Source organism: Pan paniscus, chromosome 20, assembly GCF_029289425.2.
Source record: "Pan paniscus chromosome 20, NHGRI_mPanPan1-v2.0_pri, whole genome shotgun sequence".
NCBI lineage: Eukaryota > Metazoa > Chordata > Mammalia > Primates > Hominidae > Pan > Pan paniscus.
Window position 1 is genome coordinate 49,120,420 of NC_073269.2, and position 72,089 is coordinate 49,192,508.

General features: G+C 42.5%; 1 protein-coding gene across 2 annotated transcripts; it reads right to left on the reverse strand.

Annotated features, from left to right (window-relative positions):
* Positions 1-28,343: 28,343 nt before the first annotated feature.
* PSG11 (pregnancy specific beta-1-glycoprotein 11) lies at positions 28,344-47,627 on the reverse strand. Of its 2 annotated transcripts, none has more exons than XM_024926425.5 (6): positions 47,007-47,627; positions 45,382-45,747; positions 39,459-39,737; positions 35,805-36,059; positions 30,647-30,730; positions 28,344-28,731 (listed from the first exon to the last, which is right to left on the reverse strand). In XM_024926425.5, the coding sequence occupies exons 1-5, from the start codon at positions 47,134-47,136 to the stop codon at positions 30,687-30,689; spliced, it is 1,074 nt and encodes a 357-aa protein (XP_024782193.1). In that variant the 5' UTR covers positions 47,137-47,627; the 3' UTR covers positions 28,344-28,731; positions 30,647-30,686. The 2 variants fall into 2 exon arrangements, with proteins under 2 accessions (XP_024782193.1, XP_024782192.1); XM_024926424.5 differs by having other exon boundaries at positions 28,344-28,799.
* Positions 47,628-72,089: the final 24,462 nt, after the last annotated feature.

Here is a 72,089-nt window from a genome sequence, read left to right on the forward strand (position 1 = left end):
CTCTTCCCTGCTTCCCTCTTCAAAGCACTTCTCAGCTACAAATGAGAAGGAAGCCATCTGATTAAACAGGCTATGAGCAGAGTCACGTTCTGAGGAGATTTGCATTTGTAAGAGGAGATTAATGACCACATCTGACAATGTGACCCTGGAATCTTATACAGAGTGACAGGGGAGTGGGGATGAGCTCCGTTCAGGGCAGGAAGCGAGAGTTTGGATCTGAAATACTTTTCAGATGCTGAAGTCATAGGAGCTTGCAGTTGCTTCCTGGGCAGAGCCATAAACAAACATCTCTTCTGCAGAGTGGGGGCTGAGAAGATGGAACAGTGACCCAGGAGCTATGGAATTATCTGGCCATATTACACTTGCAGGACTACACACATTTAAGTGAAAAAAACATGCTTTTCGTCCGCCTGGCTGACCTCTAAGTCTGCTCTCCTCTTATTGTTCCCTCGAAGGCATCATTTTTTGAAAGAGAAATTTAAACCCTGTCCATCTCGTCTTCTTTGGAAGAAAGTTAAGATTCCTTTCTGAGGTCTTTCATCATCTGGAGTTTAAAAGCTTCCTCTCCTCTATCAACTCTCTTTGAATCCCTCATGTCACACCAAACTTCAAAAGAGACAAATACTTTTGCATGACTCCCTGTAGGCTCCGTTTTGCCCTGTAGTGACAGCCCCATGTCTTGGCTTTCCTGATTGGAAAAACTTCTCAAGCTTTCTACATTCATGATCTCCACTTCTTCAGTGCTACCTTCTCCAGTTTGTCTCTGATCTCCAATGGTCCCTGCATTAATCCTGTCCAAGCCACAGGTGACCCTCATATCATCTCAGCTTCTACTTTCCAGTCTCTCTCTGTTTTTTTTTTTTTTTTTTTTTTTGAGACAGGGGTCTCACTCTGTTGCCTAGGTTTGTCTCAAACTGTTGGGCTCAGAAGATCCTCTGGCATCATCTTCCTGAGTAGCTGGTAGGGGTGTGAGCCCTTCTGCTTGGTCTCCAGTCTTTGCTTTTCTTTTTTGACCTATACAACATTTGGTGGTTGATGTCCATGTTCATATAATTGTCTTCTCTGGCTTCTTGGGGCCACCATGCTTTCCCTTCTCCCTCTTTTCATTTATTATCTTTTCATCTAGTAAGACCCATCTTCCCCTAAAGATGTATATTTTCCTCAAAGCAAGGATTGGCTTACCTTCACAAACTGAGTCTCCAATGACAACACAAACTGAAATGCAATATAAATCATGGACAGATGTGAGCTCCTCTTCTACTTCCTGTGTCCTCTGCTGGTTCTTCTCACCAACATCACGTATTGCTAAGTAAGCCAGTGATGTCAAGTTAGAAAATGGACTGAGTCCATTAATTCATTTGGCATGCTCCAAAGTCCTCACCTGAGATCTATCTACTCTCCAAATAGTTACACTTCATAGAAATACAGGAAGATCCTTTTCACATGAGCTAATTAGGGTGAATACATGTAAGTGTTGGTAAGAAGTACTAGAAACACTGGAATTTGTGAGATTTCATTGAAGAACCAACTTCCATCCAGCCCTTCACATTGTTTTCTTTCGGTAGTTTCTTGTCATTTCCTCCTTTTACTATCAATAGGGCTGCTGTGAACATGCATGTACAAGTTTCTGGGTGGACATATGTTTTCATTTTTTGGGGGGGAGTAGATATCAAAGAGTAGAATTGCTGGGTTGTATGATGAATCTTTGTTCTAACTTTTCAGAAACTGGACTTCTACTGCTTCCTAATTTCACCTTCCACGCCATTTCTGTAGTGAGGCCCACTCCTTGGCCTTACAAGACCTGAATTAAGTTAGGTGCCAGAGTCGTTGTGTCATTGACTCTGTTCTTTCCCTTGCTAGCCTGTGTAATAATTGGCAATCAGACCTGTACATGAGCAATGGTTTCATATGTCTCCCCAACTATATTACAAGTTCCACGGGGGCAGGGCTATGTCTATCTCCTTGACCTCTGTATCTGCGATGCCTGGCAGAGGGCTGTGGACACCGGTCACCCTCCATAAACACTGGGAGACAAACAAGGGAGTCAGTAGAATTAGTTTTTTGCTTTTCTACCCCCAGAACTGTTAGAATATGATTTGAGCTATTCCTTCAAGGAAGTCCTGGGGCAGGTGATCATTCATAGATGACGTGAGGGAGTGCACAGCACATGAGTTTGCAGGAAAATGCAAACCCCATGTTGAAATTTGATCCCCAATGTTGGAGATGGGGATTTACAAGGGGGTTTTTGGGTCATGGGGGCGGCTCCCTCATGAATGGCTTGGTGCTGCCCTCATGGTAATGAGTGGGTTCTCTATTCAATCCTGCAAGAGCTGATTGTTAGAAAGAGCCTGGCACCTTCCTCTCCTCTTTCTCTTTCTCCTGCTTCTTCTCTCACCATGTCATCTGTGCACACAACAGCTCCCCTTCCCATTCCACCATGAGTGCAAGCTCCCTGAGGCCTCACCAGAAGTGGATGCTGGTGCAATTCTTCTTGTACAGCCTGCAGAACTGTGAGCCAAATAAACCTCTTTTCTTTATAAATCATCCAGCCTCACTCAGGTATTCCTTTATAGCAATGCAAAACTGACTAAGACAGGGTATCAGGAGGCCTAGATTTGCCTGCATCTGAGAACATCATCAGGACTCTTGGAACAATTTAGCCCACAGGTCCAAGGCTGATTTTTGTCACAGTGAAGTTCAGGTAGTAAGAATTCTCACTGGTGGCTGTTGATGGTGGTGGTGGTGGGGATGGGTCATATGGAGAATTAGCAGTGGGAGACTAGAAATTAAAGTGGAGAAAGGGAAGAATTAAAAGTCAAAAACAGTGTGAGGGAGGAAAGTAATGGATATAACACCTCAGATCTTTATCCTTGAGAGGCCTTAAAAAACTACTTAATAATCAGATGCTATTCTATAAGAACTTTGAGACTAGACATGTGATGACTTTTAGGAACCTGCACTGTGGCTGAAAATGCATGCAAATCTGGCTGACTCAGCTCCAGTCTTAACTGACTCATAACTTGCTTCATAAACATGACTGTATGTTAGCAAGGAAATGAGAATAACAGCACATCACATAGGCATGAAAAGCATTTGCAAAGCAGAAGTTCTCAAAAATGACATTTTGCAGTGTTTTCCAGAAGCAGATTCAGAAAACTGAAGACCAAATTAATGAGGGAGCCATCTCATTCCTAGATGAGCAGAAGCATACCAAAGGCTTAGTATTTCCCCAAGTAGTAGGCACCTCAAACTTATTTAAGGAAAATACTCTTCTTGATGAAACAGATACTGCAGTTGAAGCAGGAATGTGTTTGGTGTGCTGCCTTAAATAGCATGGGTAGATGTTCAAACATGTTAGGACTCACTGGCCCTAGGAAAGACCCGCAAGTATCTGGTCTACAACAGGAAAGTGACAATGAAACACCAAACACATTTTCTCCTCTAATTACCAAGAAAAGTATTTCTTTCCCAATGGTGGAAGACAATTATGTTGGGAATGATGAAGTTTTCTGGAGTGTGAAGTGGATATGTCTTATAAGTTTAATCCACAGCTTCACCACTTCATAAGTGGATAATTGAATTGTGCCTCAGTTTCCTCAGACTTGGGGATATTAAGAGTACCCTCAGTCACCACAAGGTGGGTACCAACATAAGAAAAGAGTGTAGCAAAAGCCCAGGGGTGCATGTTCTTAAAGTGCCTAGTGTGGGATTAGAATGACAAGTGGTAGATGACTTCCTTGTGCAGAAATTTAGAGTTATTTTGTGATTTTCAAATGATCATGGGTGCTTTCCATATGGTGTCCAGACTGGGGGTGCTGCAGCTAGAAAGGGAAGAAGGTTTCCATATTTCCTGAGATTGGAGTCACATCCTCTCACCAATGCACTCACCTGCTGACTAACCAGTGTACTTCTGGGAATTGCAAATGCATGAAATGGCACCCATTCTAGACTAGTCACGGCAGTGTTGGCGATGGCCACAGACTGGGAACGACCCTGATGTTTATCTGTAGGGAACTGGGTCATGAACCATGATCCACATCATGGATACTGTGCAGCTGTGGCAAAGAATGAGGTATCCTTCTGTCTGTGCACTTGGAAAGGTTTCCAAGATACACTGCACAGTGAGAAAAACAAGAAGCAGAACAATGCACGGTGTACTTGCTCTTACATTACAAAGGAGGAAATGTAAAATTAATTTACAAATGGCCAATAAGCACATGAAAAGATGCTCAACATCACTAATCATTGGGAAAATAAAAATCACAACTACAGTGAGATACCACCTTACATCCATTATGATGGTTGTTCTCAAAAAAAAAAAAAAAAAGAAAAACAGAAAAGAAAAGTGTTAACAAGGAGGAATTGGAACGCTTGTGTAGTGTTTGTGGGTATGTAATATGGCAAAACCACTGTCGTCATTTCTCAAAAAATTAATCATAGACTTACCACAAGATGCAGCAATTCAGCTTTTGGTGTATTCCAAAAAGAATGGAAAGCAGGGGCCCCAGCAGATATTTGCCTGTGTTTGTTCATAGCAGCATTATTTACAATAGCTAAAAGTTGGAAACAAGCCCAGTGTCCATCCATCCATGAATGAATAAACAAAATGTGGTCTATACGTGCAAATGAATGGGATTCAGCTGTAACAAGAAGGGTGGTTCTGATGGTGCTTCAACATGATCAAGCCTTGAGTTCTTTCTGCTAAGTGAAATAATCAGACTCAGAAAGACAAATATTACATGATTCCAGTTAACAGAGGTGCCTAACGTCATGAAATGCATACACAGAAAATGAACAGGTGGTTGTCAGCGGCTGGAGGGAGGGGGAAAGAGGAGTTGGCGTTTAATGGGTACAGAATTCCAGTTTGGGAATATGAAAAAGTTCTGGGTGGGGATGGACAGTGGTGGTGGTTGAACAACAACCTAAATGTACTTCCTGCCACTGGATGTACACTTAAAAGTGGTTAAAATGGGCCAGTGAGTTGGCTTACATCTAATCCCAGCACTTTGGGAGGTTGAGGTGGGCAGAGCACAAGGTCAGGAGATCGAGACCATCCTGGATAACACAATGAAATCCACTCTCTACTAAAAATACAAAAAATTAGCTGGATGTGGTTGCATGCACCTGTAGTCCCAGCTACTCAGGAGGCTGAAGCAAGAGAAGCGGTTGAACCCGGGAGGTGAAGGTTGCAGTGAGCTGAGATCACGGCATTGCATTCCAGCCTGGGTGACAGAATGAGACCCCTTCTCAAAAAAAATAATAATAAAAAAAAGAAAAAAAGAAAAGAAAAATTGGTTAAAATGGTGAATTCTGTGTTATATATATTTTATCAGAATTTACAATAATTCCTATTGTTTTGCATAAAACAGCTGTAGAAAGCTTTGCAGGTCATGAACAGCACAGCTGGCCACTGGGGCTGGTGTGGGGCTAGGACCTGGGTGCATAGGGAACAGGGATGAGACACAGGCTCTTCATGCCTGCACATATATACGGATACACACAGATGCAAATTTCTAAGCCATCTAAATACAACACCTATTCAAAAAATCAAACAGAAAAAGGAAATGTTATGGAGGTGAAGGATGAGGGTAGGTGGGGTGGCTGCTCAGGACAGTGGAGGCCACATCACGCAACCTTCGAGGCCTCTCTTAGCAGCTGGAGCACATCCCAGGGACTTGGGAGCTCTGGAAAGAGGAGCAGGAGAGGGCCATGGATGGAGGAGGCCTGAAAAAGATCATCTCTGCCACAGAGAAGAAGCTGGCTCAGATGCTTGTGGCCACTGTGGAGACAGGGAGACCCAGGGAGACAACAGTGTTCACTCAAGGAGGAATGGGTGGTGATGCAAACTTGGGTGGAGGCCACAGGGTGCAGAAGACAGGACACAGCAGAGAGAGATGTAGGACATGGAAGGGACAGAAAGGAGTGACCACCGGACATAAAGAGGCAAGGAAAGTGGAAGCATGAGAACATCTGCTGGGCATCTGGTGGAGGGGTCAGGTTCCCAGGGTGCCCTTCCCTAAGGGAGAACCCAGGATAGGAGCAGATTCAGAGAAAACCACCCAGCTCACTCCAGCAAGAAGCAGAAAAGGGACTGGTTAAAGGACAGGGTAGGAAGGTCACCAAGCTCCAAGGGCCCTCATGAATCCGGCTTGTAGGCCACAGGGCCCAGGGCAAGGACCAAACCACAGGCACAGGACAGCTCCGGCCAAGATCTTCTGGCTACTGCAGGAGGCAGAAACCACACCCTGCACCCTGCACTGCTGAGGCTAGCCCTGGAGTCCAGAAGCTTCTGCACCAGAACCTTTGGTCTCCCATCCCCCTCAAAAAATTAAAAACAAAAAGCAAATCGGTGCCATGCACCCTCTGTTTTCTGGTGCTGTTCAGGATCCTGTGTCTTTCACGGGAGCACCTGATGGGGAAAGCCTGTACCTGTGTTGGTGTCCCTCCTGCAAGGAGTGCTGGGACAATGAAATTTCTGGCTTCCTCCTTGGGAAGGCAGAACATTCCCCATGTGTACTGGTGGCATTTAAAAACTGCAGGGCAGCCAGAGAACATGCACCATGTTCCACCAGGAGAGTTTCTGGCGGGTTGTCCCGGTGCAGGCACCCGTCCCAAGGTGGGTATTTGAGCTGAGGAACTGAGAAGCCGGTTTCTGCCTAGAGTTAGAAATCCGAAAGGCATCACCACATGGAAGGGAGGGAAGCTACGATGCCTCCAGGGTGGGAGATCAGATGAACCAGGAGAGGCAGGACCCGGGAGGAACCCCGGGGAGCAGCCGCCTTTTTTTTTTTTTTTTTTTTTAATTATACTTTAAGTTTTAGGGTACATGTGCACATTGTGCAGGTTAGTTACATATGTATACATGTGCCATGCTGGTGCGCTGCACCCACTAACTCGTCATCTAGCATTAGGTATATCTCCCAATGCTATCCCTCACCCCTCCCCCCTCCCCACCACAGTCCCCAGAGTATGATATTCCCCTTCCTGTGTCCATGTGATCTCATTGTTCAATTCCCACCTATGAGTGAGAATATGCAGTGTTTGGTTTTTTGTTCTTGCGATAGTTTACTGAGAATGATGGTTTCCAATTTCATCCATGTCCCTACAAAGGATATGAACTCATCATTTTTTATGGCTGCATAGTATTCCATGGTGTATATGTGCCACATTTTCTTAATCCAGTCTATCATTGTTGGACATTTGGGTTGGTTCCAAGTCTTTGCTATTGTGAATAATGCCGCAATAAACATACGTGTGCATGTGTCTTTATAGCAGCATGATTTATAGTCATTTGGGTATATACCCAGTAATGGGATGGCTGGGTCAAATGGTATTTCTAGTTCTAGATCCCTGAGGAATCGCCACACTGACTTCCACAATGGTTGAACTAGTTTACAGCCCCACCAACAGTGTAAAAGTGTTCCTATTTCTCCACATCCTCTCCAGCACCTGTTGTTTCCTGACTTTTGAATGATTGCCATTCTAACTGGTGTGAGATGATATCTCATAGTGGTTTTGATTTGCATTTCTCTGATGGCCAGTGATGATGAGCATTTTTTTATGTGTTTTTTGGCTGCATAAATGTCTTCTTTTGAGAAGTGCCTGTTCATGTCCTTCGCCCACTTTTTGATGGGGTTGTTTGTTTTTTTCTTGTAAATTTGTTTGAGTTCACTGTAGATTCTGGATATTAGCCCTTTGTCAGATGAGTAGGTTGCGAAAATTTTCTCCCATGTTGTAGGTTGCCTATTCACTCTGATGGTAGTTTCTTTTGCTGTGCAGAAGCTCTTTAGTTTAATTAGATCCCATTTGTCAATTTTGGCTTTTGTTGCCATTGCTTTTGGTGTTTTGGACATGAAGTCCTTGCCCACGCCTATGTCCTGAATGGTAATGCCTATGTTTTCTTCTAGGGTTTTTATGGTTTTAGGTCTAACGTTTAAATCTTTAATCCATCTTGAATTGATTTTTGTATAAGGTGTAAGGAAGGGATCCAGTTTCAGCTTTCTACATATGGCTAGCCAGTTTTCCCAGCACCATTTATTAAATAGGGAATCCTTTCCCCATTGCTTGTTTTTCTCAGGTTTGTCAAAGATCAGATAGTTGTAGGTAAGCGGCGTTATTTCTGAGGGCTCTGTTCTGTTCCATTGATCTATATTTCTGTTTTGGTACCAGTACCATGCTGTTTTAGTTACTGTAGCCTTGTAGTATAGTTTGAAGTCAGGTAGTGTGATGCCTCCAGCTTTGTTCTTTTGGCTTAGGATTGACTTGGCGATGTGGGCTCTCTTTTGGTTCCATATGAACTTTAAAGTAGTTTTTTCCAATTCTGTGAAGAAAGTCATTGGTAGCTTGATGGGGATGGCATTGAATCTGTAAATTACCTTGGGCAGTATGGCCATTTTCACGATATTGATTCTTCCTACCCATGAGCAAGGAATGTTCTTCCATTTGTTTGTATCCTCTTTTATTTCCTTGAGCAGTGGTTTGTAGTTCTCCTTGAAGAGGTGCTTCACATCCCTTGTAAGTTGGATTCCTAGGTATTTTATTCCCTTTGAAGCAATTGTGAATGGGAGTTCACTCATGATTTGGCTCTCTGTTTGTCTGTTGTTGGTGTATAAGAATGCTTGTGATTTTTGTACATTGATTTTGTATCCTGAGACTTTGCCGAAGTTGCTTATCAGCTTAAGGAGATTTTGGGCTGAGACGATGGGGTTTTCTAGATAAACAATCATGTCGTCTGCAAACAGGGACAATTTGACTTCCTCTTTTCCTAATTGAATACCCTTTATTTCCTTCTCCTGCCTGATTGCCCTGGCCAGAACTTCCAACACTATGTTGAATAGGAGCGGTGAGAGAGGGCATCCCTCTCTTGTGCCAGTTTTCAAAGGGAATGCTTCCAGTTTTTGCCCATTCAGTATGATATTGGCTGTGGGTTTGTCATAGATAGCTCTTATTATTTTGAAATATGTCCCATCAATACCTAATTTATTGAGAGTTTTTAGCATGAAGGGTTGTTGAATTTTGTCAAAGGCTTTTTCTGCATCTATTGAGATAATCATGTGGTTTTTGTCTTTGGCTCTGTTTATATGCTGGATTACGTTTATTGATTTGCGTATGTTGAACCAGCCTTGCATCCCAGGGATGAAGCCCACTTGATCATGGTGGATAAGCTTTTTGATGTGCTGCTGGATTCAGTTTGCCAGTATTTTATTGAGGATTTTTGCATCAATGTTCATCAAGGATATTGGTCTAAAATTCTCTTTTTTGGTTGTGTCTCTGCCAGGCTTTGGTATCAGAATGATGCTGGCCTCATAAAATGAGTTAGGGAGGATTCCCTCTTTTTCTATTGATTGGAATAGTTTCAGAAGGAATGGTACCAGTTCCTCCTTGTACCTCTGGTAGAATTCGGCTGTGAATCCATCTGGTCCTGGACTCTTTTTGGTTGGTAAACTATTGATTATTGCCACAATTTCAGCTCCTGTTATTGGTCTATTCAGAGATTCAACTTCTTCCTTGTTTAGTCTTGGGAGAGTGTATGTGTCGAGGAATGTATCCATTTCTTCTAGATTTTCTAGTTTATTTGCGTAGAGGTGTTTGTAGTATTCTCTGATGGTAGTTTGTATTTCTGTGGGATCGGTGGTGATATCCCCTTTATCATTTTTTATTGTGTCTATTTGATTCTTCTCTCTTTTTTTCTTTATTAGTCTTGCTAGCGGTCTATCAATTTTGTTGATCCTTTCAAAAAACCAGCTCCTGGATTCATTAATTTTTTGAAGGGTTTTTTGTGTCTCTATTTCCTTCAGTTCTGCTCTGATTTTAGTTATTTCTTGCCTTCTGCTAGCTTTTGAATGTGTTTGCTCTTGCTTTTCTAGTTCTTTTAATTGTGATGTTAGGGTGTAAATTTTGGATCTTTCCTGCTTTCTCTTGTGGGCATTTAGTGCTATAAATTTCCCTCTGCACACTGCTTTGAATGCGTCCCAGAGATTCTGGTATGTTGTGTCTTTGTTCTCGTTGGTTTCAAAGAACATCTTTATTTCTGCCTTCATTTCGTTATGTACCCAGTAGTCATTCAGGAGCAGGTTGTTCAGTTTCCATGTAGTTGAGCGGCTTTGAGTGAGATTCTTAATCCTGAGTTCTAGTTTGATTGCACTGTGGTCTGAGAGATAGTTTGTTATAATTTCTGTTCTTTTACATTTGCTGAGGAGAGCTTTACTTCCAACTATGTGGTCAATTTTGGAATAGGTGTGGTGTGGTGCTGAAAAAAATGTATATTCTGTTGATTTGGGGTGGAGAGTTCTGTAGATGTCTATTAGGTCCGCTTGGTGCAGAGCTGAGTTAAATTCCTGGGTATCCTTGTTGACTTTCTGTCTCGTTGATCTGTCTAATGTTGATAGTGGGGTGTTAAAGTCTCCCATTATTAATGTGTGGGAGTCTAAGTCTCTTTGTAGGTCACTCAGGACTTGCTTTATGAATCTGGGTGCTCCTGTATTGGGTGCATAAATATTTAGGATAGTTAGCTCCTCTTGTTGAATTGATCCCTTTACCATTATGTAATGGCCTTCTTTGTCTCTTTTGATCTTTGTTGGTTTAAAGTCTGTTTTATCAGAGACTAGGATTGCAACCCCTGCCTTTTTTTGTTTTCCATTTGCTTGGTAGATCTTCCTCCATCCTTTTATTTTGAGCCTATGTGTGTCTCTGCATGTGAGATGGGTTTCCTGAATACAGCACACTGATGGGTCTTGACTCTTTATCCAACTTGCCAGTCTGTGTCTTTTAATTGGAGAATTTAGTCCATTTACATTTAAAGTTAGTATTGTTATGTGTGAATTTGATCCTGTCACTATGATGTTAGCTGGTGATTTTGCTCGTTAGTTGATGCAGTTTCTTCCTAGTCTCGATGGTCTTTACATTTTGGCATGATTTTGCAGTGGCTGGTACCGGTTGTTCCTTTCCATGTTTAGCGCTTCCTTCAGGAGCTCTTTTAGGGCAGGCCTGGTGGTGACAAAATCGGTCAGCATTTGCTTGTCTGTAAAGTATTTTATTTCTCCTTCACTTATGAAGCTTAGTTTGGCTGGATATGAAATTCTGGGTTGAAAATTCTTTTCTTTAAGAATGTTGAATATTGGCCCCCACTCTCTTCTGGCTTGTAGGGTTTCTGCTGAGAGATCCGCTGTTAGTCTGATGGGCTTCCCTTTGAGGGTAACCCGACCTTTCTGTCTAGCTGCCCTTAACATTTTTTCCTTCATTTCAACTTTGGTGAATCTGACAATTATGTGTCTTGGAGTTGCTCTTCTCGAGGAGTATCTTTGTGGCGTTCTCTGTATTTCCTGAATCTGAACGTTGGCCTGCCTTGCTAGATTGGGGAAGTTCTCCTGGATAATATCCTGCAGAGTGCTTTCCAACTTGGTTTCATTCTCCGCATCACTTTCAGGTACACCAATCAGACGTAGATTTGGTCTTTTCACATAGTCCCATATTTCTTGGAGGCTTTGCTCATTTCTTTTTATTCTTTTTTCTCTAGACTTCCCTTCTCGCTTCGTTTCATTCATTTCATCTTCCATTGCTGATACCCTTTCTTCCAGTTGATTGCATCGGATCCTGAGGCTTCTGCATTCTTCACGTAGTTCTCAAGCCTTGGTTTTCAGCTCCATCAGCTCCTTTAAGCACTTCTCTGTATTGGTTATTCTAGTTATACATTCTTCTAAATTTTTTTCAAAGTTTTCAACTTCTTTGCCTTTGGTTTGAATGTCCTCCCGTAGCTCAGAGTAATTTGATCGTCTGAAGCCTTCTTCTCTCAGCTCGTCAAAATCATTCTCCATCCAGCTTTGTTCCGTTGCTGGTGAGGAACTGCGTTCCTTTGGAGGAGGAGAGGCGCTCTGCATTTTAGAGTTTCCTGTTTTTCTGTTCTGTTTTTTCCCCATCTTTGTGGTTTTATCTACTTTTGGTCTTTGATGATGGTGGTGTACAGATGGGTTTTCGGTGTGGATGTCCTTTCTGTTTGTTAGTTTTCCTTCTAACAGACAGGACCCTCAGCTGCATGTCTGTTGGAATACCCTGCCGTGTGAGGTGTCAGTGTGCCCCTGCTGGGGGGTGCCTCCCAGTTAGGCTGCTCGGGGTTCAGGGGTCAGGGACCCACTTGAGGAGGCAGTCTGCCCGTTCTCAGATCTCCAGCTGCGTGCTGGGAGAACCACTGCTCTCTTCAAAGCTGTCAGCCAGGGACATTTAAGTCTGCAGAGGTTACTGCTGTCTTTTTGTTTGTCTGTGCCCTGCCCCCAGAGGTGGAGCCTACAGAGGCAGGCAGGCCTCCTTGAGCTGTGGTGGGCTCCACCCAGTTCGAGCTTCCCGGCTGCTTTGTTTACCTAAGCAAGCCTGGGCAATGGCGGGCGCCCCTCCCCCAGCCTGGCTGCCGCCTTGCAGTTTGATCTCAGACTGCTGTGCTAGCAATCAGCGAGATTCCGAGGGCGTAGGACCCTCAGAGCCAGGTGTGGGATATAGTCTCGTGGTGCGCCGTTTTTTAAGCCGGTCTGAAAAGCGCAATATTCGGGTGGGAGTGACCCGAGTTTTCCAGGTGCGTCCGTCACCCCTTTCTTTGACTTGGAAAGGGAACTCCCTGACCCCTTGCGCTTCCCAGGTGAGGCAATGCCTCGCCCTGCTTCGGCTCGCGCACAGTGCGCGCACCCACTGGCCTGCGCCCACTGTCTGGCACTCCCTAGTGAGATGAACCCGGTACCTCAGATGGAAATGCAGAAATCACCGTCTTCTGCGTCGCTGACGCTGGGAGCTGTAGACCGGAGCTGTTCCTATTCCGCAGCCGCCTTTAAAGCCTGGGGGAAGTAGCTTCAGAGAAGGTGGGGTAGGTTTGTGTGGGGGGTGCTGGAAAAATATAATTAAGAAACAAATTTCTGCTCAGCCCAGAAACCCCTGTCACATCCGTAGAAGTAAAAGAAACCTGTGTTATGATTGAGTAAGCATTAAGCCAAAATGTGATGCAATCTGCTAAGAGATGACAAAGACAGAAAGAAATCCCACCTTTGTATCCAGCCAAGCAGGTGCAACCCGTTACACATATGGTCTCCAGATAGACGGTGACTAGTTTCCAGTTGAGAGGACTCAACAGCCCCATTTGTCACACATAGTTCATCCTAAATTCACCCAGTAACTGTGTTTGTTCTCTGTGAGGTTAATTGGCTTTATCCACAGGAAAAACAAGCCTCTCTTATCTATGACAGGAGGTAGTTTTGCAACTGGGAGTGAGATGCCCCCAGAAATGAGGTTCCTTCCTTCTCACAGAAACAGGGAGACAGGGGCGCTTTCTGCCCGGATGCCTGCCTTTCAAAGAGAGGGCTCCTATGGCCTTGAGGACGATAGTTCTGGGTTGTGAGGCAGGCAAGATGCTTACGTATGTTTAGAAAGCTTTACATACATCTTCAAGGGACAGAGAAAGAATTTTCAATTACACCTCTTCTAAAAAATAAATGCTCTCAAAGTCCAGCCTAGGCAACATAGCAAGATCCAATCTCCACACACACAATAATAATAATAAATTTGCTGGGCATAGTGGGGTGTGCGTGTAGTCCCAGCTACTCAGGAGGCTAAGGAGGGAGGATCACCTGAGCCCAGGAAGTTAAGGCTGCAGTAAGCTTGGATGGCACCACTGCACTCCAGCCTGGGTGACAGAGGGATCGCACCACTGCCCTCCAGCCTGGGTGACAGAGGGAGGCTCTGTCAATAAATGAATGAATGAATAAATGAATGAATAGAAAATGCTCTGAGTGAAAAGAGGAGGGTCTCTTTATCTTTTTGCAACAGGCTAAACAAAAATTTTAAGAATGTATATTTGCCTCACAGAGATTATTCCAGGAAAAGAAGTGGCCCTCAGTGTCAAAGGATGCAAAACTAACCTGTGAGTTCCTGGCAGGTTTAGCAATAAAGGAGGATGTTTCTGATCTCAGTACAAGCAATGTTAGAGAAAGGGGAAGATGGAAGTGGACGTGGACCAGTGAGTGGAAGGTGACAAATGGAAGCAAAGAAACGTATCCAGACCATTGAAGATGCTTGACTGAGAGGAAAGGGGCGGTGGAGGGAATGGAAGCCCGAGGAAGTCATTTGTTGCAATAAGAGGCCTCAGAGCACGTGTAGGGTGCGGCAGAGAGCCCATGCAGAGGGGCTGTGGAAGGCTGGCAGGGTGCAGGTGGCCCCACTCTCTGGCACCCTGAGGAGTATGTGGTCAGAGTTAAAGCTCAGTCTGTTTCTGGGATCAGGTAAGAGGTCAGCGTCCGGAGAAGAGAGGCGGATCTTCAGATCCTGCAGACCTCCACCGTGCCCTCTGTCCCTCTCGACTGCTTTTTCTCCATCTCTATTGTCTGGCTCACATTTGTGTCACGTTTTCATTTCTCCCTACCCCTCTTTTCTCTTTTCTCCTCTCTTTTTCTTAACCCTTGTACCTTTGGAAGTCCCACTAATAGAATTTAAACAGCTTTTCCAGTTCGTTTTTTGTTCCCAGAAATTGACATTAGACTCTCCATGAATAATGCAGAAATCAAAAGAGTATAAGCTGGTTCATGTCTCTGCAAATAAACAAATAAAATCTACATTCCAATGCTTTCTTCTTCCAGAGTAGCCCACATTTGATATTTGTTTTTAATTACTGTCACTTGCAATAGATTTTTAAATCTTGTAACCTGGTTACGCAAATACCATGGGGCAAAAGCCTTACTTCCTGTAAGAGGAAACCAGGCTTGACTAGCCTCATGCTGGCTTTGATAAAGTAAAATCAGGGGTTGATAAATTTGCATAGGGTAAATATCAGAGGTCAAAAGTAAACAATAGGTGGTAGAGGGAATACCCCAAATTATAAAAGAACAAACTGTTTAAGCCACAACAGAATTATCATAGAAATAAACCACGGTCCTTCCTGCTAAAATATTCCACTTAGAATTGTAAAATATTCTTCTCAATAACTCCTGGAAGAGCCTAATAAGAAATTAGTGAGGCTGGGTGCGGTGGCTCACACCTCTAATTCCAGCACTTTGGGAGGCCTAGATGGGTAGATCACCTGAGGTTAGGAGTTTCAGACCAGCCTGGCCAATATGGTGAAACACTGTCTCTACTAAAAATACAAAAATTACCCAGGCATGGTGGCAGGCGCCTGTAATCCCAGCTATTCAGTAGGCTGAGGGAGGAGAATCGCTTGAACCCAGGAGGTGGAGATTGCAGTGAGCCAAGATGGCACCACTGCACTCCATTCTGGACGACAGAGTGAAACTCCATCTCAACCAAAAAAAAAAAAAAAAAAAAAAAAAAAAAAAGAAATCAACGAATGTAAGAGCATCTATGTTCCAAATGCAGTGTATTATTTTATTCAGGCTTTCACAAGCTCCAAAAGATTCACCGTGCAGAACTGGAGGTTCTAGAGAAAGACCATGCCTCCTCCTGCAGGTAACTCTTCATTCAGGAAGCAGCTCTTGTCTTATCCCTGGGCTTAGTGGAATTCGAATACCTGACCATAGGACACCAAGGGCTTTGGGACCTGAGTGGCACATCATGTCCTGGTGACATCTGAGTTACCTGGGGCGTGCACAGCAGCCTCCAGCATCCCACGGAGAGCTGTGTATGGGGTCAGGCTCAAGCGGGTCCCAAGGCACCAGCGACCCAATGGGTGACTCAGACTCCCATGGCACCTGCTCCTTCTGTTTCTCCCTCCGCTGTATATATGAGCTCATGGGAAATGCTGTGAACTCTTACAGAGGAGGAAAGTGCATGGACTTCCAGCTTCTAGAACTGGGATACAATAAACTCCTCCTGCTTGTCTACTCCTCTGCAGTATTTTGTCATGGCAGCCCTAGCAAACTACTACAGGGACTGTGGGGATTAGGATGACACCAAGCATCAAATGCCACTCCCTGTTCCAACACTGAGACCATTCCACAGCCCCTGAATGACAAGACAGGCCTTCAAACTCAAGACTACCTGGCTAGGTAAGTACTTTAGTCACACCACTTCTGAAGTTTCTTGCTTACCTGCAGGGCAGGAATTTTTACCATTTTCAAATGAGGACACTGAAGCCCAGAGAAGTGATGCTATTTCCTGATGGATAAGAGGTGATATATTTCAGTCCTCAGACCAACTCTGAAGTAGCAAGCTTCTAGTCTTAAGAGTAAAACTTGGCTGGGCATGGTGGCTGAAGCCCGTAATCCCAGCACTTTGGGAGGCCAAGGTGGGTGGATCACCTGAGGTCAGGAGTTAGAGACCAGCCTGGCCAACATAGTGAAACCCCGTCTCTACTAAAAATACAAAAATTAGCCAGGCGTGGTGGCGTGTGCCTGTAATCCCAGCTATTCAGGAGGCTGAGGCAGGAGAATCACTTGAACCCGGGAGGTAGAAGTTGCAGTGAGCCAAGATTGTGCCATTTCACTCCAGCCTGGGGAACAAGAGTGAGACATCATCTCAAAAACAAAACAAAACAAAAAAGAGTCAACCTCGAGCCAGGCACGGTGGCTCATGCCTGTAATCTCAGCACTTTGGGAAGCCGATGAAGTCAGGAGTTCGAGACCAGCCTGGGCAACATGCAAATACCCTGTCTCTACCAAAAATTTAAAAATTAGCTGGGTATAGTGGCTCATGCCTGTAATCCCAGCTATTTGGGAGGCTGAGGCACAAGGATGGTGTGAACTCAAGAGGTGGAGCTTGCAGTTAGCCAAGATTGCACCATTGCACTCCAGTCTGGAGTGCCAAAAAAAAAAAAATCCATCTCAAAAAAAAAAACCACAAAAAGAATAAATATGGGGCCTCATGACTGTATATTACTGGGCTTCTGACCTAGACTGAAAGACCAGGGAAGACTTTCCTGAAGAGAAAGTGAGCTATGATGGGCCCACTGTACTCCAGCCTGGGCAACGTAATGAGGCTCTGTCTCAAGAAAAACATGCAGAATAAAACCACAAAAAGATACCACTACAGAACTATTAGAATGGCTAAGATTAAAAAGAATGACCACACCAAGTTTTGGCAAGGATGTGGAGGCACTGGAATGCTCACGCTGCTGGTGGGAATGTAAGATGGTACAACCACTATGGAAAACAGTCTGGCAGCTTCTAAAAATTTCAGCATACACCCACCATGCCACTTGGCAATTCCATTCCATTCCCACATTATTTTTATTGAAAGGAAAATCAAGTGGAATGATCTTTAAAGCATTTTTGCCTGACAAATACATGAAATGTGGGTAGCAGCCCAACACTCGCTGGTCAGTCTTCACAGGGCATTTGTGGCCTCGTGGCCCCCAGGAAATATGTCTCTTTCCACAAGTGCTAAGTCCAGTCTCTCCATCAATTCTAAGATGTTAGTTCCACAGCACTGCCAGCGTTGGACTTTGTCTATTTCTTTCTTTCTTTGTCTTTTTTGAGAGGGGGTCTTGCTCTGTCATCCAGGCTGAAGTGCAGTGATGCAGTGTTCGTTGTAATAGCTCCCATTTCATTTCTAATTGATCTTATTTGGCTCTTCTTTCTTCTTTTCTTGGTTAATCTTGCCAATAGTTTATCAAATTTATTTATTATTCCCAAAAATCAGCTTTACATTTTATTTATATTTTGTATCATTTTGTTTCAATTTCATTTAGTTCTACTCTGGTCTTGGTTATTTTCTTTCTTCTGCTGGGTTTGGGTTTGGTGCATTCTTGTTTCTTGAGTTTCTAGAAATGTAACCTTAGATTGTCTATTTGTGCTCTTTCAGTCTTTTTGATGTAGGCATTTAATGCTATAAACTTTTAGCACGCTCTTTGCTGTATTCCAGATGTTTTGATAGGGTGCGTCACTATTGTTCAGTTCAAAGGGTTTTTAAACTTCCATCTTGATTTCATATTTGACCCAATGATCATTCAGGAGCAAGTTATTTAATTTCCATGTGTTTGCATGGTTTCGAAGGTTCCTTTTGGAGTTGATTTCCAGTTTTATTCTACCGTTGTCTGAGAGAGTACTTCATATAATTTCAATTTTCTTAAATTTATTGAGTCTTGTTTCGTGGCCTATCATATGGCCTATCTTGAAGAAATTTCCATGTGCTGATGAATAGAATGTATATTTTGTGGTTGTTGGGTAGAATAGTCTGTAAATATCTCAAGTCTATTTTCTCTAGGGCATAGTTTAAACCCATTGTTTCTTCCTTGCCTTTCTGTCTTGATGACCAGTCTAGTGCTGTCAGTGGAGTACTGAAGTCCCTCACAATTATTGTGTTACTGTCTATCTCATTTCTTAGGTCTAGTAGTAATAGCTATATAAATTTGGGAGCTCCAGTGTTAGGTGCATATATATTTAGGATTGTGATATTTTCCTGTTGGATAAATCCTTTTATTATAATATTTTATTATTATATAATGTCCCTCTTTGTCTTTTTTAAGTGCTGTTGCTTTAAAGTTAGTTTTTTTGATATAAGAATAGTTACTCCTGCTCACTTTTGTGGCCATTTGCATGGGGTGTCTTTTTCTTACCCTTTTACCCTTTAAAGTGTTTATGTGACACTTTAGGGTTAGGGGAGTCTCTTGAGGGCAGCAGATACTTCCTTGGTGAATTATTATCAATTCTGCAATTCTATATCTTTTAAGTGGAGCATTTAGACCACTTACATTCAATGTTAGTATTGAGATGTGAGGTACTGTTCCATTCATCCTGCTATTTGTTGCCTGAATACCTTGGTTTTATATATTTATTTATTGTATTTTTGTTTTATAGGTCCTGTGAGATTCATGCGCAAAGAGGTTCTGTTTTGATGTGTTTCCAGATTTGTTTCAAGATTTGGGTTACTTTTAGCAGTTATTGTAGTGCTGGGTTGGTAGTGGCAAATTCTCTCAGCATTTGTTTGTCTGAAAAAAACTGTTATCTTTCCTTTATTTATGAACTTTAGTTTTGCTGGATAGAAAATTCTTGGCTGATAATTTTTTTTTTTTTTCTGAGATGGAGTCTTGCTTTGTCACCCAGGCTGGAGTGCAGTGGTGTGATCTCGGCTCACTGCAACCTCCACCTCCTGGATTCACGCCATTCTCCTACCTCAGCCTCCCGAGTAGCTGGGACTACATGCGCCTGCTACCAGGCCCGGCTAATTTTTTTTGTATTTTTAGTAGAGACGGGGTTTCACCTTGTTAGCCAGGATGGTCTCGATCTCCTGACCTTGTGATCCACCCGCCTTGGCCTCCTAAAGTGCTGGGACTACAGGCGTGAGCCACTGCACCTGGCCTGATAATTTTTTTTTAAGGAGGCTGCAGATGGGTATGCATGCTCATTGGAGGTGTTCTTCCCTTATTGAAGATTACTAAAATCACATGTGTTGAAAAGCATTTGGGATTATTTACTTAATTGATGAGTACTCATTTATTTTTACATTTATTTGATACCACGTATAAACAATATATAAACATAGGTATGGACATATACATATGTGATATGCAATACACCATAGAACATATACATGTGCACATAAAGATAGAAGGAGACAGAAATACTTCAGATTTTTTCTTTTAAAACTTTTTGCATGAACCCATAAAACTCACTGTTAAAAAAAACAGCTGGATTTAAATTGTGCTTTTGCAAAAAGCAAAAGTTAACATTTATTTGAGGAAGCCCTTGGTGAGTTTTAGAGAAAATAGGTAGTAAATTTACATCTCAAAGCACACACACACACACACACACACAGAGAGAGAGAGAGAGAGAAGGAATTTGGGTGTGTTCAAGGAAGATTAAAAGTAGTTGCCAAGGTAACACAAAAATGATAGAAATTTATAACAGGATTTTATAAGGAGACCAATTTTATTTACATATATAGCTTTTATTTTGGTCTCTGTCTTCCAACTGTACTCCAGGAAACACACTACACAGGCTCCCTTCTTAAGTGCTGGTGGGCCACTGCACATGCAGACTGCCCACTTTAAGGGAAGAATCAGGGGAGAAGAGATGCAGACCCCAGAATTATGCCAACATACAAAAGCCTAAGTCAAAGGTCAAACCACACACTTGAAATCTCATCGCCTGTTTGGCCCTGTTTTAAGTGTACTTTACTTTCTTTAATTTCTGCTCTAAAGCTTTTAAATAAACTTTCACTCTTGCTCTAAAATTTGCCTGTCTCTTCTTCTGCCTTATGACACTTAGTTGAATTCTTTCTTCTGAAGAAGCAAGAATTGAGGCTGCAGCAGACTTGTACAGATTGGCTGCCATTAATATACTTTAGTGCCATTCTACATGATAGAATATATATATATTCTTATATTTATACATATATATAAAATATATGTATTCATAGAGGCCTTGAATCTACATTCTTGCTGCACTTCATGTAAACAATCCAGGTATAAGACTAAAAGTTATTTTGGAAATACATTGGTCCCATGTGATTTCTATTTCATAAAAATGGGAGACGGGAGGGGGAAAATTATTTTTCAGAAGAAAACAACAGAACAACGGTTATTAAATTTTAGATCTGTTCATTTTTTTTTTTGAGTTTTGTTATTTACCTACAATTTGGACTGAATCCTAAATTTTTTCCTGGCTCAAATTTCAAAACTAATGGTTTCAGAATTTTCTTCCATTTTTCTTCCATTTTGGTATATTATAAATTAAAACTGTGCTTTTTAAATTTTTATCTTTTTTATTACAATTTTAAGTTCTGGGATACATGTGCAGAATGTGCAGGTTTGTTACATAGGTGTACATGTGCCATGGTGTTTTGCTGCACCCATTAACCCATCATCTACCTTAGGTATTTCTCCTAATGCTATCCCTCCCCTAGTCCCCCACCCCTCAACAGGCCCCAGTGTGTGATGTTCCCCTCCCTGTGTCCATGTGTTCTCATTGTTCAGCTCCCACTTATGAGTGAGAACATGCAGTGTTTGGTTTTCTGTTCCTGTGTTAGTTCGCTGAGAATGGTGTTTCCAGCTTCATCCATGTCCCTACAAAGGATATGAACTCATCCTTTTTTATGCCTGCATTGAATTCCATGGTGTATATGTACCACATTTTCTTTATCCAGTCTATCATTAATAGGCATTTGTGTTGGTTCCAAGTCTTTGCTATTGTGAATAGTGCTGCAATAAACATATGTGTGCATGTGTCTTTATGGTAGAATGTTCTATAATCCTTTGGGTATATACCCAGTAATGGGATTACTGGGTCAAATGATATTTCTTGTTCTGGATCCTTGAGGAATCGCCACACTGTCTTTCACAATGGTTAAACTAATTTACATTCCCACCAACAGTGTAAAAGCGTTCCTATTTCTCCACATCCTCTCTAGCATCTGTTGTTTCCTGATCTTTTACTGATCACCATTCTAACTGGCATGAGTTGATATCTCATTGTGGTTTTGATTTGCATTTCTCTAATGACCAGTGATGATGAGCTTTTTTTCGTATGTTTGTTGGTCACATGAATGTCTTATTTTGAGAAGTGTCTGTTCATGTGCTTTGCCCACTTTTTGATGGGCTTGTTTGTTTTTTTTTCTTGTAAATTTGTTTAAGTTTCTTGTAGATTCTGGATGTTAATCTTTTGTCAGATGGATAGATTAAACCTTGCAAGCTGAAACTCAATGACTTATGTAAACTTCTGGAGAAATCATAGCAACTTATATATAAACAACCTTTGTGCCTGCTGATGTGTGGACTACACAAAAGATACACATGAACCCTGGATTCAGACTGCAATTCAAAAAAATGTGTCAGATTGCCATTGCAATTGGAAGACACTTCAGAAACTCTAGAAAACCTAGTCTATACGGTTAGAGCGATGTTTGCCAAACGAATTGCTCTAATTGAAGCAGCAGTTGTGTGACTTTAATAAGGTTCCAGGATTATACTGTCCCTTTTTTGCTGTGACCTCCCTTTGCCCTTTTCTGAATTGTCTTCATCCCCTTTTCCATGGGGCATGACTTCTTAAGAATGAGCCTTCCTATTGATGTAGGATCAGATGGAACATACGGTCACAAAGTCATGTCTTCTACAAAGCTTTCTCTGAAAGCTTTTGAGGAATTGAGGGGCCAGGTGTGCTGGCAGAGGCCTGTAATCCCAGAACTTTGAGAGTCCAAGGCAGGAGGATCACTTGAAACCAGGAGTTTAAGACCAGCCTGAGCAACAAATGGAGACCATGTCTGTACAAAACATAAAATAAATCAAATTAGCCAGGTGCAGCGGTGCCTGCCTCTAGTCTCAGATACTTGGGAGGCTAAGGCGGGAGGACCGCTTCAGCCCAGGAGTTCAAGGCTGTAGTGAGTACACTCCAGTCTGGGTGACAGAGCAAGGTTGTGTCTCTAAAAGAAAAAAAAAAGGAAAGGAAAAGAACGGGGTAAACAGGAAAGCCAAAGATCTCGGGCATCTCCAGATGATTGCCTGAACAAATTGTTTTTTCTTGGCTTCAAAACCTTTCAAGATGCATATTTCTTTGTAAAAGAAGGACATACCAATTGTAACTTTAAGTGAGCAATCAAAATCTAGCTCCTAAAACTGAAGTATTTTAACTCTCATTCTGATAATATTTATTTTCTGAGGCAAAGAAGAAAGACAAGATTAGATCAATTGTTTCTCTGCCCACTCCATCTCTTCCAACTTGCCTTCTCCCCTTTAATCAAATGTATAAATACTAAGCCTCCTGAAACGTTTTCAGAGAAAACACAAGCCACAGAGGTTTTTTGCAACTCATGTATTCCCAGGGTGCACTGTCAAGCTCTGGCTCAATAAGACTCAATTGGTCAAGACCCTTGCCTCACTCAGTCATTCTGGATAACCACCATGAGTCCTGCAAAGCCCTTCAGTAATCTATTGCCTGCCTAGGTGATGTGTACCTAGGTGAGTCAGATCTTCATAAGTCAAACACTTGTCTTCCTTTTCTGTCTTTCCCAACCCTACCACTCAGTGCTGTGTGCTCTGATCTGACCCCAGCTCCCAGGTTGTTTGTATTGGTCTAAGAAAGCAAGATCAGGAGGGGCAGGTTGAGAAGGAAGTAAGAGGCCAACAGCCATGGAAAGTGGCAGGTGGGGCTGTCATTGCTCAAAGCCACACACTCTGGGTGCATTTTATGAATTTTTCTGGATTCATAATCTTTTCCCTCTGTGTCTATCTAGAAACTCACCCTCCTCCTACTTTCTTCTCATTACTCTTTCTGTTTCTAGTGCAATCATTTATGGCCAGAGAATGGCCATGCAAATAGTTGACAATAGAATAAAAAATGACATTTTGTGAGACTTGGAAGCTGGCCTTTCTTTTTTCCAAAAGAGATTGAGGTTTCTAAAAGCTAGCTTTTATGGAGGGCTGTGCAGTTGTGATTGTAGTTTTAGGGAACAGGTGCATAAGTGAAGGGTGAGACAGAAAACAAAATGCTGGCTGTTTGTCAAATCCTGAAAGTGAATGGGACAAAAATCATGTTTGAAGGAGGATGTCATTCAGGAGACCTTGTAAATCTTAGAGTGTCCTCTTACCAGATCAAGTGGAGGATGAGGTTGAATTATGGGGTTAGGTGACAGTGGGTACATACTTCTCTGCCTCAGTTTTTGTTTTTTTTTAATCTGTAAAAATGGGGATTGTAGCACTTGGGATCTTTTGGTGAGGAGTGTAGTTACCTGGAAAGCTCTTAGGATAGTGCCTGGTACATAGTGATTCCTGCATCAGTGTGAGCTATTATAATTATGGGAATAGACAAAGTTGCCACCCTGGACATCCAGAGTGGGGAGATGTTTTCCAGTCAGGGTCCAGGCAGGCCAGCTGGAGACGAAGCTGATTAGTGGGGAAGCTTAACTTCCAGGAGTGGAAGAATTTAGGAGGAGTAAACAGAATGCACAACATATTATAAACATTCCTTTACCCAACAGTAGGAATACTCAGAGTGGGTGTGGCTTCTGTGGCAATCATTATCTCTTGGGAATCTAAGAATGTGTCCTAGAGTCAAATGGCTTTGATGTAAGCCAAACCCAGAAATGGGCTTCAGGGCTGCCTTGCACATAGCATTCATTCATCTTGAAAAAGGAAAGCATTCATCTTGCTAAAGGAATCCCCTCTTCTGGCCCAGACCATTATTTTTGTTTTTTTACTATCCAAATTTTAAGGTGTAAGGAGAAAGACTGAAGAATAAAATAATGAAGTACATGAATGAAATAACAGGGTAGAATTGAGACTGGTATGTGTAAGTTAAGAGAAACTGTGTATAAATTTTGTGTGAACAGAAAATTGATTTCTTGTTGCAAACAGACCTCTCTATATAAATAATACCTCCTGCCTTGAGTGGATAGCAGACCGCATCACAAGAACATTCCAGCAGAGTCATGAGAGAATGGGTAGTGTGGCTTCTTTAATTGGCAGGTTAGACTGAGTAAGTTACTGAAGAGAAAGGAGTTGAAGGAGAAGATGGGTGAGGGCAAGAAAAATGGGAAGGTGAAAGGAAAGGACTGAAAGGAATGTTTACCAAGGGCTCATCAGGTACCAGGCCCTGTGACTAATGTCTTACACATGTTAATTTACTCTTCCACTGTCATTTTCTGATGCAGTAAGAGTCAGCCTTACACTGCAGATGAGGAAAGAGGCTGAGGGAGGTCAAATGAGTGGCCCAGGGTCATCCAGCCACTTCATAGCAGAGCTAGTGTGTTTCACTGTGGTTTGTGCAGACAGAAAAGTGAGACATGGAAGGAAGGTAAAACATTTTTGTTGTGGGTAATGTTTATGAAAGTGACCCATATGAGGCAGAATAATGGCCTCTTAAAAATGTCCACATCCGGGCCAGGTGCAGGGGCTCTCACCTGTAATCCCAGCACTTTGGAAGGCTGATACAGGTGGATCATGAATTCAGGAGTTCGAGACCAGCCTGGCCAACATGGTGAAACCCCATTTCTACTAAAAATGCAAAAATTAGCTGGGCATGGTGGCACATGCCTCTAATGCCAGCTACTTGGGAGGCTGAGGCAGGAGAATCATTTGAACCTGGGAGGTGGAGATTGCAGTGAGCTGAGATTGTCCCACTGCACTCCAGCTGGGGCAACATGAGGGAAACTCTGTCTCAAAAAAAAAAAAAAATCCACATTCTAATTCTTGGAACACATGCATTTACTTTTCTTGGCAAAAACACTGTTCAAAGGTGATGACGTTGAGTATCTTGAGATGGAAAGCTTATTCTGGCTTAACTGTATGGCTCCCAGTGTCATCATAAGGGTCCTTGTAAGTGAAAGGGAAAGGCAGGAGGGTCCGGGTGAGAATGATGCAGCCTGAGAGACTCCACTGGCCATTGCTTCCTGTGAACATGTGTGATAAGACAAAATTACAACTAATTTAGTTATAGAAGTAATTGGCTTTTATTTGTGATTTATGATTTGGGGCAGCTCTCCCTCTACAGATGCCTCAGCATCCCAAGTAGCTGGGACTATATTGCAGGATCTGGCCAGAAGCCTGCAATGCAATGGGGCTCTTTCTTTGTTCCCAGGCAGATCGGCAGGTTGAGAAATAAAAGACACACAAAAGATAGCGAAAGCTGTGTCCAGAGTGGTCACCGCCTTCTGGTCCTGCAATGCTGCCTATGCACTGGATATACCAGCATTTATTATTAAGTTTAGTGAGAGTAGGGGTAGGTTACTGAGGGATTTAGGGTTATTTATAGGCTCTCCACAAGGGTTGCATTCCATTCCCAGAGCTATGGACATCTGCTTTTCTGGGATAGGAATCTTGGTAATGTGAAACCTCCTTGACTGCATGTCCATTCATAGGCTCTCTGCAGGGGTAAGCACATCATTTGCTGTTAGCTCATTCTGGCAGCCCAACCTGACATTTGTCTTTACACAATCCTGCATGCAGTTTCATATTTACGATAATCAGGAGCATTTCATCTTTTATTCCGTAGCAATAGTTTCAGGGGTTCTTCCTACATCTCCCCCTTTTCTCTGATTTAAATGAACCATAGCAATCATAGCTTGGCACTGATCACGATTGGATTGAAGAATATTTTTTCCAATTTTACACATGAACAATAAACCAATAGCACAAATTACATACAGAACAAAATTAATGATAGTGGATCCTCCCAAAGATTTTACCTACTGAATGGGATTGAGATTAGATAACCCCTCAGAGATACTGTCTAAAACTTCAGCACTGGGTAAAGCAGTTAAGAGTGCTTGAGAAGCTTCAAAAATCTGTTCTTTTAGCTTCCTTATGTCTAAACTTAAATTATCTTCACTTCCTTGTAAATGGCATTTTACTGATTCCCAATTGTGACCAGACTCATTATATTGGAATGGAGTTATACAAAAATCAGAAGTATTCCAATCACGTTGCATTTGTAATCTATGTTCTAATCTCATAATTCTATCTCCCATCCATATAACAGAAGCACATCACGCGCTGCAGGCTCATTCTGGCAGCCCAACCTGGCATTGTCTTTACACAATCCTGCGTGCAATTTTGTATTTACCATAATCAGGAGCATTTCATTTATTCTATAGCAATAGTTTTGGTGGGTCTCCCTACAGGACTACAGGTGTGCGCCACCATGCCCGGGTAATTTTTGTATTTTTACTAGAGACAGGGATTCACCATATTGACCAGCCTGATCTTGAGCTCCTGACCTTGTGATCCACCTGCCTTGGCCTCCCAAAGTGCTGGGATTACAGATGTGAGCCACTGTGCCTCGCCCATAAATCACACATTTCTTTGAGTTTTTGTAATTCCAGCACAAGAGAAACCATTTGATGTTTGAAGAATGGCTGCACACAAATTAAAACATCTGTGGATTGCACCACACGATGGAGACTACCAGTATGACTATCAGGAGGAAAATATTGAGTTTGGTATATACACCTTAGGCAAGATGCAAACCAACTACAATAGGATAGATCAAAGAAGAAGCCAGAAGGGTGTAGTCATTTTAACCAGGCAGCACATTTAATGATTTTTACAACTGAGTCTCTGTAATACCAAATGTATTTATCCATGTGCAATAAGAAGTGTCAGAAACTGCACAGGCTCCCCCCGTTCAGCTGATAGAGAGCAATTCTATTATCTAGCATTGCATGTCTATGTTAAATTAAAACAGGGAGTGAGAATAGGCAAGTATAGAAGTGGAAGCCTAAAAAAATCTCCATACATTTGAGGAAAAAGTTGTGTTACAGATGCAGCTAATGTCAGCCTTTGGGTGGATTAAAGGATCTTTTGGTATGTAAAAATGTGTGGGCTGGGTGTGTTGGCTCACGCCTGTAATCCCAGCACTTTGGGAGGCTGAGGCATGCGGATCACCTGAGGTCGGGAGTTTGAGACCACCGTGACCAACATGGAGAAACCCTGTCTGTACTGAAAATACAAAATTAGCTGGGCTTGGTGGCACATGCCTGTAATTCCAGCTACTGGGGAGGCTGAAGCAGGAGAATCACTTGAACCCAGGAGGCAGAGGTTGCTGTGAGCCAAGATTGTGCCATTGCACTCCAGCATGGGCAACAAGAGTGAAACTCCATCTTATAAAAAAAAAAGTGTGGTTGACATGATATATCTGACACTGTTAACTTACTCTCAGTAGCTACTTCTTGTAAAATCCTAAATACAGCATTATTCTGGGAAGCAAAGGAGACAGGCATAAGCAAGGACAAATTAAGAGAGGTAAGAGTCTCATCATGATTGATAGTCTTGTTCTGACATCTTGAGAAAAGCTGTCCACAGTGTAAAGTCATCATCTTGTCGTGGTTTGCAGTTTGAGTGTCTCTAAGTTATGGTGTTGAACATTTGGTGAGCTCTTAGTGGCCCACACCTCAGACATGAGGGTTTTCCCATGAAATTTACATTGAGTTGTCCACCTCCAACTTATATGGCTTCAGGAACAGAGCTGCTCTTGTTCTTAATGATTTCATTGGAGAAAATTGAATTGGAAGAACTAAAAGAATTCAGGGTCCAGTCCAGTCTACCAGTGGATTATAAATACTCAATGATAATGAACAGTGGTTCAATCTGGTAACAGGTGTACTACAGTTTTTCTTTTCAACATAGTTTTTCTGTCTATAGGAGTCTCTATTTTTACCAAAGATAATTCCAGTAGGATGAATTTGTTTGCAAAATAGGTTGAGTCTCACCGAACTTGCCCAGATTTTTTAGCTAAGTGCGGCAAGAGTAGCAATGGACCATAGAGGCTCTTTTTAAACTTCTCTTTGCTAGAAGTTTTTAATAAGAATCTCAGATGAAACTTCCAAAAACCTCTTGAGACTAGGAAGCCAAACCAAGGCCCACTTCAGACTTTGCCTGCATTCCCTATGGGTTTATTCTATGTATATTCTCAAATATAACATCCCAGTCAAAGCCTTGGTAATATAACCAATGTTTTCAAATGTGTCCTGTTATAAAGAGAGCAGATTCTTACTAAACTTGTGCAAATAACTTTATTACCATAAACATATGAATACTCATGAATAGATTCCCAATTCTGGGGCACTCAGAGAGCAAAAGCAAATGTTTCAATTTTTGTTTACAAAAGTATACTTTACCAATTGCTGAAGAAAAAAAATTCATAAATCAGGAGAATAAAACATTCAAAAAATCAGCACATTTTCCAATAAAAAATTATGAAAACATTATCCTTTTGTTATTTAGTCCAATGAAATGGAGTTTTTTTCTTCTTTGTCTTGAATTTCGTGAAGGTATCAGCCTGTTCATTAAAATTTTGAAAGTTCTTAGTCCAGTGGTATGATCTTGAAGTTATCAGGAGCTTGTATTCAAGAGTCCTTTTCATAGTCTTCTCCATAAATCTCCTTGAAGAAAAAGCAATTTTGTACTGTAGCTGATTGTAAATACTTTGAGGAAGAATCAAAGCAACTTTCTGGGAATGACAAAGATTTAAAATGACTATGTTTAAAAATCTAATGAGAATTTATTATGGTAAAGACACAGCTCACATAGAAATCTAGTTACTTCTGTGGCTAATGACACTATGGTAACATATTTGATTTCCAGAAATTTCATATAATTTTTAGAATACTCATTTAAAAAAATTTTTTTTTGAGATGGAGTCTCACTCTGTCACCCAGACTGGAGTGCAGTGGTGCGATCTCAGTTCACTGCAAGCTCTGCCTCCCGGGTTCATGCCATTCTCCTGCCTCAGCCTCCTGAGTAGCTGGGACTACAGGTGCCTGCCACCACACCCGGCTAATTTTGTTTTTGCATTTTTGGTAGAGATGGGGTTTCACCGTGTTAGACAGGATGGTCTGGATCTCCTGACCTTATGATCCACCCACCTCGGTCTCCCAAAGTGCTGGGATTACAGGCATGAGCCATCGCACCCAGCCTAGAATACTCATATTATTAACATCCCCATAAATATTATTTAGAGAAGGTTTAGCATCACTTATCCCTTATTTGAAAATGCTTTCTATATAATGTAATATATCAAATAAGGTGGCTTTTCCATTCAGCTTCTGTTTCTCAAGAGGATTACTGAGTTCTTGGTGTAGCCCATTCATAAATAGGGCCAAAAATGTATAGTCTTATGTATGTTGAAAAAGGTCCTTAGGTAATTCCAGTACTTCTAGCTGAAAATCATTGATTTAGTTTTAAGTTCTACCTATTGCAACAAGAGTTCTCCATCCTTGTTACATGTTAGTAGTGTCAGGGAAGACTTAAAAATTACTAATGCTGGGTCCCTCTCCAGACCTTTAAACTGGAACTAATGGGTGGGGCTTGAGCATCCACTTTTAAAAATGTTTTCCAGTGATTCCAATGTGTAGCTCTATTTCCCATCAGATTTCTCTGATTTCTTGTGGCATTCAATTTTTTCTATTTTGGTATCATGATTATTTTCAGGTCTCATTTCCTGTCTTAGGCTTTATGTCTCCTGGGGTAGGGCCCTTGCCTTCTTCATTTCTGTATCTTTTTTGAACACTTGAACTGGTCATCAGGAAAAGATCTCAACCACACATAGGTTGTGTCCTGAGTCTCAGGTTCACATGTTAATCCTAAAGTCTTTGTTCTCCACGAGGTCAGATGTTGCTTGTGATGAAGGGTGTGGTTAAGTCTGCAGTGCAGATGGTAGAAGGGATTTCACTCTGTTTTTAGACATAGCATTGGAACTAAGAATTTTATGTCTATATGGGTGAAGGGGCAGGGATGTGTAGGAAGACAGTTCTAATTAGGATGGAGGAATTATGCTAGGAAGTAGAGGTAAAGGAAGTGAGAAGCCTTAGTAAATAGAAGAAATGTGAACTTATCAAATAGGCTAGTGTATACCCCTGGAGATTCTTGATTAAGTGAATTAACTAGATTTTAGAAAGGTAATGAGGCAGTTATATGCAAGGAACATTTCAAAGTCTGGAGACAAGAAGTCAAGCAATACTTTGAGAAGTGGTTGGGCTTTATGGGAATGGAGAGAATTACACTATTGAGATATGTTAAAAATAATGAAGAAGGTTTCACCATGTGAAATTGTGTTTCTCATTTGAATCTGAGAAACAAATGAGCAGAGGCTGGAGATAATTATGTCTAAAAGACAGTGGGGTACAGGGAGCATAAAGGCCAGGGAGAAAGGGAACTGCAGGAATTAGTGCTGAGAAGCAGGAGTTAGTGGAGGAAGGAGGAGATCCAGGCCCAGATACAGGCAAATAAGTCATTTCCCTCTCCCAAGCATGGCAGTCAGCCCTGCAGGAACCAGGATAAGAGAAAAGGTCATCATACCTGCCAGTCTTCCTGAAATACAAAAATGACATCACGGCTGCTACGTTGGATTATCGAAAGCAAAAGTTCCTAATCCTGGAGGAGCTGTCATGGAAAGAAAAGAAAAGAAGGAATGAAGATGATGTTATTTTACATGGGGGAGCCTCAGCAACAAGCATGTAACATGAGATACTCTATAATTGTTTCTTCAAGGACTACATTATTTCTGTTGGAAAATTGATGGGAGATGATTATATTCTTGCAGTTTTTTTTTTCCCCTCTCACCATGTTTCTCAGTTGGTGATCAGTCCTCTGTCAATTCTCTACTGCACTCAGGTATTTTGGAAGGCTTTCAGATGTGAGAAAGGCTGATTGCTATTTTCTATGTCATTAGAACTTGTCACCTTTGCACCTTTTCATGGTTGCATCTTTTTCTCAGTGTCTCTGTTGTGACAGTCATGAATGAGACTCTGTCAGGTCTCCATGGCAGGGACCTGATTGACAGAAGGCCCAGGTCAGTGCATTTCAAATTCACCACCTCCTTTGCACAGAAAGCTTCTTTCCTACAGGCTCCCAGCAAAGGTGTGAAAGCAAGCCTAGTTCTCTGAGGCTCTCTTTAACTCTAATGGGTGACTGGTTGGAGGATTCCCCATCAGCATTGCAAAAACTCTTAGAACTGCATTGGTACCTAAAACTTCTTTCTCTTTCTTTTCCACAGGAATCAGCTCTGCATAGTGGTCTGTGGGTTCTCCCATACTACCTTCATGCCTGCCCCACATTCCCTCACAGGTGTCTTCCCTGATAAATTATCTTGTAGGTCTAATCCCATCTTGGATGCATCTCAGTTGGTAAAAACTAACATACCAGGCTTGATTCTTTGCACTTAGCTTTTTTTCTTTCTCTCCCGCAAGTAGTCAGTAGCCTTGTTCTAGTGTTTTATGTGTTACCTCTTTTTCCATATATATGGAAAAAGGAAGGTACTGTTGAGGGGCACTTCCTGTGTGCCAGGCCCTGTGCTAAATACTTTCCCTGTATCTCATTTAATCCACACAATAACCCTGTCAGGTAGACATTATTTCCATTTTGCCGATGAAAAGACAGAAGCTTAGCGTGGTGTAAAAATTTTCCTGGTGTCATATGGCTAGTGACAGGTGGATCTGAGATTTCATTCTAGGACTATTTGACCTCAAGGTTAATGATGATGATAGTAATATAGTAGCTGACATTGGTTCCTCTGTATGTGGCATCTTGTTTCATTGACTGCATGAAACCTTTAAAAGAATGGTACGAAGAAAACACTCTCATTGCAGTTTTCAGGTGAGGAATCAGAGGTTCGGAGAAGTTGAGTCTTGTGCAAGAAATTTATAACTGTAAACTCTTACATTAAAAAAGAAGAAAGATCTCAGGTCAACAACCTACTTTAATACTTCAGGATATGAAAGAAGAACAAACTAAACCCAAGCACAGTGAATGAGGGAAATAATAAGGATTAGAGTGGATATAAATAAAATGGAGAATGGAAAAAGAATAGAGAAATTAATGAAAGCAAAAGTTGATTCTTCAAAATAAAATCAACAAAATTGACAACCATTAACTAGATTGACTAAGAAAAAAAGAGAAAAGTTTAAAATTACTAAAATCAGAAATGAAAATGGACTCTGAGCATGGTGGGTTGTGTTTTAATCCTAGCACTTTGGGAGGTCACAGCAGAAGGATTTCTTGAGACCAGGTGTTTGGGCCAGCATAGTTAACCTTGGGAGATGCTGTCTCTACAAAAAATAAAAAACCAATTAGCTGGGCATGGTGACATGCACCTGTAGTCCTAGCATCTTGGGAGACTGAAGAAGGAGAATTGCTTGAGCCCAGGAGGTTGAGGCTGCAGTGAGCCATAATCACACCACTGTATTCCATCCTGGGCTGGCCTACAGAGTGAGAGTCTGTCTCTCTCTCTTAAAAAAAAAAGAAAGAAAGAAAGAAAGAAAAATGAAGCGATTACTACCAATTATAATAAAATAATGATTATGAAAGTACTATAAATAATTGTATGCCAATAAATTGGATAACCTAGATGAAATAGACAAACTCCTAGAAACACACAAAAATATGAATAAAACTATAATCAGTGACAAGATTCAATCCATAAAAGCATTTGATGAAATTCAATATTTTTTCATAAGAGAAACATTGTAAGAATGGAAGGAAACCACCTCAACTTAAAGGCAATATGTGGAAAACCCAATGCTAACATCATACTCAACGGAGAAAGACTGAAAGCTTCCCCTCTATGAGCAGGAACAAGACAAGGATGCCTGCTTTTGACATTTTATTCAACATAGTGTTGAAAGGTCTAGTAAAAAAAATTAGGCAAGAATTTTAAAAAAGACATTCAAACTGGAAGGAAGGAGTAAAATTATTTCTGTTTACAGATAACTTGAACTTATATGTAGAAAATCCTAAAGGTGGAACAAACCTATTAGGATTAATAAATAAATTCAGTAATGTTGCACAATACAAAATCAACATTCAAACATCAGTTGTATTTCAATACACTAACCATGAACAATCTGAAGGGAAGTTAAGAAAAATAATTTCAATTTATATTAACATCAAAAAGAATAAAATATTTAAGAATAAGTTTAACCAAAGAGGTGAAATGATTATACGTGAAATCTACAAAATATTGCTGAAAGAAATGAAAGACGATATCAATAAATTGAAACACATTTTGTTTTCATGAATTGGAAGACTCAATATTGTTAGGAGGACAGTGCTACCCAAAGTGAGCTGTGGATTCAATGCAGTTCCTTCAGAATCTCAGTGACATTTTTGCAGAAAAAGAAAAATCTGTCCTAAAATTTATATTGAATCTCATGACTCTAAATAGACACACAGCTTTGAAGAGTAAGAATGAAGCTGGAGGACTCACACTTCCTGATTTCAGCATTTACTACAAAGCCCCAGTAATCAATACAGTGTGGTACTGGCATAAAGGAGGACATAGAAATTAATGAAATATCATAGCCCAGAAAGAAATGCTTGCATATATGGCCAAATGATTTTCATCGAGTGTGCCAAGATCATTCAATGGGGAAGGGACAGTGTTCTCACCAAATGGTATTGGGAAAGCTGGATATCCAAGGGCAAGAAGAGTGGAACCTTTACCTAACACCATGTACAAAAATTAACCCACAATAAATCATAGATCTAAATGTGAGAGCAAAAACTATACAACTCTTAGAAGAAAAGCTTCATGATATTGGATTTCACAATAATTTCTCGGTTGTAACAACAAAAGCATAGGCAACAAATAAAATCGATAAATCAGACTTCACAAAAATCAAAACCTTTTATATATCAAAGAACATTATCAAGAAAGTAAAAAGGCAACCCATGAAATGATAAAAATATTTGCAAATTATGTGTGATAAGAAATTAATTTCCAGAATACATGAAAAGCTACAAGTTAACAACAGCAAACATCCAAAAACCCAATTAAAAAATGAACAAAGGATTAAAATGGAGTTTTCTCCAAGGAAGATACACAAATATCCAATAAGCCCATGCAAAGTTCCTCAGCATCATGAATACTTAGAGATGCACAAATCAAAACCACAATGTTACACCACCTCACAAAATTTAGGATGGTTTTGATAAACAATAACAATGACAGCAACACAAAAGAACAGGTGTTTTCAAGTAGATGGAAAAATTGGAGCTCTAGTGCATTGCTGATGGGAATGGGAAATGTTACAGCCACTGTAAAAATTGGTGTGGCTGTTTCTCAAAAAATTAAACAATGAATTACCATTTGATCCAGCAATTCCACTTCTGGACATACTCCCCATAGAATTGAAAGAAATTTGAACAAATATTTGTACACTGATGTTTAGAGAAGCATTACTCACACTAGCCAAAAAATGGAAAGAACCGAAAAGTCCATTGAAAGATAAGTGGGTAGGCAAAGGAGGTGTATCTATACATTGAAATGTTCTTCAAACTTAACAAGGAATAAAATTCCAATACATCGTGCAAAATGGATGAACCTTGAAGATATTATGCTAACTGAAATAAGCCAGACACAAAAGGTAATTATTATATAATTCCATTTATAAAAGATAGAGTAGCCAGTTACATAGAGACAGAAAATAGAATGGTGGGTGCTAAGTGTTAGGGGGAGAAGGAGTGAGAGTTATTGTTTATTGGGTACAGAGGTTTAATATGGTAAGAGGACAATGTTCTGGAAATGGATAGTGTGATGGTTACATAACACTAAATTGCACACTTAGAAACAGTTAACGGTAAGCCTTATATTAGATATATATAAAGTGTCTGGTAGTCTTACCCTCTCTATAATTACACACTTTTTGGCACTGCCCCTTTCCTGCCATGCAGAGCCCCAGGGGTGAATCTTCCTATTTCTCCAGCTCTGCATCAGTCACTATACTCAGTGCTGTGTCCCACGTGCTGTGCCCACAGCCTCATACAGCCAGTGACTTCAGAGCCAGGATGCAGCTCAGGAGTCTGCCCTGAGGTTCCTTCTCTTCTTATTTCCCTGCAGCCTGGGCCGGGGGAGGCTTGGCTTGAACTGGCAGCTCGATTTAGCCAAATTCAGGACAGGCCACCAGGACTCTTTCTCCACACATGCTGGTCCCACCCCAGGTTGAGTGAGGCAGGGCCAGTCACCAGAGGAGCCCGGAGCAGAGCAGGAAGCAGAGTCTGAACTGCTCCTCCCTCACCCAAGGGGCTTCCTCCTCTCATTTGGGAGAAAAGCGTGAGCTTGTTTCAAAGCCTCAGATGTTCCTTGTAGCTCATGGAAGAGGTACAAGAAAACAAAGACATGGCAGAAGGGGATGTGTTGGTGACAGTGAGAAGCAACTCGATGTTGAGGACTCTCCTTCTTGTCCCTCTGTGAAGCCTCTTCTACCACATAGGGCTCAGGGCTGATAAAGCCCCCTCCCTACCTTTCTCAGGCCAGACACAAAGTCAGTCATGAGAAAACAGAAAAACAAGGAGAAGAGAGTCTGTAGAGACAAATTGGGAAGGTTCAAGAGGAGAATTTGGGATTTGCCTGTGCCCATGGGACACAGGCTGGGAATAAAAATGTTTTCCTGACTCTTCTCTGAAAGCTAGATAGACTCCACCTAAAACCCTATTGCCAAGGATGCTGGGATCCACTTACCAATGACTCTGATTGTCAAGGATGTGAAGCTTTCCTCGCCAGTGGCTGAGTTACGAGCAGAGCAAGCATAGAGCCCATTATGCTTTGGAGTAATTTGAGGGATAAAAAGCTTTTGTCCTGATAGCTGAAACTTCCCATTAATTGTCCAAGAATACTGTGCCGGTGGGTTAGAGTCTGCGAAGCAGGACAAGTCGAGGTTCTCTCCTGAATAGTAAGAGGTGACTGAAGGGAAAATTCTGGGGAGGTCTGGACCATCTGGAGGAAAGAGAATAAAGCCACAGTTGATGTCATCTGAGGGAAGAGGAAGCTCCTTGTCTCTTAAAGGGACACAGTGACCCTCTGAGCCAAGACACACCCTCAAGTCCCAGCCAAACCCCCTCTATGTTCACTGAGCCGAAGCCTGAAGTATTCACCTGTTTCTCCCACCACAAGCTGTGGGCCCCAAGTCTCCCATGACAAGAGCGTCCCCTCTCCTTATATTCTTGGTTAAGGCTGTGTCTACCCAGGTTTTCCCAGGGCAGGGAGTCATGGCCACCTCGGATATCCAAAAGTAAAGGTGTCTGTACTTGGACCGGAGAGAGACTGAGAGGCCTGGCCCCTGGTCGTTTGGATTTAAGCTGGTGACCTGGCCCACAGAGGAACAAAAGATACAGAGGACATTCAGGGTGACTGAGTCACTGCGGATGCCACCATATCGGTCCCGTATTTCGCATTGATAGGGTCCTGTTTCATTTCTCGTGACACTGGGTAGAATGAGGATCCTGTTTTCAATGGGTCGCTTTACCCTGGGACTGACCGGGAGGCTCTGACAATTTAGCCACCAAATGTAGGCGTAGTTCTCACTCTTAGGTTCACAGGTGAAGGTTAAGACATCCTTATTCTCCCTGGGGTTTAAGTTGTTGATGGTGATGTAGGGCATGGGCAGCTTCGCTGTGTGGATATCAGAGAGAAGATTGTCCTGTGTGGCACCTTTGATTCCACCACAGGCATCCTTCAATCAGAGTTGGCATCTCCCACCTCTCAGCCCACCCGAGTCCTTGAAAGCCAATAGCTGGTGCGTGTGTCACAAGACAGATGCATGATGATCTAAGGGCTCAAAGACTGTGAGGCCGCCTGCTTCATCTTAGGAAAGCACAGACTTTCTGAAGTGTCAATTGAGCAGCAGTGTTGGGTCATGGACAGACACGTCAGTGGGAGTCACAGCCCCTGGTACCCCTCCCAGTCCCTCCCTAATCAGTTGACTGGCTGGCTCACCTTGGGTTCCTTACCTGGAATGTGCAACTGCTGGGCCACTTCCAAATTCCATCCTACTTTGCCCCCCTAGATGTGATTTCTCTGCAGCTTCCATTTCCAAGGACATTCTAGAGATGAGTAATAATGGGACTTCCCATTGTCCTGAAACCCTGAAGATACTGAGCAGCCTGGCCTGGGACTGGATGTTTCAGCAGAAATAACACAGGGGAGACCAGAATCAAGCCTGGAGGTCAGTTCAGTCATCAGGCAGTGGAGGCACAAGGTGGGGAAGTTTTTGCAGGTGTTTCATGATGACTTACTTGAACCAGTGACCTCTAAAGATAGAGCAGAGTGCAAGGAATGATCTAGAAAGAGTGAAGGGGACAGGCAAGAGCTGGTGGCTTTGGAGCAGAACCATGTTCCCTGTCCTGGGTCCTTTAAGTTTCCTCTCCTTCTGCAGAGGGCAGGTGAGGACCATGTGGATCTTTCCAGAAATACTTGTGGACATTTGCAAATGCAGAACTGACTGGTGGAAAGGGTGGGAATGAACTGCTGGAAATCTGGTCGTCATGGACCATGTGTGTTTGATGGATATGAGACAAATTTGGAGAAAAGTTTTGCAAGTAGTTTCTTTCATTGGATATTCTACTCCCTGATCCTCTGGGTTCGACTACTCTAGGGACCTCATGTAAGTGGATTCCAGAGTGAATATGAGAAGAGACTGCTGGTTTCCAGGAGCTGGGAGTAGGGAGAATCAGAAGTTGTTCATGGGTGTGCAGTTTCAGTTATACAAGTTGGGGAGTTTCTGGAGATCTGCTGTACAGCTTGATGCCTATTGTTCACACAGATTATTTCTTATGCGTAAGACTTAGGACAAAAAGTGTTTTGGATTTCTGACATTTTTTGATTCTGAAATATTTGTCATATACTTACTGGTTTAGCATCCCAAATCTGAAAGATTCAAAATCTAAAATGCTTCAGTGAGAATTTCTTTACAGCATCAGATTAGTAGACAAAAGTGGGAGGTGATAAGCCAAAGATATTCTTGCCCTTTTTTTTCTCTCACCACATTTCTAGCTTGGTGATTAGTTTTCCGTCAATTCCATACTGGCCATGCTGCACTCATATATATTTGAAGGGTTTGGGATGTGAGAAAGGCTGATTGCTATTTTCTATGTCATCAAAACTTTTCCACCTTTTCATGGTTGCATCTTTTTCACAGTGTTTCTGTTGTGGCAGTCATTAATAAGTGCCTGTCAGGTCAGATTTAGGACAGAGTTTTCTAATTCTGCAAAAAATGTTACTGAGATTCTAGTAGGGGTTGCATTGAATCTGCAACTCACTTTGGGTAGTATTGTCTTTCTAACAATATTGATTCTTCCAATCCATGAAAATGAAATGTCTTTCCATATATTGATATCGTCTTTAATTTCTTTCAGCAATGTTTTGTAGTTTTCAAGGTATAATCATTTGACCTTTTTGGTTAAACTTATTCCAAAATATTTTATTCCTTTTGATGTTAATGTGAATTGAAATTCTTTCCTTAATTTCCTTTCAGATTGTTCATTGTTAGTGTATAGTATAAAGAATGATCTAGAAAGAGTGAAGGGGACAGGCAAACGCTGGTGGTTTTGGAGCAGGAACATATTCCCTGTGCTGGGTTTTTGATTTTCCCTCTCCCTTTGCAGAGGGCAGGTGGCTCTTCCCTGATAGCTAGATAGACTTCACTGGAAAACGTATTGCCAATGCTCCAGGGGTCCACTTACCAGGGACTATGATCCTCTTGATTATGAGATTTGTTCCACCAGTGGCTGAGTTATGGATGAAACAGACATAGACCCCTCTATATGTTTTAGTGAATTGGGGGATAAGGATCACTTGTGCTGATTGCTGGAACTTCCCACCAATCAGCCAAGAATGCTCTGCCAGTGGGTGAGTGTCTATGAGGCAGGAGAGCTTGGGGACTTCCCCTGTATGGTAATAGGTGTATGAGGAAGAAATGGTGAGGGCATCCAGGCCATCTGGAGCAAAGAGAATAAAGTCACGGGTGACATTGTCAGAGGGAAGGGAAAATCCTGGTCTGTGGAAGGGCCACAGTGACCCTGTGAGCCAAGTCACAAGAGTGAAGTCCCAGCCAAATCCCCGCTGTGTTCACTGATCTGGAGCCTGAGACATTCACCTGTTTCTCCCATCACAATCTGTGAACCCTGAGCCTCCCATGACAGGAGCAGCCTCTTTTCTCCCACTGTGGATCAAGCCTAGGCCTACTGTGGTTTGTCTGGGGCAGAAAGTCATGGCCAGGTTTGATGTCTAGGGGTAAAGGTCTCTGTACTTGGACCTGAGAGGGACTGAGAGGCCTGGCCTCTGGCCATGTGTATTTGGGATGGCAGCCTGGCTCACAGAGGAACAGAAGATACTCACGGAGAAGATTCAGGGTGACAGGGTCACTGCGGCTGGCATTCACTGAGTTCCGTATTTCACATTCATAGGGTCCTGCAGTATACTTTGTGACACCAAATAGAGAGAGGGTCCTGTTGGTTTCGGACAGCCGCATCCTATGAGTCATAGGGAGGCTCTGACCATTCATCCACCACTGGTAGCTTGCGTCTGGAGTCTCAGGATTACAGGTTAAGATCACAGTCTCCACGGCCTCCCTGGGGTTTAAGTTGCTGCTGGAGATGGAGGGCTTCGGAGTCTCCACTGTGCAGAAAACAGAGAGAAGATTGCCCAGTGTGGCACCTTTGATTCCTCCAAAGGCATTTTTCAATCAGAATTGGCATTTGCCACCTCTTAGCCCACCCGAGTCCCTAAAAGCCCATGGCAGGTGTGTGTGTTACAACACAGATACATGGCATTCTGAAGGCTAAGAGATTGTGAGGCTGCCTGCTTTATGTGGGAGAAGCACAGACTTTCTCAAGTGTGAATTGAGCAGCAGCATTGGGTCATGGAAAGACACAGGACCAGCAGTCACAGCCCCTGGTGCCTCTGAGTCCCTCCATCTCCAACTGCCTGACTGGCCCACCTTTTGGTCCTGACTTGGAGCATGCAGTGCTGGAATCTTCTTAGTTTCAGTCTTACTTTGCCCCCCAAGGTATGTTTTCTCTTCAGCTTCCCTTTCCAAGGACATCCTAGAGATGGATGATGGAACTTCCCATTGTCCTAAAACCCTTTGGGTACTGGAAAGCCTGGCCTGGGACTGGGTACTTCAGCAGAAATAACACAGGGGAGACCAGAGTCAAGCCTGGAGGTCAGTTCAGTCATCAGGCAGTGGAGCCACAAGGTGGGGCAGTTTTCCCAGGTGTCTCATAGTGACTGACTTGAGCCAGTGACCTTTAAAGATAGAGCAGAGTCCAAGGAATGACCTACAAAGAGTGAAGGGGACAGGCAAGAGCTGATAGCTTTCGACCAAGACCATGTTCCCTGTTGTGGGTCTATGATGCTCCCTTCCCCCTGTAGAGGGTAGGTGAGGACCATGTGGATCTTTCTGGAAATACATGTGGAGGTTTGCAAATGCAGAACTGACTGGTGGAAAGGGCAAACATGAACTGATGATGGAAGTCTGGCCCTCATGGACCATATGTGTTTGGTAGATATTAGACCAATATTTGGGAAGAAGTCTTGCAGATACTTCTCTCATTACACATTCTATTCTCTGATTCTGAGTTTGACTACTCTATGTACCTCATATCAGTGGATTCCAGAGTGAATCAGAGAGTAGAATAGTAGTTTCCAGGAGCTGGGATCAGGGGAATTGGGTGTTGTTCCGTGGGTGTGCGGTTTCAGTTATGCAGGACGAAGAGGTTCTAGAGATCTCCTGTACAGCTTCATGCCTATAGTTCATACAGATAAAGTGCTTCTTATGCAGATAGCTTAAAACAAAGTGTTTTGGAATTCTAATTTTTTTATTTTGGAATATTTGCAGTATATGTACTGGTTTAGCATCCCAAATCTGAAAAATTTAAAATCCAAAATGTGCCAGTGAGCACTTCTTTTTAGCATCACATCAGTGGTCAGAAGTGTAAAGTTTTGGAGCATTTCAGATTGTGGATTTCTGGATTTGGGATGCTCCATATTTAATACTGTAATTATCCCATAAAAAGTTGTCAGGAGATTAGACCTCATGTTATGTTCTGACTCTAGTAACAAAAAAAAAAAAATTTGGAGGAAACATTAAAATGTTTTCATAAGTGGAAATTTTTACTGATGGTCTAAGCATCTAATATCAATTGCTGGTAGTAGTATTTCTCTTGAGACCAACATAAGGTTTAGGTGTGCCGTGAATTCCAGCAGGATCACATTATGCTCAAAGAAAGATGCCAAAGGTGATTTGAAATTAGCAGCTCCTTAAGTAGAGAGAGTCCCGTTAAAAGGACAGAACTGGTCAGTGCATCAATTACATAAAAGGAGGAAGGATGCCAAATTAAAAGAAGTGATGTGTGTTATGTTAGTAAATATAGAAAGAACTTCCTGCTTCTAAATTCTGTGCAGAGTTAGGAAAAATGGGGAGGACCCCAAAACAGGTATGTGAAATGCTTTCTTCATTTTCTCTTAAGCTCAGGAAACACCAATAGAGTTTAAGTTTGTGTGAATTAGGAAGAGTCTAAGTGAGATGCCAATGGCTCATGTGTCTCCCCACACGAAGATCTCCAACTTATGAAAACGGCATCATCATGAGGAAACAGTTGTATGTGGCACAGGCAGTAAAACCATCAGATAGCACCCACCTGGCCACCTCCAACTGGTCCCCAAACCACCAGTATTCCTATTACGTATGTGTTACAGCCTTTGTAGTTGTCCCACAGCTACAAAATTTTAAAAATGCTATTGTCAAAACAAAATATTAAATATGAAGTTGAATATGCTGATCCACTTTTTTTCCCAACTCTTTTTGGACTTTCCTGTTTCAGTTTTGGAAATTTCTATTGACACATCCTCAAGCTAGGGATTCTTTCCTCAGCTGTGTGCAGTCTACCAGTAAGCATCAAAAGAATTCTTCATTTCTCTTACAGCATTTTTATTTTTTCTGAGAGAGACTCTTGCTCTGCTGCCCAGGCTGGAGTGCAGTGGCATGATCTCAGCTCACTGCAAGCTCCGCCTCCTGGGTTCACACCATTCTCCTGCCTCGACCTCCCAAGTAGCTGGTACTACAGGTGCCGACCACCATGCCCAGCTAATTTTTTGTATTTTTAGCACAGATGGGCTTTAACCATGTTAGCGAGGATGGTCTCCATCTCCTGACCTTGTGCCTGCCTCAGTCTCCCAAAGTGCTGCGATTATAGGCATCAGCCACTGTGCCCAGCCATCTCAAAGGGATTTTAATGAGTTGTTGACTTTTGAGTTTGTTCAGCTTTTTACTTAGTGTTAGAACCGAGTGACAAATTTCAAGCTTGTCATATGCCTGACACAAAGCCAGAAGTCTCTAGGAAGTGATCAGAGAATGTAAGCTCCATAGCAGGTTGACGATGTAGTCATGAGTGAAACAGGTGAAATGAGCTCATGGGCTTTGGAGACTGCAGGCCTGTCCAACCTCTGACACCCTGGTGAGTCAGTGCAGAGATTACAACAGTGACAGCAAATTAGCATGGCTGACTCCATCTGGCATCTAGTCTCAGGCTGGCTGTCCTCACTCATTCCTGCACATAGACAAGGTTAACCTTGGGAGAAATTTAGTTTATGGTTTAACTTTGAAGCAAGAATGATAATAGTTCCTCCATAAAACTAACACCCTTACTTTGCCCAGGGACTGCCTTTGTCAAACTAGTGAAAGACCATGAGATTAAGATTATAGGAGGGAACTGAATTCTGCTAAAATGTTGGCACAGTTTCTATAATCCCTGACTGCTGCAATGTCATTTGGCAAGGGTTTACAAAATTTGTAACTAATTGCTCGTATAGATAACATCACTATTGTAGAATGTGAGATTGGTCTTTTGAGATGTTTCTCATTCTTTTGCATTCTGGCAACTGGCTGACCTCATCCATACCTATGACTAATGGCTCAGCCCGTCATGTGCTCCCTACCTAGAGGTGGATTCAAGCACAAACAGATCATTTCCCTCCGCCCGCATGATTCCATCACCAAACAATCAGCAGTACTAATTTTTTAGTCCTGTGCCCCTGAAACTATCCTTGAAAATCTCTAAGCCCTGATCCACTGGGGAGGCTGATTTGAGTAATAATAAACCTCCGTCCTCCTGTTTGGCAGACTTGGAGTCATTAAAATCTTTCTTTACTACAAATCACCATTTCAATAAATTTGTGTGTTTGTGTGTGTGTGCAGGAGGCCAGAAGAACTTGTCTGGCAATGATAAGAGTGGATGGAGGAACTGCCTATCCCTGTCCCATGGTCTTGTCCACAGGTCAGCCTCACAAAGGGGAAGAGCCCTTGATGGGAATACAGTGGAAGCTCATTCTCTTAGTGACCTGGGGACATTGGCTCGAGATGAAGCCTGGCAGGAGTGGCAACTCCAGGTGATTTCTGCACCTTTCCTATTTCCTGGGAGGTGGGCCAGGCCACAGTGTTAGCGGGAAGGGAACAGAACAGCCAGCCTAGTTAGAGGGAGTGTCTGGGGAAGGCCTAGGGGTGGGGGGAGAAGCTGTGCAGGACAGGGCTAGCCAGTCAGAATGAAGTGGGAAGAAGATGAGGGACACAGAGAAGCAGAGAGAGGTAAAGACACCATGGCAGTGAGCAGTGAGGGCTACACTGACTTCAGAGACCCCAGGAACCAGGTGCCCCCAGTTCCACAGTCCAGGAACAAGGAGCCCTGAGAACCCTCTGGTGGCCAAAGAGCTTCAGAGTTACATGAGGTGGGGTGGCTTTAGGGTCAAGAGGTAGTGGGGGGATGAAACATGGGTGTTAGCCTCTAAAGGACAAGGGACATGTGTGGCTAGGATCTCCTAGGATTCTGCATCCAAGATCCAGTCTCTAAAGAGGATTTGGATCATTCATTTCTTCATTCCATTCCTTCATTTGTTATGTGAGAGCTCCTGAGTGTGTGTCTCTGGCTGGGCCTGTGCTGGTGCAGGGTGTGAGTGGGGAAAGAAAACAAGGTCCTCTCCTTGATCCTCTCATGACAGTGACATGGACACTTTGGGAAACACAGAGTTTCAGGTTCAGTGATGGGGGTTAAGATCTGAGGGCGAGGCCTGGACATTTTTTTTGCACTGACTCTGATGGTTGAAGCAGGTGATTTAGTTCTGGAGTATAGACTAATCAGCTGACCATTTGCTCTCACTCCTCTGAGGTTTGGATGCCTAAGAAGAGAGGATTTGATCCAATAAGTGACTATGGGGTGCTTGGAACCCAGTAAGCCCTCACTTCTGGTGGAGGAGAGGATGGGCCTGTGGCTGCAGACAGACCTCATGTGACCCTGATCTCCCCTTTGCGTTTGTGTGACTCTGATTCAGTGACTGTGCCTTCCTGTGCCTCAGTTTTCTCTCAATCAAATAAGTTAAATGGCAAATGGACTGTGGCTTTTCATGCTATCTGTGAATAAATGTTAAAGTATTCACAGTCACCTGACCTAATGCTTGGCACAGTGGAGGTTTCACACAAACAGCATTGATTATTAATTTGCTTCCATGAGAAAGCACCTTTACATCAGATCCCTGTGGACAAGCTGCTACCAGGTACATCTTCTCTCTTCTGTTTCTGCTTCTGAGGACATTAGACTTTCTATGGACTGTCCTAAGCCTCCTAAGGCAGTTGGCTGATGACCTACAAAGCTTGTCTTTCTGTCCTCTCCACTCTGAGTGTCAGGTGAAGAAAGCTCTGTCCTTGCCCAGATGAGGCTCTGAGGGCTGAGCCCTGGCTGGTGAACAGCTCCAGGAGACACTGTCCCCAGACAGCTGGAAAATCCTTGGTCCCAGTAAGCCCTTCCCAAGAAGCCACAACCCAGCACTGGCACAGGCTCCTCAGCTTTATCTGGAGCAAGGATTTAGGTACAGAGTTCTGGGTTTGAGGCTTCTAGGGCTGAGCTTCTCTGAGAGTATCTCAGGGGCCCCTCAGGCCAAATCCTACTCAGTTTTCCAGGGTCTTTCTCAGGGTCAAATTTATGAAGAGGGCATGAGATGCTTGGCTGAGACTGATCTCCTCCTGCTGAGTCCCCCCATCAGACTGTCCTTCGTCTGCAGCAAGTGTCTGCAGGGTCTGGATGTGGGAAAGGAATTCTGATCTGTTGAAATTTGTCTCCTCTGTGTGAGTCCTGCACTAAATGCCCAAACCCCAGCATGGGACATAATGCAGAGAGGGACACAGGCAATGTCCAGGCCTGACAATCCTGTGTGTGTGAAGTAGAAGTGACCCCTGTCCCCCAACACCCAGGGATCACGTGGAATCACTTACGGTATAAGGTGAAGGTGAAATTTCCAGTTATTCCTCTAGTCCCATCACCTCGCTTTATGATGTGTAAGGTGTAGGATCCTGCGTCCTCCCGGGTGACATTCTGGATCCGCAGGGATGCATTGGAATATACTGTTTCTCGTCCACTGTATGCCGGTCCATATATAATTATTTGACCGTCTACTACATATGATGTAATGTAATGGTAGAGGTCCCTTATTTGCCCTTTGTACCAGATGTAGCCAGTAAGATTCTGGGGCAAATTGTGGACAAGTAGAAGAACATCCTTCCCCTCAGACACTTTGGGTGGCTGGGCTTCAATCATGACTTGGGCAGTGGTAGGCAGGTTCCAGAAGTTTAAAAGTAATGCTAGGAGGTGGAGAGAGCATCAGTCAATATTGAGACCTATGTATTGGGGTGAAAAGATGGGGCCCTGAGTCCTGAGAAAGTCTCTTCAATCCTCAGCCTTGAAGACACACACACACACACACACACACACACAAACATACACACACAGAAAAGGGGCATGTGTGTTTATGTGTGTGTATGTGTGTGTGTTCTACTGTCCTACTAGGTCAAGGTCAGCAGCATGACCCCCCATTCCTTCAACACTTCTGACGTTGGCATTTTTCTGTTTGGAATCCTCTTCCCCAGGGGTCCGCAAGGCCCCCTCCACACTGCCCTCAGGTCCTGCTCACATCAGGGCATCCTTAGACTTCTTTCCTGACACCTCCTTCAGGGACCCTGGGTCTTCCCTTTCTGACCTTTCCCTGCTCTGCTCCCTCCAGGGTTCTTGTCAACACCTGACCTCACATTCTAGATCTCTTTGCATGTCTGACTTCCTCCCCATGGCAGCGTGAGCTCCGTGAGGACAGGGACTTTTGTGATCTTGGTTGCACCCCAGTGCCTAGAACAGGCTGCAGACTCCTGTAGATGTGAGAGTTCTCAGGGCCGTCCACACCCTGGGTGTTTTTTTTTTTCCCCCAATTGTTGAGGTTTTTTGTTGAGGACAGTGTTTCATGCCCTGCTTATATTTTTATTTGTAGTGTCATCTGATATAGTTATTATTATCATTTTTCAAAATGTGGTGGCCCCTGATGATTAATCAGGAAAACAGAACACTTAAGATTTTCCTACCTCTTACCAATTCCGGTTCAATGTGACTTTCCTATTTTGACCCCTGTCCCTCTCTGTTGTATTTTCCCCTATCCAGGCTCCAACAGAGCCTTCTTTCCTTTTTTTTTTTTTCTTTTTTCTCTCTTTTTTTTTTTTTTTTTTTTTGAGACGGAGTCTCGTACTGTCACCCAGCCTGGCGTGCAGTGGCACTATCTCAGCTCACTGCAACTTCCGCCACCCTGGTTCACGTGATTCTCCTGCCTTGGCCTCCTGAGTAGCTAGGATTACAGGAGCACACCACCATACCTTGTTAATTTTTTGTACTTTTAGAAGAGACAGGGCTTCACTCTGTTGGCCGGACTAATCTTGAACTCCTGATCTCGTGATCCACCCACCTCAGCCTCCCTAAGTGCTGGCTTCTTTTATTTTTTAGAACCCCATCCTCTCCAGGAGACCCCATCCAGTCACTCTGCTTCTTCCTCCTGTCCTCTCCCAGGAAGTTCTCTCCTCACCTGTGAGCAGGAGCCCCTTCCATTTGATGTGCTGTGTGCAGGGAGGGGCTGAGAGGGGCCCCATGATCTCTGCTGCGTGCGTGTTCTCCTCTGTGGAGATGAGACTAGGATCCAGAAGCTTCCAGAACATGGCTGTCAGCTGTGCTGTCCTTCCTCCTTCTGCACTGAGACTCTTCCCGGGGAAGGAGCACTTCTCAAGCTCATGGGCGGGGTCAGGCCGAGGACACCTCTCTGTCCCCTCCTCTCTCAGCCCTGCCTCCTTGTCCCTCCTTCTGTTTTTCCTTTTGTCTCTGTTTCAGGTCCCTGGGAATTGTGGAGGCCTCTGCCTTTTTCAGCAGTGATTCTTTCACCAAACCTCAATACACACTTTGTGCAGACACACACACACACACACACACACAGAAGAGACACACACAGACCCACACAGTCAGACACATACCCTGCAGGTTGGGCAAGCACTGTCCTGGGCCTCAGCCTCCTGCTGTCCCCATTGCTCTTGGTCGGGGTGCACATTCACACCCTTTGCCCTCTTTCATCCCCGTCTGGCTCTCCCCTTCAGTGCAGGAGGCTGGAGCTGCACCAGGTCCCTGTCAGAGTGACACCCCATTGTGCTGTGGGTGAGCTGTGTGTTGCCTGGTGAGAGGGACCCTTCTTTTCTCCAATCGTGTCTAGCTTGGCTGCAGCTTACAAGGATGGATATTGAGGACCTGGGTTTCCCAGAGGAAACTGTCCTTCCTGGAGGTGTGCAGGGTGAATCTTTCATGCCTCCTGGGAGGAGAGGCCTGTGCTGGTTGCTCAGTGGGGGCTGTGAGTCCCATAGTCAAAGGGAAAGTTCTCGGTCACTCTGTGACTCCGTGGGGTCTGGCAGCTGAGCTAGAGCTCTTGGTTTCTCATGTTCTTCCTGACAATCTTTGATGTCCTTTCTTCTCTGCCGAGCTGATTGTCCTGTGGTCACCACACCTTCCCCGTGGTGGTGCAGGAGGAAGTGGGGAGTTACCCAGGAACCCCGCGGGACATGGCTTATTTAGATGCAGGAGGAGGAGCCTGGGACAGAGCAGGGGTTCAGAGCTGGAGAGATTCATCCCGACTTACTCCGTGGCCATGATGGGCTCAGCCCTCCATGTGCTGACATACCCAGGGGTCTGTCCTGAGGGTTTTGACCTGGCCAAGCTGCTGTGTGTAGAGGAGGAACAGGCATTGGGCAGAGATCCTGTCTGGAGGGACGTTGCTCACACCTGAGAGGGCGGGTGGGGTGAGTTGTGTTCTGGGAGCAAAGAGCAATAACGCCCCCCTTCTCCCCGCAAGCACACGGGAGACGTCTGTCTTCCCAAGAGACAGCTGGGGGTAGGTGGCCACATCCCGGATGGTGCCTGTGTGTGACCATCACACGCACTCTGAGCCCTCCGGGGTTCAGTGGGCAGGCAGGTCACAGGGTGCCTGGCTGATTCCCGGGGAGGCTGTGGGCCCTCAGGCAGCCGCTGTTCTGTGTCAGCGCTAAGCTTGGTCTGGTATGCCCCAGAGAACAGGACAGATGGAGCAGGGGTGGGCATTTAGGGAGCAGTGACAGAAAGAGTTGATGTGGATGGAGGGAGGTCACGAGGGGAAAGCACCCAGTGTGGCATCGTGTGCACCAGCGCTGCCCTGGGAGATGCCTTTAGCTGGGCCCAGGGAAGGAGCAGGTGTGTGGGGCAGTAACTACCTGCGGAGGGAGTGGCGTTAGGTTGTCGGCCCCCAGGTCAGGGAGGAGCTGACAGAGACCCTGTGGGGAGCATGGAGGGCGCTGAGGACTTAGTCCGAAGTGACCCTGGTGAGGGTGGACCCTGCTGGGCTGTGGGTTCCGCTGAGGGAGGTTGGCATCCCCTGGGAAGGCTCCAGGCCGGGAGGGACTCTGTCGCCTTCTGGTGGACAGGGAGGGAAGTGTGAACGGCAGCAATACCAGGCCAGGCTGCATGTTTTATTCTACATGGATCTGCATACTTCACACGAGGTCACACATATGTTATGTTACAGCTCCATCACCTTCCAGCCCCGTGAGTCCCAGTCTCTGTGGCTCTACGTTCACTGTTCTCCCTCTTTCACAATCAGATGTCCCAAACGCAGTTTTTGTCACTTTCTGTGAGTTTGTGTTTGTGTGCAGTAGGCAGCACTATGTATACCCTGGGAGCAGTGATGTCTGGGGCTGAGCAGTGCACGTGGGCTTGGGAGCAGAAGAGGGAGCAGCAGGGTGGGAAGATAAATGTCAGGGGGGCAGGGACATCATTTTCATTTTCTCCCAGGGACCAGAACCCACGATTTTGACTCCAGGGCACAGTACCACACCCTGCTGGTGTCCCTGGATGTCATGATGCTCATAGTGTCATGTTGCCTTGGCATTCATTTATTAAGGTGTAAGTTTATTTGCCTCAAATCAGAGGCAGGGCTTGGTCACCATGGCAGTTTTCAATACTGTATCTGGTTCAGGTGGCTCCAGTTTGTGGCCAGAGATAAAATCTTAGAGGCATCTCTCCTGCTTGGTGTGCCGGGCTTCTCTCTCTCCAGCTGCTTTCTTTAAACTGATAATTCTGACATTCGCCCTCACATTTAAAGTGACCACCTCTCAGTCACAGCGTGAGCTCCTGGTCCCAGTGTTTGCTGCTTGCTTTGAACACATCCATTAAAGCTCCCTGCTGGAAATCTGTCAGATAACACCCTGGACTTAATAAAGCCATTGGCTTACCAGTCTCTTCTCTCCTCCCTGCCTGGGCTCACTGAACTCTGTGTCTGTGGTCTCCAGGTGTGCCGAGTGCTCCCTAGTGTCTGTAAGTAGTAAAAATACTGACATTTTCACTTTGTGGTTGTATCATTGTAGCCTCACATGCCATCCAGAGGCTGACATTGAGGCTGCCCTATGGGACCTGTGCTGGTTGAGCCTCTGCTGGAGCTCTTGTTTTGGGGCCTCTGGTACTCCTGGGGACAGGAGCTTCCAGGTAACTTGATTGAAAAACTCATGCCTTTCATTGAAACACTGGGTCAGATGATGTATTCATGGGCTTCAGCTGCCATAACAAACGCCTTAGACTGGGTGAATTAAATAACAGAAATCTATTTTTCACCGTTCTGTGAATAATGTGCTATTCTAACCACTTTAAGATGCACAATCAAGTGAAATTAACCACATACACAGTGTTAAATTACCATCACCAGTATTTTTCCTAGAAAATTTTTATCATTTTAAACTGAAACTTTGTATCTTTCAAACAATACCTCCCTGTATGTTCCACCCTAGACTTTGATCATCTCTACTCTGTCTCTATGAATTTGCCCATTCTTGATGTTTCATATAAATGGAATTATACAATGATGTTATTTTGTTTCTGTCATATTTCACTTAGCATAATGTTTCCATAGTCCATGCATGTTCCAGCGGGTGTCAGAGCTTCATTCCTCTTTATGGCAGATTAACATTCTGTTGTATGTGTCACCATATTTATTTATTCATGCATTGATGAGCACTTGGATTGTTTTCATATTTAATCTTTTGTGAATAATGCTGTAATCAACACTATCATGCAAGTACCTGTTTGAGTCCTGGATTTAATTCTTTGGGTATATATCTAGGAATGGATGTTGTTTCAAATGAGAATTCTATGATTAGCTTTTTGAGGAACAGCAAAACTGTTTCTCCTAGAGGCTGTACCTTTTTATATTCTCACCAGCAATATATGAGGATTCCAAATTCTACATAATACTGCTACTTGTTATTTAACATTTTAAAAGAATGGTAACCAGTTTTGTAGGTGTGATGTGGTGTCTCATTGCAGCTTTGACTTTGTATTTTCCTAATGACTAATGATGTTGAGTATCTTTTCATGTCCTTCTTGACTCTTTGTATATCTTCTTTGAAGAAATGTCTATTTGAGTCTTTTGCCCATTCATAAATTGGATGGTTTGTCCTTTTGTTATTGAGTTGTAGCTAGTTCTTTATATTATCTGAACATGAAAACTGCCTATATGTGGTTTGCAAATATTTTCTCTCATTCTGTGTCTATTAATTACTTTCTTGATAATTTCCTTTGATGTACAAAACGCTCACATCTTGATAAAGCCCAATATATCTTGTTTTTCTTCTTTCTCATGCTTTTGTATCATATCTAAGAATCCATTGCACATTTGAGGTCATCAATATTTACCTCTATGTCTATTTTGAGATGTTTTTATGGTTATAGGTCTTATATTTAACTCACTGATCAATTTTTTAGAGAATTGTTTGATACAGTGTGAGGTAGAGTTATCTAAATTCACTGTTTTGCATGTGGTTATCTAGTGGTTTCTGCACTATCATTAGAAAGGAGAATTGTTCCTCCATTAAGTTGTCTTGACACTCTCTTCCAAGACTAATTGAGCATAAGTGTGAGGGTTTGTTTCTAGACTCTCAATTCTATCCCATTTGTCTTTATGTTCATTCTTTTGCCAGCAGCTTGTTTTAATAATTGTACTCCTTTGTGAGATTTCAAATAAGAAAGTTCAAGTCCTACAATTTATTTTGGCAAGACTCTTTTGGCTATTCAGGGATCCTTTTTTGAAAGGTGGGGAGGCAAATGTTTCACCATTGGGAAAGCCTTTTCTGTCTTCTTCATGGGGAATTTTGGGAGAGCCTTTTAAAAAACTTAATCTAAGTAGGTAAACTGTCACCACTTTATTTGCTGAAGTGCTATGTTAAAGTGTGCCTTGCCTCTTGTGGAAGAATTGTGAGACCCGGCCGGGCGCGGTGGCTCACGCCTGTAATCCCAGCACTTTGGGAGGCCGAGGCGGGCGGATCACGAGGTCAGGAGATCGAGACCATCCTGGCTAACACGGTGAAACCCCGTCTCTACTAAAAATACAAAAAATTAGCTGGGCGTGGTAGCGGGCGCCTGTAGTCCCAGCTACTCGGGAGGCTGAGGCAGGAGAATGGCGTGAACCCGGGAGGCGGAGCTTGCAGTGAGCCGAGATCGCGCCACTGCACTCCAGCCTGGGCGACAGAGCGAGACTCCGTCTCAAAAAAAAAAAAAAAAAAAAAAAAAAAGAATTGTGAGACCCTGGAAGCACTTGCCCGCATGGTGAGAGACAGTGAGTTCCACGATGAGGGGCAGAGAGGACATTGTTTTGGGATACAATGTTGTTGGGGGAGTTGTATACATCTCAACTTCTTTATGTCTCTGTGCAGTGGGTGTAGGGAGCAGCCCCACAGGGCCGGTGGGTTTTTCTCCCCATGTGCAGAGATGAGAGATTGTAGAAACAAAGACACAAGACAAAGAGATAAAAGAAAAGACAACTGGGCCCAGGGGACCACTACCACCAAGACGCGGAGACCGGTAGTGGCCCCAAATGACAGGCTGTGCTGATATTTATTGGATACAAGACAAAGGGGCAGGATAAGGAGTGTGAGCCATCTCCAATTATAGGTAAGGTCACGTGGGTCACATGTCCACTGGACAGGGGACCCTTCCCTGCCTGGCAGCCGAGGCAGAGAGAGAGAGGAGAAAGAGAGAGAGAGGAGAAAGAGAGAGAGAGCTTACAGCATTATTTCTGCTTATTACAGACTTTTAGTACTTTCACTAATTTGCTACTGCTAACTAAACGGCAGAGCCAAGTGTACAGGATGGAACATGAAGGCGGACTAGGAGCGTGACCACTGAAGCACAGCATCATAAGGAGACGGTGAGGCCTCTGGATAACTGCGGGTGGACCTGAGTAATGTCAGGCCCTCCACAAGAGGTGGAGGGGTAGAGTCTTCTCTAAACTCCCCCGGAGAAAGGGAGACTCCCTTTCCCAGTCTCCCAGTCTGCTAAGTAGTGGGTGTGTTTCCTTGACACTGAGGCTACCACTAGACCAAGGTCTGCTTGGCAACAGGCATCTTCCCAGATTCTGGCGTTACCGCTAGACCAAGGAGCCCTCTAGTGCCCCTGTCTGGGCATAACAGAAGGCTCACACTCTTGTCTTCTGGTCACTTCTCACTGTGTCTCCTCAGCTCCTATCTCTGTATGGCCTGGCTTTTCCTAGGTTATGATTATAGACCAAGGATTATTATAATATTGGAATAAAGAGCAATTGCTACCAACTAATGATTAATGATATTCATATATAATCATATCTAAGATCTGTATCTGGTATAACTATTCTTCTTTTATGTTTTATGATACTGGAACAGCTCATGCCTTGAGTCTCTTGCCTCAGCACCTGGGTGGCTTGCCGCCCACAAGTGGGCATCTCCATTGGACACAGTAGGTTTTGAAATCCTTGTTTATCCTCTGGGGTCTGGGTCTTGGCTTACCTGTTAGCTGCAGCTGAAAGAGGTGTCTGCTAAGGCAATGACACCTGTGGAGAGAAGAAGGGTTCAGCAGAGTGAAAGCAGCTGGGGCTCAGAGAAGCCAGGAAAGTCTGAATCTTAGAAACTGTGGGTCAGCAGATGGGTGTCCTCAGGGGTAAATGAGCCATGCCAGTAGCCACTGCAGTGGACTGGAAGAAGGTAAGGGATGCTGGGTATCCCATGTTCTGTCTCAGCTCTGCAGCTGAAGATTTGGGCCCTAGGCTGGTACGGCCCTGCAGCAGGGGAAGGGTACACAGGAATGGCTGCATATCAGGACCAAGTCCATGTCATCTTCTTAGGCATTGTTACTGCAGATGGAGGATTGTGTTCAGAGACCTGGCCTGGACACATGGGAGGGCCCACCCCATTCTTTTAAAATTATTTTAAGAGAACAGTATTAGCAAATGTGGTACATGTTTTATTCTGCTAGAATCAGTATTACTGTCATGTTTTACAATGTATCTCTTAGGAAATCATGAGAGCCATCCACACAATGTGGATTTAAAGGGGACTCTACTATAATTTCAACTTTCCTACTCTTTATAGAAACCATCTTCTCTGCAAACACACAGGCAATATCTCTGTGTTCATTTCTATTGGGAGCCCTGTATGCAAGGCGGAGAGAGCCACATTTCCCCGTGAGATGTCATGTAAAAGTTTGAGGTTGAGATGACATATCTGACACTCTGTTGTTATCCTCAGAAGCTACTACATGTGAAATTCTAATGACTGCATTATCCTGTCAAATGAAAGAGGCAGGCATGAGCAAGGACAGTTGAAATGGGTGAGAGCCTCATCATGATGGGGAGTCTTATTCTGACATCTTGGGGAGAACTGTCCACAGTGTGAAGTCATCAACTTGTTGTCCTGGTTTACAGTTTGAGCGGCTGTTGTTATGCTGTCCAACATTTTGGTGAGTTCTGAGTGGCTCACGCTTCAGGTACAAGAATTTTCCCATGAAATTTACATTGAGTTGTCCACCTCCCGCTTATAGGGCTTCTGGAACAGAGTGGGTCTTGGTCTTAGTGATTCCATGGGAGAAAATGGAATTGGAGGAACTAGTAGAATTCAGGGTAATGTCCAGTCTACAGGTGAATAATAAAAACACAGAAACAATGAACAGAGCTGCAATCTCATAACCGGTATACTACAGTTTTTATTTTCCACATAATTTTTCTCCCTATGGGCATCTCTAGTTTTACCAATGATAATTTCAGTAGAATAAGTTTGTTTGCAAAATAAGTTGAGTTTCTTCAAACATAGTCTGATTCTTTACATAAGTGAAGCAAGAGTAGCAATGGGCCAGGTAGGCTCTCTTTTAAAATTTTCTTTGCTCTAGGTTTTTATAAGGAATCTGAGATTAGACTTTTACAAACCTCTTGAGAATAGGAAGCCAAACCAAGGCTGACTTCAGACTTTGCCTGCAGTTCATATTGGTTCATTCTAACTATATTCTTAAATATAACATCCCAGTCAAAGCCTTGGTAATATAACCAATGATTTCAAATATGTCCTGTTAAAAATAGGGCAGATTGTTACTGTACTTGTGCAAATATGTGTATTACCATAAACATATCAACAATCATGAATAGTTGCCCAATTCTGGGGCAGTCAGCTAGACAGCAAAAGTAAGTGTTTCAATTATTGTTCCCAGAAGTATAGTTTATTGAACTGCTATAAGCTATAGATAGATTTAAAAAATTCCATGAATCTAGAAAGTAAAACATTTAAAGAATCAGCAAATTTTCAAATAAAAATCTTAAAAACATTATCCTCATTATGATCAATTATTGCAATGAAATCAATGTTTTTCCTGCTTGGTAGGCTTAGAATTTTCTGAAGATATCAGCCTGTTTGTTAAAGGTTTGTAAGTTCTTAGACAGTCCAGTGGTATAATCTGAAAGTTATCAGAAACTTGTATTAAAGACTACTTGTCAGCATCTTTTCCGTAAATCTCCTTGAAAAGGAAGCGATTTGGGACTGTAGCCGATTGGAAATGCTTTGAGGAAGAATAAAAACAACGTGTGTGAATGACAAAGATTTTAAATGACTATGGTTAAAACTCTGATGAGAATTCATTATGATAACACAGCTCACATAAAAAGTTTGTTACTTCTGTGGTACATGACATTATGGCTGATAACATAATTAATTTCTAGGAATCTCATACAATTTCTGGAACAATCATGTCAGTAACATATCCATAAATATAACATAGAGAAGGTTTAGCTTCCTTTGCTACTTATGATTTGAAAATGCTTTTCATATAATTTTACATATCAAATAAAGTGGCTTTTCCATGTAGCTTGTGTCTCTCAACAGGATTACTGAGTTCTTGGGGGAGGCCATTAATGGATAGGGCCAAGAAAGTATAGGCTTATGTATGCTGAAAACATTTCCCTAGATAATTCCAATACTCCCAGCTAATAATCATGAATTTAGGTCTAAGTTTTACCTATTAGAACAGCTGTTCTTTATCCTGGTTACACATTAGTAGCATCTGGGAAGACTTAAAAATTACCAATGTCTGAGTCTCACTTTAGACCATTAAATTGGATCCTATGGGTGGGGCTTGGGCATCCATTTAAAAAAACATTTTCCGGTGATTCCAATGTGTAGCTGTATTTCCCCTCAGATTTCTCTGATTTCTTGTGGCATTCACTTTTTTCTATTTTGCTATTATAATTATTTTTCTGGTCTTATCATCTATCTTAGGCTTTATGTTCCTTGGGGTAGAAACCTTGCTTCTTCGTTTCTGTATCTTTCATGAACGTATGAGTGGGTCATCAGGAAAATGTTTTCAGTCACATGTAGGTTGTGTTCTGAGTCGCAGGTTTTCACATTAATGCTGGAGTCATTGTTCTCTGGGAGGTCAGAGGTTGCTTGTGATGAAGGGTATGGGTAAGCCCATAATGCAGATGGTAGATGGGAGATCACCCTGTTTTTAGCCATAGCATTGGAACTAAGCATTCTATGTGTATATCAGGTGGAGGGGAAGGGATGTGTAGAAAGAGAGATTTAGTTAGAATGGGGAATTACTCTAGGGAATAGAGGTAATGGAAGCAATAAAAATTAGTAAAGAGAAGAAATGTGAACTTATCAAATAGGCAAGAGTAGATCCCTGAAGATTTTTGAATAGGTGAGTTAACTAGAATTTAGGAAGGTAATAAGGCAGTCATACACAAGGAAGGTTTCAAAGACTGGAGATAAGTCAAGCAGTATCTCTAGCAGTTGTTGAGGTTGTGGGAATGGAGAGAATGACAAAAGTGAGAGATGTTAAAAAAAAAAGGATCAAGAGGGTTTTATAAGGTATTGAATCTGGGAAACAAATGAGCAGAGGCTGAGGATAATCATTTGTAGGAGACAGTGGGGTACAGAGAGCATGAAGAACAGGGGAGAAGAGACCTGCAGGAATGAGTGCTGAGAAGCAGGAGTTTAGTGGGAGGAGGAGGAGATCCAGTCCCAGATATGGGCAAAGAAGTCCTTTCCCTCTCCCAAGCAAGGCAGTCAGCCCTGCAGGAAACAGGACAAAAGGAAAGGCCATCATACCTGCCAGTCTTCCTGAAATAAACTACACCAGGGCTGGTAGATCAGAGCCACACTGGCCAGTACTCCAATCATGATGCTGCCAGTGGCTCTACCTGAAAGGCCAGGAGAACTTCCTTGTACTGAAGTATCTGTCATGGAAAGAAAAGAAGAGAAGGAATAAAGGTGATGTTATTTTACAGTGTGGTACCTTAGGAACCATCACTAAGTATGAAGTAGTTTCTACTTGTTCCTTTGGGGATTACATTAATTTTGTGGGAGGGTTGCTGGTAGATGATTAGCCAACTATATTCTTGCGGATTTTTTCTCTCTTAATGTGTTTCTAGGTTAGTGATCAGTCTTCTGTCAATTTCATCCTGACCATGCTCACTCAGATATTTTTGAAGGCTTTATGATGTGAGAAAGGCTGACTGCTATTTTCTGTGTCATTAGAACTTTCTACCCTTCCATTGTTGCATCTTTTTCTCAGTGTGTGAGTTGTGGTAGGCATGAATAAGACTCTGTCAGGTCTCCATGGCAGCTTGTGTTTCTCAAGAGGATTACTGAGTTCTTGGTGGAGCACATTAATGAATAGGGCCGAGAAAGTATAGGCTTATGTATGTTGAAAAATTTCCCTAGGTAATTCCAGCACTCCCAGCTAATAATTGATTAATTAATAATCAATTGACTTGATTGACAGAAGGCCCAGATCAGTGCATCCCAAACTGACAACCTACTTTGCATAGAGTCCTCAATTTCCTGAAGCTCCCAGCAGGGAAATGAAAGCAAGCCCAGTTCTATGAGCCTCTGTTTTATTCTCCTGGGTGACTGGTGGGAAGACTCCCCATCAGTCTTCTCATGCTCTGTTTGAACTGTAGCTAAATCTTCCTTCTCTTTCGCCTTCACTGGAATCAGATTTGCATAGTGGTCCCAAAGCTCCCCAGGCTTTTTTCATGCCTGCCCCACTTTCCCTCCCAGGCATTTTTCCTAATACATTATCCTGCATGTCTAATCTCATCTTGGATGAATCTCAGTGGGCATAAACTAACATATCAGGCTTGATTTTTTTGCACTTAGCTTTTTTCTGTCTCTCCCACATGTAGCCAGTAACCATGTCCTAGTGTTTTATGTGTTACCTCTTTTTTCATGTGTATAGAAAAAAATGTATATTTCCATATACTTATTTATACATAACATATATAATAAAATATGTAATATAAAATGTATAATAATGTAAAACATATACATATTTTCTATATATGTATATGGAAAAAGAGGTAACACATGAAAAACCAGGACATTTACATATAATAAAATTGACATATGTTATATATGTATGTAGTGTCTGGTAGTCTTACCCTCTCTATAAATACACAATTTTTGTCACTGCCCCTTCCTTCCTTCCCATGCACAGCTCCCATGGCCAAATCTCCCTATTTCTCAAAGTGTGTGTCACTCACTGTCGTCTGTGCTGTGTCCCATGTGCTGTGTCCACAGCCTCCTAGTGTTTTATGTGTTCTCTTTTTCTATATATATATGGAAAAAGCATACACATATTTCTCTCTATATATTTATATACGATATATAATAATCTAAAAATACAGAATATATAACAATTTAAAATATATACATATTTCCATATCTATGAAAAAGGTAACACATAAACACTAGGCCATTTATATATAAAATCCACATATGTAATCATATATAAATAAGTATATACAAGATACACTTAACATATATAAGGTGAATTTGGAATGCCCTGACCAGGGCCCTCTGTCAGTCAAGTCCCTGCCATGGAGGCCATTCATGGCTGCCACAACTGAGACACCAATAGAAGGATGCAACTATGAAAAGGTGAAAAGTTCTAAAGTCATAGAAAATAGCAATCAGCCTTTCTCACATCCCAAAACCTTCAAAAATATCTGAGTGCAGCATGTCCAAGATGGAATTAAAAACTTCAATCTTCAAAAGGAAAAAGGTAGCTGGAGGACTCACACTTTCAGATTTCAGCATCTACTGCAAAGCTACAGTAATCAATACAGTGTGGTACTGGCATAAAGGAGGACATAGAAACTACTGGCATAGAATAGAGAACCCAGAAAGAAAGCTTGCATATATGGCCAAATGATTTTTGTCAAAAGTGCCAAGACCATTCCATGGGGAAAGGACAGTCTTTTTCACAAGTGATACTGGGAAAGCTGGCTATCCATGGACAAGTATGAGTTGAACCTTTACCTCACACCATATCCAAAAAAATGAACCCACAATGGATCAAAGACCTAAATGGAAGAGTGAAGACTACCAGACTCTTAGAAGAAAACATAAGGAAAAAGCTTCATGATATTGAATTTCAGAATGATTTATTAGTTATAACTACAAAAGCATAGGCAACAAAAAAGGGATTAATTGGGCTTCATGAAAATTATAAATATTTATATGTCAAAGGCCATTATCAAGAATGTAAAAAGGCAAACTATGACATAGGGAAAATATCTGCAAATCATATATCTGATAAGGGATTAATTTCCAGAATACATAAAGAACACTACAAATCAAAAACAGCAAAAACACAAAAGCCCAATTAAAAAATGGACAAAGGACTAAAATAGAGATTTTATTAAAGAAGATATACAAATGGCCAATGAGGACATGCAAGGATTCTCAATATTACTAATATTTAGAGATATGCAAAGCAAAACCAGAGTGATACACGACCTCACACACATTAGGATGGCTTTGATAAAAACAACATGAACAACAACATCACAAAACAAGTGTTTTCAAGTACGTGGAAACATTGAAGCTCTTTGTGTATTGCTGATGGGAATGGAAAATGTTATAGCCACTGTAGAAAAAGGGGCATGGCACGGCCGGCTCATGCCTGTAATCCCAGCACTTTGGGAGCCGAGATGGGTGGATCTCTTGAGGTCAGGAGTTTGAGAACAGCCTGGCAGGCATGGTGAAACCCCATCTCTACTAAAAATGCAAAAATTAGCTGGTTATGGTGGCATGTGCCTGTAATCCCAGCTACTCAGGAGGCTGAGGCATGAGAATCACTTGAACCTGGGACGTGGAGGTTGCAGTGAGCCAAGATTGCACCATTGCACTCCAGTCTGGGTGACAGAGCAAGATCCTGTCTCAACATCATCAACAGAAAAGAAAACGGTATGTCAGTTTCTTAAAAAAATTAAAGCATTACCACTTAAACCAGCAATTCTACTTCTGGACATACAGCCAAAAGTATTGAAAAATATTTGAACAGATATTTGTACACTGATGTTCACAGCAGCATTACTCACAATAGCCAATGGGTGGAAACAACCGAAAAGTCTATTGAAAGATAAGTGGATGAACAAAAACGTATATCCATACTTTGGAATGTTCTTCGATCTTAGCAAGGGATAAAATTTTGACACATGGTGCAAAATGGATGAACCTTGAAGACATTATGCGAAGTGAAATAAGCCAGACACAAAAGGATAATTATTATATACTTCCATTTATGTAAGATAGTTAGAATAGTCAGTTACATAGAGATCGAAATTAGAATGGTGATTACCAGGGGTTAAGGGGAGAAGGAATGAGAGTTATCATTTATTGGGTTCAGAGGTTTAGTATAGTAGGATAAAAAAAGCTCTGGAAATAGATAGTGTTGATAGTAACACAACACTAAATTGCACTCTTAGAAACAGTTAATAGTAAGTCTTAGATACATAGTGTCTGGTACTCTTACCCTCTCTATAAGTACACTTTTTATCACTGTTCCTTCCCTGCCATAGAGAGCTTCTGTGAGTTAATCTCCCTATTTCTCCAAGTGTGCATCACTCACAGTCTGCTGTGCTGTGTTCCAAGAACTGTGTCCACAGACTCAGACAGGCAGTGACTTCAGAGCCAGGACACAGCCCTATTCCCATTTTTTAAAGCCTTACCCATGGGAGGCTTGGCTTCTACTGGCCACTTGATTTAGCCAGATTCAGAACAGGCCACCCAGGCACCTTATCCACATGTCCTAGCCCCAGCCCGGGTGGAGTCAGGGCAGGGTCGGTCACTTGGCAAGCCCACAGCAATGAAGGGAGCAGAGTCTGGGCTGCTTCTCCCTCAACAAGGGGCTTCCTTCTCTCATTTGGGAAAAGTGTGGGCTTGTTTTGAAGACTCTGATGTTCATCGCAGCTCATGGAGTACACACACACAGACACAGACACACACAAAGGAGACAGAAGGGATGTTTTGGTGACAGAAACAGCTTGACCATGAGGACCCTCCTCTTTCTCCCTCTGTGAAGGCCCTTATACTGCATAGTGCTTGGGGCTGATAAAGCCATTTCCCTACATTTCTCAGGCTGGACCCAAGGTCATCCACCAGAAATTTGGAAAACAAAGGGAAGAGAATCTGTAGATATGAATTGGGAGGGTTCAGGAGAAAAATTTGGGATTTACTTTTGTGCATGGGACAAAGGCTGAGAATAAAAATGTTTTCCTGTCTCTTTCTTGGAAAGCCAGATAGGCTTCACCTGAAAGCATATTGCCAATGCTCCAACGATTCACTTACCAAGGACTGTGATTTTCTTGGTTGTGAAGTTTTTGCCATTAGTGACTGGGTTATGGACGTAACACAGATAGTCCCCACTATTCTCTGTAGTGACGTGGGGGATAAAGAGCTCTTGTCCTGTTTGCTGGTTATTCCCATTCAGCAGCCAAGAATACTCTGCTGATGGGTTAGAGCCCATGAGGCAGGAGAGGTTGAGGTTTGACCCTGGATAGTAATAGGTGTCTGAAGAATAAGTTGTGGGTTCATCTGGGCCATCTGGAGCAAAGAGAATAAAGTCACAGGTAATGTTATCAGAGGGAATGGGAAGCTCCTGGTCTGTGAAAGGGACACAATGTTCCTTTTTGCCAAGTCACAACCCCGAAGTCCCAGCCAAACTTCCTCTGTGTTCACTGAACTGGAGGAGTCTAAGACATTCACCTGTTTCTCCCATCACAAGCTGTGGAACCTGAGTCTCCTAAGACCAGAGGAGCTCCTCCCTTCCTGGGCCTACCCAGGTTTGCCTGGGGCAGGAAATCATGGCCAGCTTGGGGATCCAGGGGTAAGTGTCTTCATACGTGGACCTGAGAGGGACTGAGAGGCCTGGCCTCGAGTTATGTGGATTTGGGCTGGCAGCCTTGTCCATGAAGGAAAAAAGGATACTCACAGAGAACATCCAGGTGACTGGGTCAATTTGGCTGGTACTCACTACATTCTTGCTTTGACATTCATAGAGTCCTGTGTCACTCCGAGTAGAGCAAGGACCCTGTTGTCATTGGACATCTGCAGCCTGGAAATGACTGTGAGTCTATGACCATTTACCCACCACATGTAGACTGTGCCATGAGTCTCAGGTTCACAGGTTAAGACCACAGCCTCCTCATCCTCCACGGGGTTGCTGGCAACATAGGGCTTGAGCAGATTTGCTGTGCAGATAACAGAAGATTCCCCTGTGTGGCACCGTTGATTTCTCCATGAGCATTTTCCAATCAGAGTTGACACCTCCCACCTCTCAGCCAATCTAAGTCCTTAGAAGCCCACAGCAGGACTGTGTGTCAAAAGACAGATGGATGCATGATTATCTGAGGGCTCAGAGACCACGGGGCCACCTGCTCTGTGTGGGAGATGCACAGACTTCTGAAGTGTGACTCGAGCAGCAATATTGGTGAAGTGTGAATTGAGCAGGGTCAAACAATTAGAGTTTGATTAACTTTGTTTAAATTGAGCAGAGTCCAAGTGAGGCAGCAGTGGCTCATGCATCTCCCCAACCGAAGGACCTCACCTTATGACAATGTTGTTATTATGAATACACAGGTGTGCAAGAAACAGGCAGTAAATCAGACAGCACCCACCTGGCCACCTCCACCTGGTCCTAGGAACCACCAGTATTCCCATTATGTGTATGTTACCGCTTTTTAGGCTACAAAATATAAAATACAACTACAGAATATAAAATATTCTATTGTCAATATAAAATATTGAATATGAAGCTGAATATGTTGTTCCACTTTTTCTCACTCTTGTTAAGCTTTGCTGATTCAGTTTTGGAAGTTTCTATTGACACACACTTAAGCTAGAGATTCTTTCCTCAGCTGTGTGCAGCCTACCATTAAGCCCATGGAGGGCATTCTTTATTTCTCTTAAAGTGTTTTTAATCTCTAGCATTTCTTTTGGTTCTTTCTTAGAATAGCCATCTCTGTTTAAATCACCCATCCATTCCTGAAAGGTGTCTCCTTTTTCCATCATAATCCTTAACCAGAGTTGTTTTAAATTTCCAGTCTGATAATTTCAACATCCCTACCACATCTGTGTCTGGTTCTGATCCTTGCTCTGTCTTTCAAACTGCATTTTTTTTTTTTTTTTTAGCCATAGTCTGTCTTGTATTTTTTTGAAAGCCACACATGATGTACTGGGTAAAAGGGACTTGAGTGAGCAGGCATTCAGTGACATGGTGGTGAGTGTGGGGAGGGAAGGGTTCTGTGGTTCTGGATGAGGTCTGTGTTCTGGGCTGTGAATGTCACAAGTGCCTCTCAGGTTTTTCTTTCCATTAGGTGGGATATGATGACTTGAGGCTGGAGTTGGATATTTCCCCTCCCCATGGCCAGTTAAGCTCCCATCAAACTCCAGCTAATTCGGATGCAGTAAAATAGTTTCTCTTAAATGTAGGTCTTACCAAGAAGAACATAATTCACTGGCAACTTTCCAAGTGTTTTTTTCCCTTCTTCCTACAAGAAGGATGTGGATTGTTTTTGAATATTGACTGTGAGAACCTGGTAGAGCTCCAGGAGCTAAGAGTCATAAAACTGTCCCCCTACTCCCAAGACTAATCCATCCACTGTTGTGTTTATCTCTGCGCTGTGTCCACACTGAGCCTCCAGAATTTCCTCAATTAGAGTTCAGGTTTTCTGACCCCAGCACTGGTTCCCGCTGGGGTTTATGTGCCTGTGTTTCTGCCTAGGTACTGTGCGCTGCTCTGTATTTGTCTGTGGGTCTCTCCAATATGTGGGCCAGTTAGCACTGAGACCTTGCTTCCTGAGAAATCTAAACGAGTTGTTGATTTTTCCATTTGTTCAGCTTTTTACTTGTTGTTAGAACTGCGTGAAAATTTTTAAGCTACTTACATGCCTGATGGAAATTTGAAGTCTCTAGGGCATGACTGGAGGATATGAGCCCCACAGCAGGTTGAGGATGGAGTCATGAGTGAAATGGGTGAAATGAGCCCATGGGCTTTGGAAATGCAGATCTGTCCTTCTGCCTCTGACCCCCTGGTGAGTCCATGTAGAAAGTGAAACCACCATTGCAAAGCATATGATGGTGAGAGGAAGCTAGCTTGGCTGCCCGCATCTCACCTCTAGCCTCAAACTGGCTCTCTTCTCTGATTCCTGGGCATAGGCCAGGGTAAGCATGGGAGGAATATATAGTTTAACTTTGAAGCAAGGATGATAATAGTCCCTCCCTAAAATTAGCTCCTCCTTGTCAGGGGCTACCTTGGTAAATCTAAGAAAAGACCATGAATTATGGAGGGGCCCAAATTCTGCTAAAATGCGGGCATAGTTTCTATAATCCCTTACTGCTCAGGAGTCATGTGTCCAGAGGTCACAAGATTTGTGACTTTCCTAGTTGCTCCTATTGATAGCAACACTAGTGTAGAATCTGAGATTTATCTTTTGAAATGTTTCTCAGACTTTTGCATTCTGGCAACCAGCTGACCTCATCTAGACTCATGAATAATTGCTCAAGCAGTCATGTGGTCCCCACTCAGGGGCAGATTCAACAAATACATACCATTTCCCCTACCCGCATCACTTCATCTCCAGCCAGTCAACAGTACTTATTCCTTAGACCTTTTCCCCTTCAAAAGTTTTTGAAAAACTCTAACCTCAGAGCCATTGGGGAAGGTGATTTGAGTCATAATAAATTTCTGTCCTCCTGTTTGGCAGCCTTGGGCTAAGCAAAACCATTCTTTAGTACACATCACCTTCACAATAAATTGGCTTTGCCTGTGCAGAGGGCAAGAACCTGTCAGGTGATTATAAGAATGGATGGAGGAGTCAGTGATCTCTTTCTGGTGGCCTGTTTCATGAGTCAGCCTCTCAGAGGGAAAGAGCCCTGGACTGGGACACAGTGGAAGCTCATTCTCCTGTTGACCCGGGGACATTGCCTCATTATGGATCCTGGCAGGGGTGGCTACTCTGGCTGATTTTGGTGCATTTTTCATTTCCCAGAAGGCAGGACAGGCCTCAGTGTGAGCAGGAAGGAAATGGAACCATCAGTCTTGTTAGAGAGGATGTCTGGGGAAGTCCTCAGGGTGGAGGAAGCTTTGCAGGACAGGGTTCATCAGGTAGAATGAAAGGGGGATGCACTTTTTTCACTGAACACCTTTCAGATGTCTCACTAACTCTGGCCTCACTGGGCTCTGCCTTTCCTTCTGAGCCCTGAGCCCTGAGCCCTGAGCCCTGATTCCTGGGAGGGAGGGAGGGAGGAAGGGTGAAGCTGGGATGTGTGCTGTCCAGGTTTCTTCCATCTCTGGAATCTTGAAAGCGAGGGACCCTAATGTGTTACCACAGAGGAGACCATGGGAAAAAGCTGTTTCTGAGGGGTGCCTGGCTTATGAATTGAGGGGAATTCAGACCAGGTTGGACTCGTGAACTGCAGGGACCCTGTTCCATGTCAGCAACCAGCTCCTCTAGCTCAGTGTTTCTCTCTGTGGCTAATTCTTTTGTGTGATTTCTGAGCCCATGCTAGAGTCCTCCTCATGATGCCTGATGGTCAGACCTGTGTGGGGAGACCTAATGATGGGGTGGGGGTGGTCTTGTGTGTCACACAGAGTGTCCAGGGAACAGGCTTTGGGACTTTCTCTGCACCAGCCCCACAGCAAGATCTGGATAGTGGGCTTGGTCAGATAAAGTCAGAATCCATGGGGGAGGGTATGTGTCCTGGCAGTTCTGAGGTTCGTACCTCCAGCTTAGTTCTCAGTCTCTGCAAATACATTTATGTTGTGCATGTGCTGTTTTCTGGACTGTACTTCTTGAACCTGTCTGCAGATAATGTCATGAGAGGTCTGCATGGAAGTATATGAGGGCTATCAGATTAGGGTGGGTATGTTTTACATAGTGGGTTTTTTTTTCACCAAACACTTTTCAAAAAATTGTGGTTGAGTGTGTATATAGAAACACATACATACTTATATTTGTTAGATGTGTATATATCTATATGTGTATATGTGTGTGTGTGTGTGTATATATATATATATATATGTATATATGTATAAAATGTGCCATTTTAACCGCTTCACTTAAGGAGAGAGAGAGACAGAGAGAGAAGAGAGTTTGTACTAATACCAAATCTGGGTTAAATAAGGGTGGTCCTATTTCCTGGGGTTGGCCCTCTTCCTTAATGGGCTGTATCTTGAGCACAGTGATTCAGTTGAAGAACAGAGACCAAATTAAAAGCTACATCGCTAAAGAAACAACAGGTGCTGGAGAGGATGTGGAGAAATAGTAACACTTTTACACTGTTGGTGGGATTGTAAACTAGTTCAACCATTGTGGAAGTCAGTGTGGCGATTCCTCAGGGATCTAGAACTAGAAATACCATTTGACCCAGCCATCCCATTACTGGGCATATAGCCAAAGGATTATAAATCAAGCTGCTATAAAGACACATGCACACGTATGTTTATTGTGGCACTATTCACAATAGCAAAGACTTCGAGGAAACCCAAATGTCCAACAATGATAGACTGGATTAAGAAAATGTGGCATATATACACCATGGAACACTATGCAGCCATAAAAAATGATGAGTTCATGTCCTTTGTAGGGACATGGATCAGGCTGGAAACCATTATTCTCAGCAAACTATCACAAGGACAAAAAATCAAACACTGCATGTTCTCACTCATAGGTGGGAGTTGAACAGTGAGAACACATGGACACAGGAAGGGGAACATTACACACCAGGGCCTGTTGTGGGGTGGGAGGAGGGGGAAGGGATAGCATTAGGAGATATACCTAATGTTAAATGACGGGTTAATGGGTGCAGCACACCAACATAGCACATGTATACATTTGTAACTAACCTGCACATTGCCTACATGTACCCTAAAACTTAAAGTCTAATAAAAAATAAATAAATAAAACCCCATGGTGAATTTCTATTATTTTTGTGTTACCTTGGCATCTTTTTAATCTTCCTTGAACATACCAAATTTTTTCTTGAAAAAGATTAAGTTCTCTCTCTCTCTCTTTGCTTTGAGATGTAAATGTGCTATGTATTTTCTCTAAAACTCGGTAAAGCCTTCCTCAGATAAATGTTAACCTTTACCATTTACAACAAAGCAATTTGAATCCAACTATCTTTTAAAATGGTGGGTTTTACAGATCTCATGCCTAAAGCCCTAAAATCAAAATTCTAAAATCTTTTTGTCTCTCTCTATCTTTATATGAACATACATAAGTTATATGTTTTATCACATACATGTATATGTCACACATTTTATACTGTTGACACATAGTATCAAATTAATGTAAAAATAAATGAGCACTCACAAATTAAGTGAATAAGCCCAAATGCTTTTCTATACATGTGATTTTAGTAAACTTTGGTGAATATAGTTTTAAAATTGTTGGTAAAATAAAGTAAGAATGTCTTCATAATTTAATTTATATGTTTTTGCCTATGTCTGTTGGCAGGCAGGTTTATATTGTCTTTACTAGATGTTTTAAGGTCATCAAACAGTTGTTTCCATATATATACATTTTCTTAATTTGTCTGTGAGCTTATGTCTTTATATTTGAAGCTTTAAATTCTGAGTTCTAGATGAGTGACCATAGTAAGAACTGGGGACAAAACCCATCCCATCCTCCAGCTGTGCCTTTTAGCCATGCTGGGAGAGATGAGATTATCCAGGCATTTTCTTCATAGCTCTGTTCTTTGTCTTGGGCTTTGCATCTGGTACATAGTTAGAACGGTTTCCTCCCTAGTTTTTTTTCTACTGAAAATAAGGCTGTTTAAGTCTCTTTTTACATTGCTACAGACAAATACATGAACTCGAATAATTTATAAAGAAAAAAGGTTGAATGGTCTCATGATTCAGCAGGTTGTAGAGTAAGCATGATTCTGACATTGGCTCAGCTTTTGAGGAGGCCTGAGAAAACTTACAATCACGGAGAAAGCCAATGGTGGAGGAAGACATCTTATATAATGGGAGCTGAAGGAAGAGAACAAGGGTTGCACACTGGTAAACAACCAGATAAAACTCACTGTTGCTATAACAGCACCAAGGAAAATGGTATTAAAATATGAGAAAGCACCTCCATGATCCAATAACATCCAACCAGGCTCCACCTCCAACTTTGGAGATTACAATTTGACATGAGATTTAGGTGGGGATAAAGGTCCAAAAAAATATTATTCTCCCTATCGTCCCTCCCAAATCTCATGTCTTTCTCACATTGAATAATATAAGAATGGCTTCCCAACAGCCTCTAGAGTCTTAACTCATTCCAGCATTAACTCAAAAGTCCGAAATAGCAAGTTTCATCTGAGACAAGGCAAGTTCCTTTTACCTATGAGCCTGTAAATTCAAAAACAAGTTAGTTACTTTCAAGACACAATGGAAGTATAGGCATTGGGTAAATACTCCCATTCCAAAGGGAAGAAATAGGCCAAAGGAAATAGGATACAGGTCCCATGAAAGTCTGAAACCTTGCAGCACAGTCTTTAAAACTTAAAGCTCCAAAATAATCTCCTTTGACCCCATATCTCATATTCAGGGCACACTGATGTAAGACTTAGGCTTCCAAGGTTCTGGGCATCACAGGAACATTCCAAGAGAGTCACAAAAGAATTTGTAGTGTGGTTTTTGATGCTAAAGAGCATATTAGACCGAGTAAGTCACTGAAGAGAAAAAAGTCAGAGGAGAAGATGGGTGAGGGTGACAGAAATGGAATGGTGAAAGGAAAGTTCTGATAAAAATGTTTGCCGGCAGGGCATGGTGGCTCATGCCTGTAATCCCAGCACTTCAGGAGGCCGAGGTGTGCAGATCATGAGGTCAGGAGTTTGAGACCAGCCTGACCAACATGGTGAAACCCCATCTCTACTAAAAATACAAAAATTAGCCAGGCATGGTGGCATGGACCTGTAATCCCAGCTATTCAGGAGGCTGAAGGCAGGAGAATCACTTGAACTTGGGATGCGGAGGTTGCAGTGAGCTGAGATCGCAGCATTGCACTCCAGCCTGGGTGACACAGTGAGTCTCCATCTCAAAAAGAAAAAAAAAAAACTTTACCCAAGGGCTCATCTGGTACCTTGCTCTGTGACTAATATCTTACACATTTTGATTTACTCTTCTACTTTCATTTTCTGATGCGCAAAGGGTCACCCTTCAGCTGAAGATGAGAAAGGCTGAGGGAGCTCAAATGAGTGGTCTAGAGTCATCCAGCTACTTCATAGAGCTTGTGTGTTTCACCTTGACATTTGTGCACAGACAGAAAAGTGAGACACAGAAGGAAGGCAAAGGAAGTTTTTGTTGTGGGTGACATTTATGAAAGTTACCTGTGTTGGCAGAATAACGGACTCCTAAAATGTTTGCACCCTAGCTCCGGAACCTGTGCATTTACTTTTCTTTGTAAAAACACGGTGCAGGGGTGATAAAATTAAAATCGTAAGATGTGGACGTTGTTCTAGATTATCTGGGTGGGCCCATTGTAATCAGAAGTGTCCTTGTAAGTGACAAAGAAAAGCAGGGACATCAGTGTGAGAATGATGAGCCTGTGAAACTCCACTGGCCAATGCTGGGTGTGAGCATGCATCAAAAGACAAAATTGCAACTAATGTAGTTATAGATTTTATTTTTCGTTTATTATTTAAGGCAGCTCTTACTCTACAAATATAGTGATAGCACTTCCTGGGCTATACAATAACAAAACAGTGGGTTTTGTCAAGTGGGAACCAGTAAACAAAGCCATATAAATAAATAAATCGGTTAACATTAGGGTACTTCAGTTCGCTTTTCTGTAAAAGTTAAAGCAGAGGAAACTTTTAGTATGCTATCTCAGGTAGAGTGGAATCTCCTGTTTTCAACAAAAAACAAAGGTCTGTTCTGGTATCTCTTTGCTTCATTAAAATTTCAGTTGTAGACTGTAGCATTTAGCATGAGTGGTTCTATTTTGGAGTCTCTAGGCTCTCACTTAGGTGAGAGTGTGACCAAAATTTAAAGCATTGGCATTCATCTCAGTAACCATCATATTGGGCTTCCATCATTTATAGGTTTATGATGTCTTCCTGATCACACATTTCTTTGAGTTTTTGTCATTTCAGCCAAAGAGAGACCCTTTGGTATTTGTTGATGGCTGCACACAAAACTTTTTAAGATTTTGTAGAATTCACCACACCAAAATGTAGAATTAAAAAACCTGTAGAATTTATCACGCCAGAGAGGCTACTAGTATGACTATTAGAAGGATAACACCAAAAGTTTGGAGTATGCACTTTAGGCAAGATGCAAACCAACTAAAATAGAATAGATCAAAGAATGAGCCAGAAGAGTCTAGCAATTTTAACCAAGTAGTATGTTTGGTAACTTCTGTGATTGAGTCATTATTATACTCAATATATTTGTTTATGTGCAACAGTCGGTGTCAGAATCTGCACAGGCTCCTCCCTCTTCAGCTGGTAGGGAACAATTTTATTATGTAGCATTCGACGGCTCATTAAATTAAAACAGGGAATGAGAACAATGAGTCTGAAAATGTAACTTTAAAAGGGCCACTGTACATTTGAACAAACAATAGTGTTAAATATGCCGTTGGGTGGACTAAATGATATCTTATGTAAAAATTTGAGGGTGACATGATATATCTGTCACTCTATTACGCTACTCTCAGAAACTACTTCATGTGAAATTCTAATGATACCATCATCCTGCCAAGTGAAAGAGGCAGGCATAAGCATGGACAAATTAAGAGGGGTAAGAGCCTGATTTTGATGTGGAAACGTGTTCTGACAACTTGAGAAAAGCTTTTGACAGTGTGAAGTTGTCAACTTCTTATCCTGGTTTTCAACTTGAGTGTCTCTAGTTATGGTGTCAAACATATTGGTGAGCTCTGAGTGACTCATACTTTAGGCACGAGGGTTTTCCCATGAAATTTACCTTGAGCTTTCCACCTCCAGCTTATAAGGCTTCAGGAACAGAGCAGATTTTGTTCTTACTGATTCAATAAGAGAAAACTGGATGGGAGGAACTAGAAGAATTCAGGGTCTAGTCCAGTCTACCGGTGAAAAATAAAAACTCAAAAACAATGAACAGAGCAGCAATTTCATAGCAGGTATACTACACTTTTTATTTTCAACATTATTTTTCTCTCTATAGGCATATCTATTTTTACCAAAGATAAACCCAATAGGACAAATTTGTTTACCAAGTAGGTTTAGTCTTATCAAGCTTTGCCAGGATTCTTTACATTAGTGCATCAAGAGTAGCAATGGACCACAGAGGCTCTTCCTAAAGTTTGCTTCGCTAGAAATTTTTATAAGTAGTCTCAGATTAAACTTTTACAAACCTCTGGAGACGAGGAAGCCAAATGTAGGCCATCTTCAGACTTTGCCTGCAGTACTTATGGGTCCATTCTATGTATATTCTCAAATATAACTTCTCAGTCAAACCTTGGTAATATAACCAATGTTTTGAAACGTGTCCTTTTGTAAAGAGAGAAGACTCTTACTAAACTTGTGCAAATAACTGTATTAGCATAAACATATGAATACTCATGAATAGTTTCCCAATCCTGGGACAGTTAGGTAAAGAGCAAAAATAAATGGGCTTCAATTATTGCTTCCAAAAGTATACTTTACAAAATTGCTTTAGATATAGCTAGCTTAAAAGAAGGAAAATTCCATAAATCTGGAAAAAATCATTTAAAGAATCAGCAAATTTTCAAATAAAAATTATAAAAACATTAGCCACATTATCATTGATTTCAAGGAAATTATCTTTGTTTTGCTTGGCCTAGGTTGGCATATTTCATGAAGGCATCAACCTGTTTGTTAAAGTTTTGGAAGTCTATAGACAGTTCAGTGATATAATCTTGAACTGCTAAGAAACTTGTATGCCAGAGTACTTGTCAGCATCTTTTCCATAAATCTTTTGAAATAGAAGCAGTTTTGGACTGTAGCTGATTGCAGATGCTTTCAGGAAGAAT

Bases quoted from the DNA above. Each gene is read 5' to 3' on its own strand.
- PSG11 (XM_024926425.5), bottom strand. From the start codon at position 47,136: ATGTTCTGGAAGCTTCTGGATCCTAGTCTCATCTCCACAGAGGAGAAC. The intron at 45,748-47,006 runs GTGAGGAGAGAA...TCCACCTCCTAG, and splicing joins GAAGGGGCTCCTGCTCACAG to CATTACTTTTAAACTTCTGG. The intron at 30,731-35,804 runs GTAAGTGGATCC...TTTCCATGACAG, and splicing joins CTTGACAATCAGAGTCATTG to CTCCTCCAGGATTAGGAACT.